Here is a 69,633-nt window from a genome sequence, read left to right on the forward strand (position 1 = left end):
CTTGCATAAGGTGAACAATGGTATAGTTTAACTTAATTAAAATTAAATATCATACCTGGCTTGATGGTACAGAAAGAAACACCCAAAAGCTACAAGATATCCCAGAAGCTATGAGCTATTAAACATGTCTCATATAATATGTTTGGTCCATTCATAGACAACTATGAATGTACGAGTGCCCACTCCCATTTTGTTTGCATATGTTTGTCGCTGTTGTTTAGCTCATGTCATGCCCTGCATGCTTATTAATATAATTTTTGCAACCATATATTGTGGGATATAATGCATACCAATCATGATAAATTAAATAAATGATAACATATACATGGCCCTTGTCACTCATTTTATAGTAATGATACTATATCAGCTGTGAAATAGAAAAAGGATTGTTTTATTTTTTACTTTTTTAATCCAGCCCCAATCGACCCATAAAACCAGCTTTGATTCAGTCTTGGCACTAGTGATAGGAGACATTGAGACTTTTGAAACGTCAAATTAAAGCAACTGCTCTACAAAATGATCCACTGCTTCAAAGCGCACAAAATTCTGCACTCTGAGGACATCAGCTGGTTAAAGCCATGTAAATGCTAAATGCCACAGCAAAAATGTGTTTAATGACATTTGCTACAAAACAGCTGCCGGTGTTTTCAAGTCTGTCTATTATTTGTATTATCTTTAAACTGTACTATTTAGTCTTGTATTAATTTGTAGCACTTACTGTATAAGAATACGTTTTGTGCACAAAGAAAACAAAATTAATGACTTTTTTAAACAATTTGTGCAAAAAAAAAAAAAAGTATTGGCTTCATAAAATTAAGATTGAACCACTGATGTCTCATGGATTATTTTAATGATGTCCTTACTACCTTTCTGGGACTTGAACGTGTCAGCTCTCTCTTGAACATCATTGTACAACAATTCAAAGCTATCCTGTGATCAGTAATTTATTATAATCCACTTTTTGGTGCTTGAACCCTATAAATACAGTGCTGATCATTATCTAGTCATTTTAGTGTTTACTTAATATTGTCAAGTATTGTCAAGTGTGTATAGAGCATATGAGAGCATATGAGTGCTGCCAAAGCAGAGGGGAAAGCCTTAAGGAAAATGATAGGGGGTGGTGTTGGGAGGGCAAGCATGTATGTGAGTCAGGGGGATGAAAACATACTGAGAAGAAAGAATGTGTTACAGTGTGGGTCTGACTGGACTGAGGAGTGACATAAGAGTTACAGAGGGTGACAAAAGACATTTCGCACTGGGAGTGAATAATCTGAATGTACTTCAAATTGGGTTCAAATTTTAGGTTTTGGTGTTAAAGTCTGACGTGAGAAATAATGAAGAATTCACTACAAAGGAAAAGAACCTCCTGCTCAACTTTAACTAAAGCCAACATGTGAGTATGGATTTTGTTAGAAGTGCCTAAATGAATCTTTTAGCATGGGTCGTGTTGGAAACATAAAAACATATTTTTTTCTTTTTTAATGAATAGCAAGCTATGTTATCATATATAATATACTGCTATACATTTAAATATACAGCCTAATTAAGTTTCATTTTTTTCAACATCTCTGTCTTGTTAAAAAGCTTTTAATCAAAGCGTATTTCAATTTTTTTCTTAACAGACAGACATTTATTTTTATTGTTGACCGCTGATTTAAAGACAAGCTGGTTTTTCTGTCATCACTCTACTATGATGTTTCAGGGCCACACTACATTCTCTATATGGAATAAATTAAACTTTATTTCTCCCTTCATTTCTTATTAACGAGACATCGAGCGTGATTTCATATCTCACATTGTGACTACATTAATCTCACAACTGCAACTTTATTTATCATAATTGTGACTTTACATCTCATGATGTAAGTGTTTCTCTTATGAACTGCAAATGTTGTATCTGACTATTTCTCAAAATGTGACTTTATCTCTTATTTAAACGATATCTCACAATGATCATTGTTTATTTTGTCCTTTGAGGTACAAAGTTTTGCTAACAGTGACAGGCAGAAATAAGCATTGGTGTGTTGTAATTGAGCTTGGTTTTTATTACTTTCTATTTTCAGTTGAAAAGCTGTAATTCTTCAGCATCAGAATTGTTTTAAAAAGACAAAACTCAATAGTTGCTGAACACAAGTGTAGAAATAGATGGCTGTGAGCTGTTTTGGTGCCCAGAGAACAGTCTTGTCACCTGCTGCATTCCATTTTTAACATCCATTGTGAACTTTAACAAGACAAATGTGTCAAGGTCTTGAATTTATCCTCAAGTCAAAGTCACATATGCATGTCTCTGTCTCTTGTTGCCCACAGGCTGACTACAGACTGATAGTCTTTACATTTATCTCCAAACAGTTTACCAGGTGCTTTATATTCACTAAATAAATACTAGATTATGTGAGAGTTACTCTTCAATTATTGGGTTCTGTCAATTCAGGTTAAATCTATAGCTTCTATAGTCTAAAGTCTAATCTTTAGTCTTCCACTGTTATCTGTAGAGTGATATTTGTCAAGACATGGTCAAGATATATTACAGGCAAAAACATTTAAGGAAATAATTGCATGATTTTTGAATTGGGTGCATATATACATACATACATACATATATATACATACATATATATATATATATATATATATATATATGGGGGGGTGGGGGGGTTTGTGACATATCAGGACACAACTCTGTGTAATGACATGGGTATGACACAGGTATTACAAGGAGAGGGTGACTTATGAGGTCATAACCCATATTTAACCCATTATTTAAGTAAAAATGCACAAAGTTTGTGAGGGTTAGGGTTAGGTGTAGGGTTGGTGAAGGGTGATAGAATATACAGTTTCTACATTATAAAAACCATTACGCCTATGGGATGTCCCCACCTTTCACAAAAACAAACGTGTGTATGTGTGAGGGTCTGTGGAAATTTAAAGTAGGATTCCCCTTTCCAGTCTTGTCCAATACCTCATGGAATACATAGATCAAATGTACAGAGGTTATATTGATTTGGGTAATGTCTTTGAGGACGTCATGTACCTGAGCGACAGGATTCCCCCTACCTCCATATTTAGCTGTAACAGAGACCTGAATTTTTCAGACGAGGCTTGTGTAATTCAGTATGTTTGGCCTTTTCAAGGTCCTGGGTCAGTAACAATCTCTGAGTTGACAAGATACTTCTGGTCTCGTTCCAGAATGTGCTAAAACCCCATATCCTAGTAATACAGAGCAGAGATATTTGGCTAAGTTGTTTTATCATCATGTTTATGTGTGTATGTAATGGGTTGACCTTAACTGACCAGCATGGGCTGTTACAATATTCCCGCCTTCCAGGAATGAAGACAGCGTGATTAATATCTGCACAGGATTTGCGAGTCAGATTAGTTTATTAATTTAGGTCTATCTGCCAAGTGACATTTCACACCATGTCTTCAGCCCATCATACCATTCCTTCAAAAAAATAAATAATAATAACTGTAAAAGAGCTACAATGATCATTACACTTTTATTGCATCCCTCAGTCGTTACATAAGAGTTTATGAATGTGTGAATCTGAACATACTTCTGGGAGTGATCCGGCATCAGATGATCATGCCTATATATAAGATTTCCTAAATAGATCTGTGACCGATGAGTGAGAGAGATAGAGTGAGAAGGCTCAGATGATTTTTTCAGGAAAGCAAGCTGGCGGTTGTTAATTCTCGTCACACTTGGTATTTCAGTTACAGGCCAGCTGGGATCAGAGATCACACTTAGGAACATACCGCTCCGCTATTAAATGAAACGATAGTGTCAAACAGTGCTGTCTAATATGCCGAGAAAGAGTCAAGGGAATCTCGCTGACTGCTTTTTGAGGGTCATCTGTTTAAGAACTTCCCCAATGTCAACAGAAAGCATGATTCATCTAGCTTATCTTTGTTATCTATCTGGCTCAGAAACACGTGGTTCATTTGACACAACAGAGTCTGCTTAGCTTCAACAGCAGTACCAAGGACAAACTGTTCATCTAATATAGCCAATGTTTCATCAGGAAGCCAAATGTGACAGCTTGACAAAATGTGTTTTGGCGTAATCTAACTGATTGTCTCATCTTACATAATTAGCTATGCTGTGTCAACAGCTCTAGTGGTAGATGTGCTAAACAACATTAACCTTTAACATTTCGTTTTATTCATTGGAATGAAGCACTGGCCACCAGTCAATCAGCTCAATTTGGTAGCTTTCTGGCATTGGCAATATCCTTGTGGAAAAGAAGTACACATTAGCAATCTTTTAAAAAGAGTACTTATTACTCAAGTAATATGGCTACTTTGATATAATTTACTTAAGTGAGAATGCAATCTTTACAGACACTTAATTACATGTTATTTGTAATTCAATTAAAATTGATCATTCAGTTTATATTAAATGCAGTCGAACTTAAGTATAAAATCTCGATATGTAATTATTTTTATAATTACGTCATTGTTTAAATTAATAAATATTTTTCTTTAAATGTATTATAAATGAATTATATACTAAAGTTAAAATTAAAATCAAGTACTTTACATGTGGTTAGGCAGCATTAAAAATAAGCACTTTTTAAGCAAAAGATTAGTTAATTGGTTTAATGGATTTATTTTATTTAACAATTACAAAGTACACTTTTTAAAGTATGTTAAGAAACATAAAGTAGTCACTAAAGTGTACACTTAAGTAGTCTTTTTTATTATTCTTTTATTGTTTATAGTTTTTAAACAGATGCACGTTTCCACAAAAACTTTTTCACAAGGGTAAAAATGAAATCTTTTTGACATCTAACCATGTTCTCCTAGTAAATCACCACATTATGATTGAAAAAAAAACCTAATTATTTTTATTATATTTTTAAATGTAATTTTGCCCAATAGCCTTGCTCGGTCACACTTTATTTTAATGTACTCACTATTAGCACACCATTAACTATGTCTTTTGCCTCAATAAACTCCTAATTTTCTGGTTCTTAATAGTTAGTAAATTAGCTGTTAAATTTAAGGGATTAAGGATGTAGAATGTGGTCATGCAGAATTTGTGCTTTATAATAAACAGACAATATGTTAATAATAGGCATAATAATAGGCAAGCAACTAGTAAGAATTGGTCCGTATACAAAAGTGTTACTCCTTGTTACTCCTAGATTTTTGTATAATGGTTTGTCAGACTTTCCTAAAAAAATATAATTATTTTTTGGATTACACATTATTCAAAGCTCTGTCCAGGAGAGAGCACACGTGCTGGGGACCATGTGGTTGTGGCTTTGAAATGATGGCAGCTGTGTGGAACTTAACACTAGACAAATGTCTTTCACCTCTTGCTCATGTTACAAGGACATGCTGTCACAGTGTTTGAAAAACACCTCGCTGTCGGGTTATTAATTATATGTAATGAAATGAGCGCATGTGTGAATGAAAGACTTCATGAAGTTGTCCTCTCTTGCTCTGTTGAGACTAACTAGCCCTTCATAAAGCTTTAAAGAATTTATGCATATGTTCAACACCAGCGAACTATTTCACAGTTTATATTTTAAGCTTACTTGGGAGCTAAATGTTGAGCCTCGGTCAGGATTTATGGCCTAAGTGAAGGGAAAAGCTTATCAACAGATGCTTTTCTCTATATTTGCATTTGAGTAATGTACAGACAGTGGAGCACAATTTTTATTTCCATTTTCAGGAAAATCTTAAGTGACTCTAAATAAAGTGAAAATGCATTGTAATAAAAAAATATCATAGTTATTTAACTCTGGAATTATAGGTTCCCCCCTCCAAAAAAAATAATAAAAAAAATATTATAATTACCCAAGTGCTGAATGTACTAGTATGAATGTTGAATGATTCAAAAATACATATGCCTCTTTCTGATTCCCCCCCCCCCCCTCCCACAGACTTCCACATGCTGTTCAAATCAACACCAGGCCAGTGTGTTTGTCTCAGATGAGCAGTGTTTTCAATAGTGTGCCACCACTATTCGGAACAACACAAGCTTTCCTATTGAGTCTAGCACAACTTGAAGCTCAGTTGGTTTTGAACCTGATTCGTAATGTTGCAGCTGTAAATAATAGCAGTCATGGGAACCCCCTTGTTCCTTTAAATCTCTTACAGCCCGCTGGCATTCAGAGAGCCTCATTTTTGAGCATGTACCAGCGCCCAGGGGGTTTTAAAGACATGGATTCCATACCTCACATGGTTGGCCAACCCTCAACATCAGTCACAGACATTAATTCACTCAATTCCTATAAGGAGAGTGGTGCCCTTTTAGCAAAAGAGATCATTCAGGAGAAAACACTAGGTCCCTTCATGAATAGCACAACATTACCACTGCCAGCATCTGAGGAAGCTCTTGTTAGATCCAGTCATGAACATCTTCCCAAACATTTCACCTTCAAACCAGATGTGGACTGTTCTCAATATCAGACAAGGATAGCCAAAGTAATGATGCCTCCTGATAGACCACGAACCGAAGAAGCAGAGCCAAAGCAACAAACAATGCTGCATTTTCCAACAGACAACCTGAACAAAGCTTTGTCCAGCCTTGGCCTTTCTCTTGAGGATCTAGAATTACTCAGTCATTGCCCACACAACCAGTTAACAGCAGAGAATCTCCCCTTCATTATACAAGACATTCAACAGCGCAAAGGAACAAAGGACGTTGAATATGACCATGCAACATGGAACTCATCTGATCAAGTGGAATCATCCAGAGAGTCATCATACGATCATGGGGAACAGAGGAATCAAAGGATTATTAATGGTGCATGGCAAGAATCCCATTCCAATAGATCCCTCAGCCCTGAAAGATGCCGCCCTTCTGAACTCCTTCATGCGCCCTTCTCAAACCAGTCTAAAACATTGAAAAGAATAAGATATTCATCAGGTGAGTTGTTATTACATCTACAAATAATGCATCAGCAGCAATGCAGCTTATCTAAAATGTTGTAATGTTGTATCTATCATATAAACATGGTTTTTATTTTCCAGGAAGAGGCTCAAATTTCTTCCTAAAGAGGCTGCAACATGGGCCTGCTGAGGTCACCAGGTGGAGGCCTGGTTCAGTCTATTTCCCTCCTCGCTCAAAATGCAGCATGAGGCAAGAGTTTTTCTCTTTAGACTGTAATAAAGCAATACACTATACTATACAAAGACCCTTGTCTCCTTCACGCAGATCTTCGACTTACAATGGCATGAAAAAAGGTAATCACCAGTCTTCGTTTCCAGTCAAATGTGCAAAATCAGAAGTAACCTCTGAATCCATGAACATTCAGATGCCAGTAACTAAGATGACTGCAAAAACATCAGCACAAACGGTAAGTTCTGGGAGGATGTTAGATACTAATGGTTTTCGATGAGATTATGGTGATAACCGAACTTCATGCATTCAAAGCAAGACTCTTCTAGAGGGTGTTTTATAAAGGTTTTTATTTTCTAGTGTGAACTGTGATCACTACCAGCATACTGACTGAAAAAATACCACCATTAAACCATTAAAGTATCAGCTTAGTCTCAGCATTGCAGCCTTAAAATAAAAAGATAGGCAGCTCGAACAGTTAGCATCAACAGTTCAATGATAACAAATGAACAAATGTGAAACAGTGACCTCTGGTGGCCTGAAAATCGTTATGTTTCAGAGGGGAAACACTACAGACAGTGCTCTAATAAAGCGAACTCCACTCTTTTAACAAAGCAGAACACTTTTTTTCTCATTGCTCCCTTGTTTCCCAACAGAAGGGTGTGATTCGTGTGTCTGGAATCACTCTTGATTACTCGGAGAGGGAACTCATCAAAATGGCATCTCCCTTTGGTCACCCTGTTGAGGTATTAATGGCAACTGAGGTTGACACAACAACCTGTCTTCAATGGAAAAAGGTATAAGGTCTTGTGACCAGCTGTTTATTTTAACAAACGAATCTTATATTTTCTAATCTTATTTCTAGTATAAGTATAGCACTTTTATATCAGTGTGTGTGTGTGTGTGTGTGTGTGTGTGTGTGTGTTTTCAGGCGCTACTGACGTTTCCAACTGAATTCTCAGCCCAGGAGATGGTGAAGGTGTACTCTGCTATCCCAGTTCACATGAGGCAGCAACTTTTAGAGCTGGTGTCTCGAACTGTTGACTTTAGTTCACCTGTGAGTTAACACGCTAATGGACTGAAACAGTTTTATAATGCATAATGATCATTTCTTGCATAAATACTTCATAATTTTGTTCATTTACTCTGAGGGTTTAATGCAGCTACTTATACTTTAGGTGTCAGTGTTTCATGCTTTTGTGGGACCATCACTGTCAAATGCAAGTATCACTTTTCAATCTTTAAAAAAAAAAATATATATATATATATATATATTGATACGAACATTTTCATAAGATTTGTAAAACTTCCATCCATTCTTTATACCTCCTAACAAGAAACCCCACTGTCTTTTAGGGGCTGCTGACACCTTTGGACCATTTGCTGGTTGTATGTAATGTTCCCAATCAGCCCTGTGCTGTTACAGGAGTGTTACGGATACTCAAGCCTTTTGGACAAGTTTTCAAAACTCTGGTACTTCACAGAAACAAGGTAAGCTATGCTGCTGCAGAACAGTAAAAACATTCTGCGAACAGCATATATAAAATAAGAAAAACTCAAATGCATTTGGTTGTTTTGAAAGGTATAGTGAACACATTAGAGTCTGACTTTATTTCAGTGGTCTGTGTTTTCTCAGGTTTTACCAATTTGACTATTTGAGTCTAAAATATCAATGGATTGACGATACACTTTTTGTTTGTTTTTATTCTTAACTAGGTGGATGTAAATCAGTGCCTTGGGAATAGCAGCATCCAGATGGTTTTAGAGATGGAATCCACTTCTGTTGCTTTATCTGTATATGAGTGGTCTCAAAAAGTTCCTTGTCTTTATCACAACCATCATCTCTCTTTCCTCAGAGGATGTAATATACAGAAAAATATATCTTCAGACTAATATACTCACGGTTTTATTCCCTGAAATGTTGTATATTTTATTATTATTATCTTTGCTATGAAATACAATGAAACAAGGTCATAAGAAGTAGAACTGCTTGTCTTTCTCCTTTTATAAAGTTGTACATTTATAAAGCTGTAGAAGTAGCATTAAAAATAATCATCATAACCAAAGTACAGTCACTACAATACCCAACGTCTTGGAAATCCTGGAAATATCAGGAAATTTTAAAATGTCATGAAATATTTAATCCAGTAACCACAATCAACTGGAAAGGTCATGTAAAAGACACCTGGAATGTATTAGTCAGAAATATTAAGAAATAGTAATTGTTGGATACAGTTAAAAAGTCAAGTTCACATATGGTGACAAACCCAATCACACATTTAAAGGGTTAATTCACCCACAAAAATAAATTTCCCCATACAGTGAAAGCATAGTAACCAGTGGCCATCAAGCTTCAAAAAGGATAAAATATGGAGGTTTGATGTTATTGATATGTACATATGCAAGTATGGGAATGGGGGGGGGGGGGGGGATGAAGGGGGATGGCATTTAAAGAAAAAAAAAGAAAAAAAGCATCCCCCCCAAACATCCCCTGTAGAATAATATGTGTATTGTGTCAAACTTACCATGCAAATGAAATGTTTCAATTCTCTAAATTACTTATGATAATTTACAAACTAAATAGCGGCTATTAGCCAATCAGAACTCGGTAGGCCTACTGTAACAAGCTGGTGACAAGTTTCTGTTATTTTTCGCGCAAAATGGTTCAAGTGCAACTTTTGGAGTTCTTTAGGACGAAGACAACAGAAAAGGTATGATTTTTCCCTGATTGTAATTTAAAGACATTCCCTGACATTGTGTTTTTGTGCGTGACAGATTGAGAGACTATTAGAGCTGACATACGAGTCACCGACTTTGCAAAAAAGTTAAAATAAAAAATCCTCCATTCAGCAACCAGAAGGGAAAAAAGCTTATAATTAATGGTTCATTTAATAAGGCTATATTTCTTTTTTAAATAAAACTTTTTTTGGAACAAATATTGAAATCAATATGTAGAATTAGCTAGGACACACACATACACACACACAGAGAGAGAGAGAGAGAGAGAGAACTAACCACACCATTCCCCCTGAAATTCGACCACTGTTCGACCACTGATTCTAAGAAATTAAAGGGTCAATTCCTCTTTGAATTCACTCTAAACTCGTGCCACTGTCTCTTTAAACCTGCCCATGTTGCAGTCACTCTCTTCTGTAATACCGTTGATGTCCTTCAGGGGGAGCCAGAGACATGTTTGTTTGAAAGGCCCACATGAGCACTCTGACGTAGCGTTGAAATCTAGCCAGGTAACGGTGTCGCTGTAAACAGGAAAATTACCTTTTAGTCGACTTATTTGGCGATAGGTTAGAGGGACAGACGTGTTACAATGCCGGGTAAGTCCTCTCAACAGATCCGGTCTTTGAAAGAAGCCATGTTTAATCTTTTTGACTCTGTAAGTGCAGTGTGGTGCTCTCAGTCTTTGTTTCGTGAAATTGTAACGTTAGCCATCGCTGAATGCGTACAGTAGCAACATATAAGTAAACGCACATATTTAGCGGGCAGTATAAAGCAAATTGAACCGTTAAAGGCTCACTTGTCAGAGTTGGTGTACGTCGCAGTGTACACAGAGGCCTAGTGTATGTGATGCAGTCGTGTGGCTAACTCACGCATCCACCATGCTCCTTCATTTACTTAGAGAAACCCTTTCAAACTTAACCGCTTAACGTTACAACAACTAGCGTCAGTTTTTACATCGATGGCATTCAAATAACATTTAAAACGTTACTCTGCAGGGCCAGTGCACATTTCTTCACGTGGAAATACTGCTGTTGTTGTTATGGTTCGAGCTAACACGCATAGCTTCACAATACACGCTCACAAACGTGAAGTTGGAGCAAGTGTTTTATTCGACGGCAGGAGACACCTTCCAGCAAAAACGAGTCCGTTTTAATTGGAAGCGTTAAAAAAAATGGTTTATACTATATAGAGTTTTTTCTCGAGTCATAGCCAAGCCTCATGTTACAATGAATCAAATCCATGTGGAGAAAGATGGTGTCGACTGACCTCCTCTTTGTCTCATTTATACAACACACTAATAGTTAATAGCAGATGGTTTAAAGAACATTATATAACTGTGTGTGTTGTTAACTGTGTAGTGACGCAGGTATTAGAAGAGCTTAATAAACATTGTAAGCAGTATTTTGTAATATCGAGCGTCTTATTTGCTAGCAAGGTTTGTGTTTGTACACGACACAATCTTAAACCGAGAGGGACTAATCATTCTTACTGTGATAGCAATGATTTCAAATGAAATTTGGCTAAATTCTATAGTATTAAACTTGAGTAATTCATTTAACACGTGCAAATTAATGAGTGAAGTTTTACTTTTGCATATTATCTAAACTAATTGTATTCAGTGTTCCAAAAGTCGTATTTATGTTCGTTTTGTGTGTGTGTTTTTGTTTGTGATTGTACCATTTACTGAGAATGTGATTAGTTTAAGTATTTATATGTAATTTTCCACCCCCAGAACCTGCTGATATTAACAGTCCAGAGGTAGCAAAGACACCAGGAGGAGGCAGCGGATCGGGGAAGGATGAGAATGTTGTGAATGGACACAAGGAGGGGGATGCCAACCCCTTCGCAGAGTACATGTGGATGGAGAACGAGGAGGAGTACAATAGACAGGTCAGTGTGAACCTGCTGATCGTGTTTATGCCTGCTGAATGTCTACTTCTAAATCGGATTCACAAGATCAGTTAAAGTTATTAAAGGAAATTAACACAAAAATTGCTATTACTCACCCTCGTGTCATTGCAAACCTTTCTTCCATAAAACCATATTTATTTGAATGTATGGTTGTCACAAACATTCACATGCAGTCAATGCGGCAGTATTTTTACAGAGAGATGTTCTTATCTTTTTTCCAATGCATTGTGAATAAATCTGGTCAATAGGGGTGGCACGGTTCAACTTTTTCACGGTTCGGTTTGTTTCACGGCTTTAGAGTCATGGTTTTCGGTACAGTTCGGTATGTGCTATGTTTATGGAAAAACTATACTTTCTAATTAAAAAAAGAAGAATATTCTATCCATCTACAAGCAGCATCGTTCAGTCGGCTATGTCTGCTGTAGGATACTGAACAAGATGGCATTTTGACATAATTTTTGTCTGAATTTGTCCATTTAAACACAATACTAAAGAGAGATCTTGTATTTGCGCGCGTTCTGAGGCACGGGTTTGCGCGCTTCGGGTGAGCGCATGCACAAATCTTCTCACTGCGCGCGAGCTCGCGTCCTCTGCTTCTTAAATGTTTAAACTGACAGAGCTTAAATGAGTTTAGTTTAAATACATATTAACATGTGCTGTTCAAGTCTCATATGTCTACGTGCGCTTTCAGCACGCGGATGATGGCAGAATAAATGACTGCTCATATTCCAGCATAAGTCGTTCACATTGATCAAGAGTGAATGGTTTGTCCAGGTTTATTTTTTTTTCCTCATCGCTGTTGTTGTAATGTCTGGGAATGCAGAATCCATCAACGGATTTTAACATATATTAACTGCTTTATAGCAAACCATATTACAGATGCTTTGGATTTAAGTTGAACCGCGAACCAGCGTGTACCGAACCGTGTGTGGTGAACCGAATGGTACAGGTTTTTTTCTCAGCGAACCGTGCCACCCCTACTGGTCAAACAATAAGATTTATACTTTAGGTGAAAATAATAACCTGATTGGCTGTTAATAACAACAGAAATTTTTTGAATTTGTAAAAGGGCATTTCGGCTGGATGTTGGAGCCTCTGTTTCCATGGAAGTGAAGTGGATGGTGGTTTTATGGCAAAATGAATTCACTCTTAATCTTCCCTTGTGCTGTAGTTCTCAAATCTCGTTTTGATTTGGCAATGTTGTGGTTTGTCATGTTACTTAAAGTGACCCTGTTATGCCATTTTCAATATCAACTTTCATGCAGTGTGTAATGTAGCTGTGCGTGAATCTAAACAATCAGCAAAGCCGAAAGTGGACGATAAATAGTTATTGTCTCCCAAAGAAGAATTGAGACTGCAGTCTAAACGAGTCGTTAGTAATTTGAATCCCATTTCCCTGATCATTACATGTCACATGGTAACTAGGGCTGGAAGATATATCTAACGATATGATCCTGCACATCTAGTCAGTAAATCTGCTTCCGTGATTACTGCTAAAACGATGTCACCTTCTTTCAAATGGAACGGCATTTAATAGACAGAGCGGTAGATCACTGACAAGCTACGCAATATCGCGTTCATTATCGCCTTCGACAAGCATTCGATAATGAACGCGATATTGTGTAACTTGTCAGTGATCTACCGCTCTGTCTATTAAATGCCGTTCCATTTGAAAGCAGGTGATGGCGATTTAATGGTAATCATGGAACCAGATTTACTGACTAGATGTTACCCTAAGGGTAACACATTTGCATAATTCCCACCTATGCTCTACGTTGGCCGGCAGTAACAATTTGACCCCGCCCACAAACACTTCATTCTACTGATTGCTTATCTAATCTCCGGGAATTAGCGTTAAAAAAAATCTCGAGGAGTTCAATGTGGGATGCATTAAACGCTTGCTCTTGAAATCTGGCTCAGTACTCAGTTTATTTGAACCAGATGGCTCCACTGAATCACAAGTATGATAAATAATGGATGTTTATATTTTCTGTCAAGCGTTCAGCATAGTGAACTATGGCAATGGGCGTATTGTTTCCGACTCGCGCTGTACACAGTAGACCAATCACAACAGACTGGGACATCTGACCAATCAGAGCAGAGCAGGCTCACTGGAAAGGAGGGGTTTAGAGAAACTGAATCTTTGAACTGCTTCAAAAAAAAAATTGTTTGAGAATCACTGGAAAATGAGGTGATATTAAATGCATATTTTGAGAAAACAAAAGTATTTTTTGACCTTGCATGTATGTAATCCTATTGGAGACTCCCAAAACAATATTAGGAACCTTAAAAATGGCATAATGGGCGCACTTTAAGAATCAATAGAATGTTTTGGTCAATATCATCAAACCTGGCTTAATGTGATAAACGGCAGCTTTTTTAGACATGCATGAGTGAGATTTGTGAACTGTAGTGGAAGGGATGGTTTTTAAGTGAATAAAGCTATTGCAATCTAGTGCACAAGTTATATGAAATACTTCATGCTGCCTTTTGTTCATTTATTTTTATTTTAGTGATTTTTTTTTTTTTTAAATGTATAATACTGATTATTTGTATATGTCTGAGAAATCATAGTTTTTTTTATTTGTTGGGGTTTTGATGTAATGCAAACCGCTATTTATTGCTGTATATTAACACAAATTGTTTGTCTGAGATGAGAGACTTAAGAGCAAGCATCTTTGAGCGAGACAGTCCATCACTGCGTGCCGTCTGTCTGTCACGTTTCATCAAATCTTATCAAGTTATATAGTTTGAATTTTCACATTTGCGGTTAAATTATTTTTTTTTTTTCACCATTTGCAGTGTGTTTGTTCTCTCCATCAAGTGGCACCTTATAAAAATACATACACATACGCATACACATTTTATATTTATACTCTTAAAACATACCATCATAATCAGCTGAATTACAACACATCTAATATACATCCATACAGGAGCCAATGACTGTTAGATTTTGATGGGTCGGACATCTTCCTGCAGGTGGAGGAGGAACTCTTGGAGCAGGAGTTTCTTGAACGCTGTTTCCAGGAGATGTTGGAAGAAGAGGATCAGGATTGGTTCATTCCTGCCAGAGACCTTCCCGCTGGAGTAGGGCAGATCCAACAGCAGTTTAGCGGGCTTTCAGTCAGCGACGGAAATGCAGAAGACATCGCAGTAAGTATTACAGTGCAATGATTTGATGCTTGGTTTACAGGTATTTAAGCTAAACCAATTTCACATTGTTCTTGAAAGGAAACCACTTTGTAGACTTAAGATCAACTTTGGTGACATTTTAATTTTCTAATATGTACTTCATCTTTATTTTTTTTATTTTTTTTTCACAGCGCAAGAGCAGCTTGAACCCAGAGGCAAAGGAGTTTGTTCCAGGTGTGAAATACTAGAGACCCTCCAGTTAGGGGCACCTTTATAGAGACTTTGTGACCGGTGGTGGCCAGGGGTCACCCTCACACATACTTCAATCATCCTGGGGTTGTGTGGGGCTTGATGGGGTGGGGCCTGGGGGGAGGGGGTACTGGATGCTCTTCTATAAGCTTTTTATTTCCGTCTGTCTCCATGTATAATGTGGGCGGGTTACTCAGTGTAATGTTCCTATTGGACCGCTGCAGATTGTGACTAGTTCTCCTGAAAGATCTTTGTATTAATCTCAGAGGAACAGTTATGTGATTTCCACTATTGTGATAGTGACTAGCAGTTTGCCTCCCGTGTCATTGCCATTTTCTTTTTTCCTGTCCTTCTTTTATTTTCTTCAAAAGGAAGCTTGGCGGGGAGGTGCGTGTCATAAGAGTGGGAGGGGAAAGGGCTGGGAAAAAGGAAACCTGACATTACATGGACCGTTGATGGGTGGACCATTCTATGATGGACAGAACTGGTGGCAGCTGACAACTTTTGAGGGATTTTCACAGAAACATTTTTTTTCCGGTTGCTTTTCTCCTTCCTCCTTTGAAGTTCTGTCACAGTGTGCAACATGCATTAACAAAAATGGAAAAAAAATCAAATAAAAGAAGCAGGTTCCCTCTTGGACATTTTGTTCTGTCCCATGATGTCTTTTTGTGTTTGTGCATTCAGAGTACTGTGAGCTAAATCTCGGTCCTGCTCATTCTCAATCAGTCTTTTGGCTGATATCAGGGGAGGTTTGACCAGTGAGATTGTAAAGTGCTTCAAACTGGATTGGTCATTGGAGTTTTGGGTAGGCCTGCAGAGTATTAAATGCATCAAATGGTGAGCTAAATAATTGTTTCAATAATGTAAGCTGCTCAGCTGTTACAAAATTGAGTCTTTTCCAAATAATTTAATGTTCGTTTTCTGATATCTGAATGTCACCCCATTGTACTTCAATGAATAGCTTCCCAAAAATGAAAATTTGCTTGAATTTACTCATCTTCAGGTTATCCAAAATGTAAATGAGTTTGTTTCTTAATAGGAACCGATTTGGATAAATTTAGCATTACAACACTTGCTCGCCAAGGAATCTTCTGCAGTGAATGGGTGTCGTCCAAACAGCTGATAAAAGCATCACTGAAATCCACAGAACTCCAAGTGAAAACCTGCGTGTTTATAATGCATTGTAGCTTTAAATCACAACATTCGGCCAAAATACAAGCCCAACACAACTTTCTTTTTTTATATATACAAGTGAAAGCAAAATTATAGATGGAGGACTCAAATTTTAGCCATAAACAACAGTTTGAAGTCTCCCTGATGGATTATTTTTTATTACGAACATGCATCTTTTCACTTCACAATACGTTAGTTAATAATCTGGAGTTTTGTGGAGTATTGTGTTGTTTTTATCAGCTTTATGAACTCATTCTGACGGCACCTATTCACTGCAGGGGATCCATTAGTGACCAAGTAATGTAACACTAAATTTTTCCAAATTTATTCTGATGAAGAAACAAGCTCATCTACATCTTGGATAACCTGAGGCTGTTAATTTTCAGCAAATTTAGATTTTAGAGTTGACTATTCCCTTAATAGACAGATACAGTATATTGTAAATTGTCAGCAGTACCTGTTCTTGTTTAATGCATTGACATGAGGGGTTTTCCAAGGATCTGTGGTCTCATGGTTACTCCATTGACTGGGCAGCCTAAACATCAGTCCAAAACGCATGGATAGCAAATTTTTTAAGTATGATTAGTTCAGTTTATTATGTATTTGCCTAGAGCACTATTTGGATAACCCAGCTGCAGACATATATACCATGTATTGCTTAGTCAGACACTTAAGACAGAAACACATGACATAGTGAAACTGCTCCACCTTTGAGAAAAAGGGACTGTATCATATCTGCTTAAAAGGGCAAATAACTTTTCATTTTAACATTACAGATCTTTTTGCTTCAAAAAAATGTTTAATTCATTTTACTATTATTATTGAATTGTAAAGTGTTCCACCAGTTTCTTTTTGCCCATTTTGTTTTTAATCCTTTATGCTGTTTATATTGTGCTGATGGTTATAAAATTATTTAACATAAAGTAATTGACCATGATTTTTCAGAGATACCCTGTCCCATGTGTAGGTAGTGTTCTGACACTTTCCAGACTCTCTATATATGTATGCAGATCTTTTACCATATTGACTCTGCATATGTATGTATGTATTTATTTATTTTTTCCTTTACAGCTAGCAAGTGTACAGTGTAAGTTTGGCTATAGATCTGTGGAACCGAGGATATGAATAGCAATGCAGATGAAGTGATGATCAAGAGTCTGGACACACCGCTGTGGCTATTTTTTGCTGAACACTTTGACATTCAACAATTATAATAATGTCAGAGTATAATGACAAGTTAAATATACTTAATCCTTCGTTAAGTAATACTGTGAAAGATGTGTTTATGTGAATGACTGTTGTAGATTATTACGCATTATAACACAAACAAGATAATACTGTGTCTGTGAGGCTGTATGAGTTTATGTCTGTGTGTGCCAGTCTGTGCATGTACAGTATTTCTGAAATACAAAAACTTTCAACTAGCTCTGTGTGTTTAAGGAGGGCCTACACTTCTACACAAATGTAGTACTACATTTTTTAATGCTTTGTTAAATACTAAATTGTAATTTATTATGTCACCATCAGGGGCGCTGCATAAGATCCCGGGCCCTATGCGTAGGCGGTCCTAATGGCCCCCCCTTGAAAATATATATTCCAGATTTTTCAAGGGCCCTCTCTTCATTTGGGGCCCTGGTAATCAACGCCCCAAGATAATTGTTCATATCTAAGTTGTAACCTTATGTTCACATAAATTCAGTTTTCGCAAATAATTAGTGTGGTACTATGGGGGATAAAAGCCGTCTAAAGGATTTTGTTTTAAAAAATATATATTAAATGGAAAATCAATTTTCATAAAAAATGGTGCAAATAGATAAAAGATTTAAATGGGATTTTACCTAAAGTGTAAGAAAAAAGGCAGCCCATATGAGAATGTATTGTAAGGTAAGAAAAATGAATCACTGTATGAAAATACTGTCAAGCTTTTGTTAATAGAGTATATACACAAAACAACCAGTGCACTTTTTTTAATAACTCTGCAATTACAAGACTCCTCAAAAACTGCTATTTTGCTTTTGTTTGATTAATAGTGAAGTTCATTTCCTCAAAAATATAGAAAATAATTTATTGCAGTTTTACAGCCCTCAGCTGTTCTGATACATGTAGTTTAAATATGGCAATATGATTAAAATTAGTGATGTAAAACTAAATCATATCTCGATTTTAATTAGGGTGTCCAGAAAGAGGACAGTATTAGATTTCCAAAAAGAGGACAGTGGGTGCATGTGGGGCGGAGACTGGGGTGTGGTTGGCTGGTGGTTGAAGTAGTGCCCAAAGTAGCGCAATAACCACATCCCAAATATCAAAATGTCATTTCCTAAAATAAATATTTTACAGTCTGTTATGCATATTGATCATAAACACAGCTAAAAAGTTTCCTTTCACAAAACTTAACATCTAGCACAGTTCTATCATAAGAAGAATGCAAAATGTTTCAATGCAAGCATTTTAGTCAAATGTAATTTATGCAACATTTCAAACTTTAAACCCATGGGGTAAAATCAAGAGAGAAAAACCCCTGCATCTAACAGGAGCTGCAGGAGTATGATCAGAGGATGAGAGGAGAGATGGGAGCACTTACTCTCTTCTTCTTACGTCCGTTGCTCCTTCCTGGAGCATAGGCCATCGACGACAGCTCTCTAGTGTTGTCTGTTCTGTGCTACCATCACCAACTGCCCTTTGTTGACACCAATTTCTGTGACCCACCAAATTATATGACCATAGTAGGTGCTGTATTGAGATAATCCAACCTACTTCTAAACTCAATCCTTATCCTAAACCTACCATCACTAATGTGCCTAATAAGGTCACAGAATTCAGTTTTTAGGTCCAAAAAGAAGACATGTCGGAAAAAGAGGACGTATGGCCACCCTATATTATGTCTGACTGTAGAGAGCTGGATAACATTTTTTTACATAGTTGGACATGAGATAGTTATTTGAGTGCCACTGGTATCCAGTTTGATTTTTATTTATTTATTGATAAGGTTGAACTGAGCAATAAATGTTGAGGAAATAAGAAAACCAAATTTATAATTCAGATATAAATCAAGTGGATATTCATTGCACTAAATCAAACAATGACTATCTTCTTTTTTTAGGAGGTGGAGTCTAAGTGTACACTTACACTAACTCGTGTTATAGGCTTGGTTATATGTGTTAACCATTAAGGGATGTCCCACATTGTGCTGTAAATGATCAACTTTTAAAGCACTTTTTCGAGCTGTCAGAGGTTGATCAAGCAGACATGGACAATCACGGGAAACATGGTGAAGTTTACCTACAACATCAGAAACATGGCAAGGTAAGACATCAGAACGTTGTCATTTATTTTCTGGTAAAACAGGCAGATGGTTTTGTGTTCATCAACCTCAATTCTAAAACTACAAAATGGTCATAGTATGTCTAAATAAAAAAAAGTTATATTTAAATAGTTTTGAGTTTAAAATGATGTTACACTTATTATTGATATTAAAGTTTGTAGCATTCAGAAACATTAGAAAATCAAAGTAGGGTAGTCTAAGCTAATATAGCTTACCATGCCCCTGTGTTTTGGCATGAACTCGTGCTACCTATGTGTACGTTTATTTTTGGTTTGAGAGTGATGGAACAGGTCTTACTTTACAAGCTGAAACATGGTGTGCACATCTCTGTCTTGCTTTAGAATTACCGTACAGCACATTCCATTGACAAAAACACACCCTTATGAAAGTGTACTACGTAGATTCAGGCCATGCCTTCACACACACAGTACATGTGAGGTAAATGAGGGATTGGCAGAGTGAGTAATTACATCCGTATCTCCAATGTGACATGCTTTTAAAGACCTTTTTAATGCTAATATTTAGCAATCCAGTGGTGTGTTCATTACCTGAAGCACTAATTCCATCTGATGGATCCATTAGTTTGACTAGATCTTATCAAATGTGATCAATCTAACTGTATTGCAGTAACAAGGAAAATAATAAATGTAGGTAATGATCATCTATTTGTTCTTAACAGAAGTGGAAGCGATATTGGTTGGCCCTTCATCCGGATAGTCGGCACGGCGTGGCACGGTTAGAGTTACTAGAAGCCATTAACGAACGGTCAACTGTGGTGGTCAGACGACAACCAGAGAGGAAAGTTGTACGTCTGGCCGACTGTGTGAGTGTCGTCGAGCTGCCTTCTCACGCAGCGGCTTGTCCAGGGGAAAACATGTCTGCTTTCTGTGTGGAGATGGAGGACAAGAGGCTTGTGTTTGCAGCAGAGAAGGAAAGGTGTGGAGAATGGGTGGACATAATATGTAACAATGCCTTTCAGGTGAGGGTTTGGATTTTTTGATATATTTTGATTTTCACACTATCATTCAAAAGTTTGGGGTCAGATTTTATTTTTTTGTTTTTTAAGAAAAAAACTTTTATTTAGCAAGGATGCACTATACAAAAGTGTCAACATAAGTAGAGCTATTTATGTCTCAGTACAGTTTTTATTGTATTTTTACAGTTTTTGCTAATTAAATAAATATGGCCTTGGTGAGCATAAAACAGACTTTCTCAGGGAACCCGAACAGTATATATGGAGGGTAAAAAAAGTTCAGGAATCTAATAAAATGAAAAATGCAGATCATTCCTGCCACATAACTGGTTAGGTAATGTACTGACGCCTTTACTCCACTCCCTGCTTGTATTTCTCAATGGTGTTCGTACTTTCACAGAAACACACTAAAAGTGTGTCACAGCCGATACCTCTTCTGGAGGACAATCAGATCTGCATGTCCAGAGAACAATGTGAGTACAAACAAAGGTCAGATGTATCATTCATGCTGTCATGTTCCTGAAAGGCCAGTCTACCTACTTCTACAGTATGTCATCGCTGCATATAGAATAGATTTTTTTAACAAGCCAGTAGACAACAGTAAACCACCTTTATTTAGCTCTGGTTTAAAACATAGACATATGGTATAACCTTTGACTTCTGAATCACAGCTTAAGTTTAATTTTGATCTCAATGTCTTTCATTTTAGTGTGCAATTTTAAAGTGGTTGTACTGCAGAGCGAGGCTTCACTTCGATGTGGCCTGAGAGGACAGTACTGGCTACAAGCTGGTGAGGACAGGCTTGTTCTTCAAGATCTGGAGACCAGGAGGACCGTCATGGAGTGGCCACATAAGCTTCTGCGCCGCTATGGCCGAGATAAGGTCAGAAGATAAATACTTCATGTACATAACCAGAAACAGAACATATTTATTTAAATAAAATACTATTAGATGTGATGCTGCTACTGCTGCTTTTTTTGGAAGACATTATAAGGTGACTCATATTTTTTATAAACAAAAAAATACAATTTTAAGAATAATAACCATAAATGCTTAATTACTTTTAAGCATTATAATTATACACTACCGGGCAGAAGCTTGGGGCCAGTGAGATGTTTAAGTTAAGACTTTAATTCCATTAAACTGATCAAAAGTAAACAGTAAAGGCATTTGCAATGTTATAAAAAATATATGTATTTTTTTTTTACAAAAAAATTAAGCTAAACTATTGTTTTCAACATTGATGATAATAAGAAGAAGAAATGGTTCTTGAGCACCAAATCAGCACATTAGAAAGATTTCTGAAGGATCATGTGAAGGATCAAGACAGGCATAATGACTGCTGAAAATTCAGCTTTGCCATCACAGGAATAAATTACATATTTAAATATATAAAAAACAGCTGTCATAAATTGTAATATTTCACAAAATGACAGTTTTACTGTATTTTTGATCAAATAAATGCAGCCTTTGTGACAAGAAAATACTTTGTAAATACTAAAAAAAAATGCTAAGTTGTTTCAACCTAATTTTGAAATATAATTAAGATTAACTCAACTTTTCTTAAAAAATGTTTTTTTAAATTTAACCCAATAGTCGGGTTAGTTTGAGATTGAACATTGAAGTTGGGGTTGAGAGTAAAACAACCCAGCATTTTTATGTGTGTGCACCAAGCCAAACTTTTGAATGCTATGTCTCTCAAAAAATAATTCAGAAAAAATGTACATTTAAAAAACTATTTAATAATAATAATATTACACATAATATGGTCAAACCACCCCCCCCCCCAATATAAGGTAATTAGTTAACATGTTAAATGAGTGCTTACAAATATTTTTGACACTGTCTCTGTTCTTCTCTAGATGCTGTTTTCTCTGGAAGCAGGCAGGCGCTGTGAATCAGGTCCCGGCACCTTTAACTTTGAGACCAGACAGAGCGACGAGATCTTTCGCCTCACTCAGTCAGCTATTCACCTACAGATGAGCCTTGCCGTTACCAGAGACAGCCACTCACCACATTATCCACATTTTCGTTCTCCTCGCTCACCCCTTCCAAGACGCCCTGATAGTTTTACTTTGCTTGATACGAAGGGCAGCAACAGCCCTCAGCCTTCAGACACAAAACTGCCCTTGAACCTTAATCCAGCAGATGCTCTTGACCCAAACAGATTTTCTGTACATACAAAACCAGCAAGTCCTATAGGCTTAACTGAAGATGTGTATGCAAACCCTACAGATTCCATTAGCTCCTTAAAAAGCACACAGTCAGATCCTGGTGGCTGTAATAGCTCGATTGAGCCAGTTTATTCAAACCCTGATGTGTATTCTGATCCTGCAGATGCCATCCGCCTGAAACCTAACAGTTGTGTCCATGCCAACCCTACGGACACGATATACAGCCGGCCTGACAAGACAACGCCTAACAATGACCAGCAGCAAGACCCAGTGTATGAGTACTCTGAGGTGTATGACCATGTCAAACCAAACACAAGTAATAGACTTGACCAGACTGAGGGGCCTATTTATGGCGTACCTGAGGTTGTACAGTCAGCTCAAAACAATAACTCTCAGAGCAAAATGTCTTGTGATGAGAACCAACCCATCTACAGCAAAGTTAACAAACCACCCAAAACCCCTCAGTCTCTCCAAGAAAAGAAGCTAAGCTTAACACCCGAGGTTGTCTCTGAGGACCATGGAATGATTTGATTTAAACATGTAATATAATATAATAACAAGTAACTCTTAATATTTAATACGCTACTTGAATGCACCCCAATAATTTCATTATTTAATAATCCATTGTACAAAATGTTGTGGGATTATATGATGACTTGGTATAAACTTTACAAGCCCATAAAAACTTGCATGTACTGTTTGTATATTTTCTTGTTGTACCAAAGCAGAATTAAATGTTTATTTTAAGAGATGAGTGCATCTTTCAAAGAATGGGTTCAGTGGCTGAAATCTGAGCAAAAGGTCAGATCATTTTAAAAACAATTCAGGTATCCAGTAAAAAAAAAAAAAAAAAAAAAAAAAAAAAAGAATTTAAATAATATGGGTTTATAAATGAGAGACTATTTTCATTTTGGGGTGAACCTTTAGAAAAGCCAAAAACAAGCGGTTAAGCCGAAATTAATCAAACTATAGGTTACTGACGAAGTGGCCAAGACATGAATCATAGTTTTATTCATTCAGTAAATTTACAGTGCGCTGTAATCTAGTCTTTATGGTTTTTACGTCACTACTACTGACCGGAAGTGCTGAGCGATGTCAAACCCGAGTGAATGATTGTTATTCCCACGATGTTTTGAAGACGTGTCTTTACATTTCTCAATTCAGTACCATTTTCACCCAGCTCCAAAATCATTGAACGCCCAGTGAAACGTGCTGAAGGACGCTCAAACCTTCACCATGTCCAGTCGCATCGCTTTCCAGACTCAGCTCGCTTCCATCATGGAGGTGCTGGCGAACGCAGCGGTGGCTGAGATATGTAAACTCGTAGACGACGACTACGCGGTCATAAACTTACAGATGACTCAATGTCAGCGTGAAAACAAAGCGCTGAAGAGGAAACTTCACGTACTGGAGCTTAAGATGGCCCGGGGGTTCGCAGAGAGGAGGATTTATTCACTGAATCGCACCAACAGGGTTCAAGTGAGCGCCGCTTTGTCAGACAAATACAGGAACCAAACTAACGGTATGTCTCTTCTACCGCCACTGTCTCTGACACAACAAATAAATGATAAAGCCTGTGGTTAAAGTGCCGTGTTTTCTGTTGTTTCTCCGGTTTTCATCCACCCAGACGTCCTGTATGGAGCTCAGTTTAACTCGGGACTGTGGAGAGGTGAAGGGACAGATTCAGCTGCTCAGCCAGCTGTCAATGAAAGTAACAGTTTGGTAAGCTGTTAACTTATACCTACAGATCTAACGATAGTTTAAAAGACAGATAGATTAACAAAATAAATAAAATATGAAGATATATTGACAGATTATTTTTTTTTTAACATAAATATGTTTAGTTTAAAGAGATTTATGAAATATTTCCTTTCATGAAAGACAGGAGATGCAGTATTATCAGAAGCAGACACAGTGCTGATCAAGGATGAGATGTTTGAGGAGGACCATACGCAGCAGACACTGTTCATCAGAGATGATGGTGAGTGGATAGAAGAATACAAGAGACTTGGTATAAAATCAACAGAGGTTAGGTTTCTAACAATACCCGTTTTAAAACTGGTCTTGACACTGTTTCTCTGCTTTTAGGAGCGAAAGAGACACCATCACAGACTGGAGAGGCAGGTTTTGGTGATGTTCAGATGGTGAGAGATGATGATCAGGTGTCTGGGATGCAGCAGCCGTCTTTGGAGGTCAGTGGATCTGACACTGCGCTTAAATCTGAGCCAGAGTTTGAGAGTATAAAGGGGATATCCCAAGAGCCCATAGAATCACGTGCTGCAGGAAAGTTTGATTTGAATGGAAAATCCAGTCCTATGAGGGATTTTTTAATGCAAGGGAGTGACAAAACAGACTCGTGGCTACAATCTTGCACATACATGAACAATGCAAGGCTGGCTGAGAGCCATTGCACAGACACTTTGTGCCGTTCAGAGGTCATAGAGGTCGACTCTGCAGAGGAGGGGGAAGAGATTTCTGAGTGGGCTAGCAAAGTAGCACAAGGGAAAAGCCAGGCTCCACGTGTTTTTACCCAATTCACAAGGGAGGAATATCAGGATAGCAGGATCCTCTTGCCTTCCTCCAATCCGCCTCTGGTGACGAATGACTTTGCAGCAGTGCCATCAACATCTTCAAAAATACAGGGCACGGACAGCCACCGCAATGTCAGAGATGTCTTGTTTAACCAACAAAGAGTTGCTCAGACTAGAAATGACAAAGTTCCTCGTGAAAAACTTTTTGCCTGCACATATTGTGGCAAAGTCTTCAACCGGCCCAAAAAGGTGGTGATCCACCAGCGGATTCACACGGGTGAGAGGCCGTTCAAGTGTAACACCTGCGGGAAGTTCTTTGCAGAGGCGGGAAACCTGAAAAAACACCAGAAAGTCCACACGGGAGAACGACCGTATAGTTGTTCCCAGTGTGGACAGACGTTCATCCGGATACGAAACCTCAAAAACCACCAACAGAAGTACCATTCTGAGATCTTAACTGCAGAAGAACTGCTTTCTCTGGGAGTCAAATGTAAAAAATGATCACCAGATTGCTGCTTGTGTGTGTGTGTTATAGCACCATCATATCTCTTCTGTATAAGACTTTCATTTCAATCATAAACATGATTTACACAGTTTTTTTTTTTTTGTAAGTCGAAGTGTGTTTTTATATAATTGGCAAATTCATAGTAAAGCTCTGTCCTCTGGTGTACTGTACAAAAAAAAAAAAGAAACAACTTAGTCGAAATACAGTTTTTGGTATAATAAGTGTTCAGCATGTTTTAATAAATATTTCTGCACTCATTTTGTGGTTGTCTTCTGAAGAACATTGGTCTAAATATAAGAAGAATGACTCTGAAGGCAGGAAGTTGGAGGAAGTAAAACCTTATGAAATCATCAGGTGGTCACTGATTTTGTAACCACAAGTGTAAAATGTACTTCCCAATATCAGGACAGTCAGTGCAATAACATAACTTCTGGTTTTCCATATGAAACAACTAGGACATGATTAATAAAATGTGATGTATGATCAGATCCACATGCCTGACTAAAAGAAAATGCAACCATTGTTAAATACTAATAAATCATACTCTGGTTGTTCAGCAGAGGCATAAACACTTACCCCCTTTTTAAAGAATGAAACGTCCACAGCGAGCTGTTTGTAGTCAGACTTCAGTTATTAGGATCCTTATAACACCCTTTCAATCCACTGAACGCAGTTCATCATAAACAAGAAATTACTAGTTAATTTGCACACGGAAAGCTTCATACATTTCAGTGAATTACCTTGATGTTTCTGTGCCAGCCAGGGCCATGTTGTAACACAAAACCTTGTTTCATGTGTTCAGCAGCAAAGACAGGTGGAAGTCGGAGAAGCAGAAACAATAGTGATAAAGGAGGATCTGAACGACCAGTGGGAAAGAAGTCAGGCACAAACTGTAATTGTGCAAGATGGTGAGTAGAGGGTGGATGAGTCCTCTATTTGATGCTTAAGTCAGTGGGAGACTTAAATGTTTTTTTATAATAAGAATAGATGGATAAATTTCATTAAAGGGAGAGTTCACCCCAAAATAAAATCATTAAAGGGAGAGTTCACCCCAAAATAAAAATTGTGTCATAAGCAGCTATCATATTTACATACTTCTGCCTGGAATATAGTATCTGATAAAATGAACATTCGTTCTCTTTCCTCAGCGGAGTCAAACACAGACTTTTGTAGCAGAAGACTTTCTACCTCACCAGCCACAAGCACAGATGCACCTGGTACAGAGGAGGTTTGTTGATTTACTGCTCTCTTAAGATGCAAAAAACTAGGACAGAGCTAAATAGTGGCAACAGGAAAGTGTTACGCTACAGCTGCAAAGTTAAAAGTAAGCCACTTTAGGATCCAAGAAAAAAATAATAATTTAATTTCCAGCCCATAGAGGTGGAATTGTCCCATTCGAGTGAAAATGGACAGGAAAGGAGCCAGAGAACCAACATTTCTCCATCCACCGGCCTGCATGTACAGGGTGAGTAGATGAAAAGAATAAACGGATGATGGTTTAACCTTTCAATGCATATATACACTGCAGATGTATGTATATGCACACTATAAAAACATTTTTTTACTAAACAGATTTGAATGTCATCTTAAATTTAGAACTAAGAGTATTTGCAGTTTAAAATGGGTCTGACAGTATCTGAACATGTTTACGTCCAGGTACTGTTGAGTCCAGTCCAAGTAGGCCTCAACAGCACCAGTACCACAGGTTTGCTGTTCGACCTAGCAGGGGTCTAACAACAGGAGAAACCGCAGCTCTCACAGGCTCAGGACACTTACACAAGGGAACGGTGAAAAGCAGAACTCCACCCACGAACCAGACTCTGCTGAGCAGAGAAAAGACAGCCACTGAAATCTCAGGAACGGACTGCTTGCTGTATGACAGACCCACAGAACCTAAAACCAGCATCATGCACTGGCCCACACATCCATCCTGCTCATATACAGATTCAGACCAGGATCAAGACTGTATGCTGGTTCAGTCAGAGACTGTGTCATCTATTAGAAGCACCAAAGGTGGACAGGATGGAGCATCATCTACTCGAACACATGCTGTAAGAAATGCAGGAGCAGCAGAGAGGCCTTTAAGAGAAGAGGAAAGGTGGTCTCAAGCTGCCATTTTGAGGCAAAGCCAAACTGAAGCCTCAGGTCAAATCAGTAGACCCGAAGTGATTCAGACGGAGACTGCAAGAAGAACAAACCCTTCATATTTCACTGTGATTCCCCAAATGATGTCTAACTTACCTCAGCCTGGGGCTTCTCATACCAGGCTGCAACTCCCGAATCACATGGAGAAAGGTAGACGGAAAAGCTACGTTTGTAAGTATTGTGGAAAGGCGTTCCCTGGGTTGTCCAACGTTGTGGCCCACCAGCGAGTGCATACAGGAGAGAGGCCCTTCAGGTGTGATACGTGTGGGAAGCTTTTCACAGAGGCAGGCAACCTCAAGAAACACCAAAGAGTTCACACAGGAGAGAAACCCTTCATGTGTCCCCGCTGTGGGAAACGATTCGCCTGGATCTGTAACCTCAAGACCCACCAGCAGTCGGCCTCCTGCGGAGGAGTCTGATATAACACGTCTGGTGACAATGCAGGGCTTCCAACTCATGCCTCTTATGAACCCAGCAGTCCTCTGAATGTCAAAGCAATAATTATAGTATTCATGGAATAATTTACACATGGATTGAAAGGGGCATACGAAATAAAAATGGATACATTTATAGGAATATTAAGGTCGGTAGATTAGCATCGGTTAAAGCAATTTGTCTTCGGTGTTTTAAAGGGGGGGGGGGGGTGAAATGCTCGTTTTCACTCAATATCCTGTTAATCTTGAGTACCTATAGAGTAGTACTGCATCCTTCATAACTCCAAAAAGTCTTTAGTTTTATTATATTCATAAGGGAAATATAGTCTGTACCGATTTTTCCCGGAAAAACAGGACTGGCTGGAGGCGTGACGTGTGGGCGGTGTTAACTCACTAGCGCGAGTAAGCTTTTGCGTTGAGAGCGTTTGGAAGCTGTGACAGCTGTGAAGGCTGAAACTGAACGAGAGCAGCAGCAGCAACGACTCGCTCCGAGCGGGGCTCGAACCCGGGTCTCCGATGGGAGGCGGATGCACTAACAAGGAGGCAGAGATATTTTAAGCAGTTTTACTCACCGCATGCGGTTCCAACACACGATCGTGACCCTTTTTCGTTGGGACTGCATTATCCTTAGGAAATAAACGATGTGCAAATCCGGCGTCAAACTGGGCCTTGTTTGTAAAACAAGCATTTTCGAAATGCAGGGAACAAACAAAAACACTTGCACAACTCCATTGGTGCTCTGTAAAAATAAACTCCATCCACTGGTCCCTTAATGTTTTTTTTTTTTTGGTAATCTGTGCAGGGTTGTCTTGCCCTGGCAACCAAAAACACACTCCTTTTGTGACATTTCGCGAAGCTCTTGCTCTAATCAGTGAATGCCTGTGCTCTCTCAGTGCTCTGCTATACGGGAGCGCGCTCTTCCGGCAGAAGTGCCCTTATAAGGAAATTCCGCTCCATCTAACGTCACACAGAGCCATACTTGAAAAAAACTTTCGAAACTTGTGACAAACCGGAAGGAGTATTTTTGGAACAAAAATACTCCTTCAAACGTACAACTTAATTTTTGAAACTTTGTCAATGTTTAGCATGGGAATCCAACTCTTTAACAGTGTAAAAAACTCAGTATGCATGAAATAGCATTTCACCCCCCCCCCCTTTAATGTTGACTGTCCATGAATTTTAATATTAAAAGTGAGCAGCAGGTGGTGCCAGAGCACAAAAAAATGGAGCTTCCTTTTGTATTACCCTACGGTATAAACGGGTTTTGCCATACAAAAAGTCTGCCGGTTTTAAGTACTTATTGTAATTAAAGGTATTTAAACTTGAAGAAATATGTTTGTACGTTAATAATACGTTGTTTATCATGTCACAAAACATTGTTTCTTTGGAATGTTGTGGCTACTCAACTCTTCACAGCAGCCCGGCTAGCTCAGTCGGTAGAGCATGAGACTCTTAATCTCAGGGTCGTGGGTTCGAGCCCCACGTTGGGCGCAAATATTTTGTAGTGTCTTAGTTTGTTGTTTTCCAGAGAATAGTTATGCCATCATAATCTGAACTCCAAACAGTGATCTTATATTTTTTCAACACCTTGCATATCCAGTATTTCCATATATATATATATGTGGACAGTTGAAATTCGTTTTTAAATATTGTAGATGTCTGCAAGATTAGAGTGCTGTAAAGATCTTTTGAAACCGATATGATTCATTTTTTAATCTAAAAGTTTAGTTTAAATCGTAAATTGTAGAATCTGAGAATTAAAAATGGAGTTATTTCTTCCAAAAACTAAATGTAATACTTGAAATAATAATAATAAAACACAAGCGAGAAATTAAATACATAGCAGAGGATGGTTTCGATCCATCGACCTCTGGGTTATGGGCCCAGCACGCTTCCGCTGCGCCACTCTGCTGTTGCCCGTTAGATATTTGTTTTATTTTAAAAATGGTTTCTTTATATATACCACACAAGACTTGTCCATACGATTCTCCAGACGATATTCAATGATATTCTGAATTATACCTGTGTATCTATGGTGAAAAAATTATACTAAAACACTATTTAGAACTTTCAATACGACTGAATGTGTCGAATGAGTTTGTTGGACTGGTAAAAAAAAATATTTCGTTCCCTGACCGGGAATCGAACCCGGGCCGCGGCGGTGAGAGCGCCGAATCCTAACCACTAGACCACCAGGGACTACTCCGTTTGAAAACATGACAAAACAGTTTAAACATTCTTATTTAGATGCAAGTATAAAAATGTCGTAAAGGTAAAAATAAATAAATACAAAAAAATAGTATTCAGCTGTTAGATATTTGAGCTAATAAGATATCAGCACAATAACACACTCCGAAAAATATTGTCTAATCGTCTTGTTTTCGATAAAATCCCATAAATCCCAGAGATATACATTTTTGTCAATATTGCAAACCCTTTTTTTATTTTTTTTATTTTGATGTGCCACCCCAAGATTTACTGTGGCATCATCTGGCCACCTGGGGGTGCCACTGATTTTAATGCAAATGAAATGACCTGTTGATAATGATATTTTGACACGTATAAAATATGCAGATGACATGGCCTTGGTAGAATGTGTAAAGAATATTCAATCATTATACTTACCTCAGTTTGGTTCATTTTCTCACAATTTGGATGGAGGAGAGATCTTTGTATCCTAATATTAGTAAAACTAAAGAAATGTGTTGTGGGGCTAATAATGTATGAGCACATTGTAAGCCTTTGTTATGTAATGGAGATGAAGTTGAGCAGGGGGGATCTTTTAAATATTTAGGTACAGAGATTGACTCCCAATTTTCTTTTGATAAGAATTCAGACAGTGTTTTTAAAAAGGCTTTTAAGGTTATTGATGAAAATGAGGAGTTTTAATACTGAAAAGGACAACAGTTGAATATAAATCACTTATTGAATCTTTTCTTACTTTTAATATTGTACTTTCTTTCTGTTAAATGCAAAAAACTGTTAAGGATAATAAATGTGGGAAGTAACTAATTGGTGAGAGACAAGTACCTCTCACTGATCTTTATACTATGATATTAAAAAGGAAAGCCTCTGTTATTGTGGGAGGCTCTTCCCACCCCCTGCGTAGTTTATTTCAGTTCATTTCAAGTAAAAGCATAAGAAGACCTTTATTCCAATTGCCACTGGTATTTTAAATGGGATCGTAAGATGATTTTTTAAAATAAAAGTTGTGGGTTTAAGTTGCATGTAATGTTGATTGTTATTGTAATCGTTATTTGTATTGATTGTTGAACCTTTGTCTAAAGGGAGTAGACAATAAAGCTTTTTGAATTTGATTTTGATCTGTGGATATTTCTTAATTAAGATGACTTTTTCACTGGAGAAGGCAATATGCAGGATTGAGGATTCATAGCTGTAACAGTTTGAAGTTAAAAACGTCTTGATGGATTTGTTTTTTACAAAAATGCAGCTTTTTGCTTCACAAGGTGTTAACTTACGGACTGGGGTTCTATGAATTACTTGATTATTGTGTTGTTGTCTTTTTCTCTATAAAATCTTTTAGTAATAATCATAAATCATATATCATTTGAAACCATTTTGAAATTGGACATTGCTTTACCATGGAAATGGTACTTTAAAATCTAATGGCGGTCTCCTCCCCCTTAGTGGGCAGGGCCAAGTGTCATAAAACATTATGCATTACGGTCTTCTAGAACCAAAACTTGTTATAATTTTGGCAACAAACATATCATCGGGAATGTCTGAGTCTCAGGATTTCATATTTGGTGGTTATTTTGATATGGAAGTAAAATCCACAGAGAAATCCAGAGAAAAAATCATTATGCAAAATTCAAAATAGTTTTGATGACTCCCAGTGGCTGTGTGTGGTATGACGCCCTAAATAAAATCTCACAGGAACCTCAGTTTTTTTCATATCAACTTTAAATTTATAACATAACGTATTTAGACACAAGGCTTTAATTTTATACCAATTTTAGAGTAAAACCTGTTATGTAAAATATTTATAATAAATAAAATAAAATTAATATAGCGCATATTATTTATAGTACATTTAAACTTCTATAACTTTTTGATACTTAATTTTTTTGAAAAAATTCCACTTTTGCCAAAATCTGCTTCTTTAAAAAGAGACCAACCTTATGTTTATATTCCAAAGTGTTCATAAATTACAGCAATTTTAGTTTGGATAGTGCACTTTAATGCATATTTTAAAAATGGAGGGAGACAGTTAGGTAGTTGCAAAGCCAAACGTTTCAAAAGTATCCAAATGATTTTAAAATCCTTGTTTCCTTATTTTCATGTGTTGTTTTTCTCTCAGGCCATTTGTAGCCCTGCACTGTTTCAGTCTGTCACTCTCTCTGTCCCTCTTTGGTTGGTTTTCCGGATTCACACAATATGGATTTATTCATTTAAAATGGCAACCCCCCCCCCCCCTCGTTTTTTTTCTATCTCTCTCTCTTTATTTCTTGGATATTCAGTCTCGCCATAGTCGACGTCCTTCCAAGAAACTCCTGGTAAATCTGTCAATTAATAAAAACCCACTTCTATCTCATCGCAATCTCGCTGTTGGGCGCATTTCTGAACATACATTAAAGTAATTGGATCTCAATGCTTTTAATGTTTAATTTAAGTGGCTTAATGATTAGTAGTAGATGAGGAAGAAATTCTGCAGACTGCATTAAAGGCAAAATCCTATTAGCAGGAATGAGGGCATTATGCATCTGAAAAAATTAAAGTATTTAATCATACCACTGTCTCTTTTTCCATCAAATCTTTCTCTGTTTCCTTGACCACTGAGAATATCTTAATATATAAAAATCTAAATAGATTATATGAACTCGTTCACATGCCTTTATCCCCATTTATTATTATTAGCATGACATCTCTCCTAGTCATATCTTGAAAAATGAACAAATGCTGAATTTTCACACTTTTAACTTTTATAACCGTCAAGCTCAATTCATTTGCTCAATATTTGCTCGAATAGATATGGACAAACTTGGTGTGTGTGTGTATGTGTGTGTGTATGTGTGTGTGTGGGGGGGAGGTGTGTGTGTGTGTGTGTGTGCGTTTAGACTGAATGCAGGTAATAAGTAGGTTTGATGTCAGTGTCACAAGTGTTTTATGAGAAATGATGGATAGATGCACTTGATATTTTATCCAGTGTTGTCTTTCTGTTAATCTCTACATGTAATCGGTTGTCATCTGTCATTGTTATCTGCTGGAACCTCATTTAAACTACAGATTGAACCCTTCACTCTGACCTGAGGATGAGGAGGAGATGACATTTACCCACCCACCACACACACATCACCCATTCTCCCACGAAACCCGCTGTTGCATGTGTTCTCTCGGCTGTGTATTTGTTCTCAAACATGAAGAGAGAATAAAGCAGCTGCACAGACAAAGACACGTAGCAATAAATAAAAAAATTACAGAACTGAAACAACCATCTTGAACATGCAAACACACACAGATATATAGAAAGGTTTAGGCAGAAACCCAGCAAGCTTTTTAACTTTCTCTCTCACTGGTGCACTAAGAAAGAGAGTTTTACTTAGCTGCCATCAGTCAGGCAAGGCATATGATTTTAAGCTGTTGGGATATTAAACCCTCTGTGAGTGCAGTATTAAAAAAATCTTCCTGAGTCAGCGAGAGAAAAAGAGAATAGATAATATTCAAAAGATAAAAAAACAAGGAAAGAAAGAAAGACAATGAAACCAAGTGAGGAGAATGAGCACATTGAGTCTACAGTATGTATAGAGCATGAGCAACAGAAATAACACAAACAGGAAGTCAATAGAATTACGACAGGAAACCAACATTGCTGCACAATTGTGCATTAACACCACATTCCCTCTCCCAACCTTAACTTCACTTCCATGCCCCCTCAGAAGACATTTCTCATTAAATTTCTCAGCTCAAACATAACCAAGCTTATATAATCATAGGTATTGTTCTACCAACTTACTTACTCCTAATTTTATTCTGATTCCGCACCCAAGTCAAACGTCACAAAAGATTTAAATGATTGTCTTTGTAGTTTATTTAAAATTATGCATACTTCAACTCAAAAATCAATCACTTTCATAAATAAATAAGAAAAAAAAAGTCAACATCTTTCAGGACATAAGCAAAATCCTGTTTTGTTTCTATTTAAAAACAATATCAAAATACAATCATAGCAAAATCAAGTAATCACAATATATATATATATATATATATATATATATGTTAAGTGGTTGTTATGTTGAGACAATCATTATTAGATATTTTTTTATACATTTTATACTAAATGGATTTCTCAGCTGGACTTTTCAGAGATATATACACCTTTCTTGACTTGCCAGACAACCGAAGCAGTGCAATGTAAATGTTGATGACGGGAGACTTGTGCTTAGGGTCAGTAAGTCTTTTGTGAGCACAGATCTTCAGCCGCAGGAGTCATAGTCACTGTTTCTGTTGGATGAGGGCTCTCGGCTCTGGTTTACCGTCAGTCTCTCCAAACCTGGCAACACAGAAAGATGGGTACCAGTGTGAGCATGGCTCTTCACAGACAGAGGCTGACACTCTTAAGACAAGACACCCCAGGTGAGGATTTAACTGAGAGAAAGACTTCACTTACAGAAATAACCAAACTTAATTCTTAATTGATTAATCACATTAAGAATTTCACACTTTTTTTGTTTGTACATATATATATTTTTAGAAATGTTACATTCATGGTATTATCAAATTATATAGACCTACTCATTTACATTAATTTGCAGAACAAAAATTCTGAATGTTGGATAAAGCTAGGTTTAAAGTTATTGTTTCATTTTGTAGATATATTAGAGTCAAAGCAGGGGCGAGTTTGGAGTTCTCTTTCTATCGCTATACATTAATCAGAAAAAAAAACATCATTTCTAGCTGGAATTAAATGTATAAAATCAGGTGAATGATATATCATCAAACCTGTCAGTAAAACAGAATATAGACAGGAATAAAACTGGAAAGTTTAATAAATGTAATTACTGCTGAAGTGGAGACTTCTGGCGCAGTGCATCAGAATAAATGTATTTTGAGAAAATAGCCTTTAAAATATGTATTATTATTGAAATCTATTCTGACCCCACATTTGAACATTTGGGATAATATTCCTTTTTTTCCTGTTTTCTTCATACATGTTAGATTAAATTTTCCCCTCATTCAGCTAAAGAATTATAGATTGTCAAAATGATGATGTCACATGATCTTAATTGTTGTTTACAGTTGAGAAGTTTAACATTTATAACTGTTGATGATGATTTAGATACTTTCATATCCAAGTGAATTTGATGTTACATAATAGTATATTATAACATATCCAAATAGATCTCACAAGCAAAAAGAAAAAGCACACTTAAATGATTTGTATGGCTGAGCAGTTTGAATGAAAAGTCTAATACATCATAATACTCAATGTATCATTATGCAATTGAGTACAAAGTAAATGAGCATGAAAGCGACTGGGAGATTAATAGAAAGGGTGCAGATTGGTCAGGATAGAGAGAAAGAGGGAAAATACTCACCAGGAAAGGACTGTCTCTTCTCTGGGTTTTTGTTTGCGGGACCTTGACCTCTGTGATAGCACACTTAAAGAAGAAAGATAAAATGCTGAATCCTCTCTGAGCAGCCAGTCGTGAATATGTTAATGTGTGAGATGACTGACTCACCACTCTCAGTCGGGCCGATCCAGCGATTCTGGCGTTTTTGTGAAACTGCATAAACCAGGTAAAAATAGTCAAATGTTAAAAACATTTAACTTTGGGTATTTATAAAAAAAAAAGAAAAAAAAAAAAGAAAATTGGCAAAAAACAGGAAATTGTGAGAGTCAAATTGTATTTTTTATAAAGCCATATGTTGACATACTGATTTTAAATGTCATTACATATAATGCCTGAGAGAACTAGTGAAAATGCTTTTACAAATTATATTCTCAGCAAAGGAATTTTAGCGAAAGACTGAATTGAAAGTTAAGATGAAATTGACAATTTCCTAATCACTTGAGCTGTAAATGAACTCTTGTGCTTTAATGGAAGAAGAACAACTGACCATCTGTACACTGTAAAAAATAAGTGTAATTTTAACTGTAAAATTTTGTAAAAACGCTACGGAAAAAAACTGATAATAGGTTAACAGTAAGTTCCCGTACTATATACAGGGAAAAACTGTAAAAGATCTAACAAAGCATTTAATGTAAATTTACAGTAAAATTCTGTTAATTATACAGCTTTTAGAAGTAAAAAAAGAACAAATCAATGTATAATTTACAGTCTAAAACTGTAAACTGATATTCCCAGAATTCCCTGCGTGACACTCCACGTTTGAAAGTATTTTGTTTAAATAATCATGTTTTTAAATAGTTCTTGTTATCAGTTATGTACATTTGAGCTTTATGTTACATCTTCTGTTTCTTAATGAAAGTTTTTTGCATTATTTAAGTATCACGTGTGTTACCATGATGGTGTTTTGTGTTTCCATAAATGTGCACCTTCTATATGTTAATATATACTTCTGCTTGTGGTGAAGCTACTTGTGATGAGCTTTGATACTTCATGTGGCTTTCTCTTATACAGTACCATCTTTATTATTATGGTGGTTGTCAGTATTTTCAAGGTACAAAACAGATTTAATTTTGTGTGTTGTTGAATTTACTGGTTTATATTCACATTTTCTTGTTTGTAAATTACAGCTTTATATTGTAAAATTAACAGTTTTTGACGTAAATGTGTTTACAGTTTTCTGTATTTTTACAAAATTATTCTGGCAACCACAGCTGCCAAAAAGTTTTTGTAAAAACAACAAGAAATTTTTTACAGTGTATAAAAAAGTTCAGAAAAGTGCAGAATCTCATATTCCTTCTTAGTTTTTTCTTTTTAAATCATTTTCCATCTCTTTAACATTTTTAATATAACCTTAGACTGTCGGACTGAACAAAACAATGCTAAGAAACCACATAGAATTTTAGATGGTGCCATGTGCTTGAATTCAAAAGCATTTATATCTTTTAGAAGTAATATGGAATGAAAGACACGCTCGTTGACTTCACAGACTCACATCTTTTGCGGATGGCTTTGTACATGGGCCGACTGAACTGAAGCAGAATGACACTCAAGATAAAGAAAATTAATAGGCCGGTTACTGCTTTATAAGCAGCCAACTCTTTTCCTGGAGAATCTGAGAAAGTGTAGGAAGAAAAGAATATAATGTGTTATTCAAAATGCACAGCATATTAAATAGTGTCAAAGTAACAATTACTTTGCCTATGAAACCGGATAGGAAACAAAAACACCAAAGAAGCAGTCCAGCACAGAGTCATTTATAATCTATCTCTCATAAAGTTCTCTGAAAATAGACATGTACACACACACACACCTTGGCACATGATGTGCAGGCCGTCGCACTCAGTAGTATCAATGATCGTCATATTGCTTCTGAGCACAAAACATTCAGCTTTGTTTGAAATGGGCTTAACATCCTTGAAGTCTCCACATCTTCCGTTGTTACACACTTCATTCTTCCAGCTGGGTGATATTGCACTGTTATAACACAAAGGCCTTTCCTCCTCACTAGTATTCAGAAACAGCTGACCTTCACATGGACTCTCTTTTATCCATTTTACTTTCAGCCAGTACAGAACAGACATAGTAATAATTTGGGGGATTTTCGGACATGTGATCTGTGGGGCATTGGATGTCGTAACATTAATAGACTCTGGGGCTGAGGTGTTTGTGGTGTTGTGGGTCTGGGTCTGAGCTGAGATTCCTTCTGTAAAGGGAAAAGGCACGTGGAAATGATTTACTTTCATGACAACAATCATTCTTCTCCACATGGAATGTACAGTTTCGAAATAAATTCCAGGTATTTAAAACGTTTTAAGTTTCAAATGTAAAAGAAAAGAGAGTTGTACCCGTAGTTTGCAGACTGCTGTTCTGTGCTCTTATTTTATTTCATTGCAACTAATGTGAAGATATCGCATCCGTTGAGAGATTATATTTTTGATAGTTCTGCAAATCTCACTACATATTCAGGTTTAAGAACTTCACATCTTCTTGTAATATCTTCTATGTAAAATATGGCATGATATACACTGCATAATTCAACGCCCTGTTACTGAGGTCAGAGAGCAGAGAGCTGGATGCTTTGCACTCACTACAGTCTTGCACTTTTTGCACAGTGCTCGGAGGCATTCACACACATTTTGCACATTTGATTTTGCTGATTGCACTTTACAAACATAAATGGATATTCATAATATTCCTAATCACTGCCCTAACAGATGTATCTGAATTTGTATTACCAAAATTAACCATAATGATGGTAACACTCTAGAATAAAGTTCCATTAGTTAATGTTAACTACTTTAGTTAACATGAACTCAGCAAGAACAATCCTTCTACAGCATTTATTAACATTAGTTTATGTTAATTTCAACATTTACTAATGCATTATTCAAATCAAAAGTTGTGGTTGTTAACATTCATTAATGCACTGTAAATTAGCATGAACTAACAATAAATAATGGCATTTTCATTAAAATCAACAAAGATTAATAAATACAGTAATGTATTGTTCATTGTTTGTTCATGTTATTTTAATACATTAACTAACATTAACTAATTGAATCTTATTCTAAAGTGTTACCGCTTAAAACCTATTTACATGTTTAAACTGCCTATATATAATAAATTATATGAATACATAATTACTATTTTACATACATTTGAAAATATTATGATTCTAAGAAATCTTATGTACTATGCCTGTGTTTATTTACAACAACATTCTTCGATAACATTAATTTTGTGTGATACAGGAAGCATTTATATGATTTTCATTGCTTAATTAATAATATTTAAGAAAGTGTCCTTGTTGCTTAACCATTTACATTTCATTAGTTCTGGGGTTAAACATGTTAAACGGTTTAAAAGCTTATGTAGTTAATCCCTTGAAAATTGCTTCCTGTAGTATTGTTTACATTTTCTTATCCTCTATTCAAAAGGTAAAATTATTGATCTAGCTGACTACTGGCTGAATTTTATTTTATTTTATTTTTGGCAGCATGCAATGTAATCACTCATAGATTCTTGGCATAGTCTTTTCCATAGCAAAGACAACTTAACTTGACAAAAAAAGCAAAACAAAAATGCATCGATACATGGCATGACTTGTGATAAAATAGTATGATTTAATATGTAAACAATAATCATTATCAGGGGCTTCTCTCTTATGACTGTATCGTGCAGTTTATGTTAAACACAAAATCTAAAATACATTTTTTATGCATAATACAGAAATGTGTAGAGTTATTGCAAGGTTGACCCATATTGGATGGATAGCATGCAGCAATGCTATTTGCGTTGGCGTCGGTTTCCATTAAATATGCAATTAAGAGTAAGAATTTGAAGATTAATAAATAAAAAAATCAATACAAGCATAAGGTTTTTTACTGACAGTTACACTAATTTTGTAATGCTTTTTTGCAGGCCCTTAATAAGTTGTGATTTATATATAATATTTATATAGCTCTTCAAAATGTTTTGCATCATAAAAGTTTTTAAAAGTAATGTACAATACTGTTACTGAACGCATGGGAATATTTTCTAGCTGTGCACTATTGTTTCTTGGACCGTTTTGTCTCGCTCGAGAAATATTAAATCAAACCGATAAAAATCGAACTGTACTTGAGCAACACACTACAAATATTTTCTGCAAGTGGTAGGGTTTCAGGAGCAGAGCAGATCATAAATGTAACATATAATTATCATATAATAAAAGAGTGCAACAATGAAATATATTTAAAGAACAAACAGTTTACTTACGAACTCCAAGGAGCAGGAGCGCCGTAAGAGTCATCAGCAGAGAGTTTTCCATCTGGCAAAAGGTTTGCCGAACATTTAAAGCAAAACTGAACTTCATTTGACTAAAAAAAGTGAATCTATATGCACTTAAAAAGATAACAGGCCCAGAGGTCAAAAGAATGACCTCCGGTACACGACAAGCAACAATGTTTTTTCTTTATCTAGTTGGGCCTCGGCTGAATTATAATGTTACATTTTGTTTTTCACATATTTTTTGGTGGTTCAGATAAAGCAAATAAATACAAAACCATGACTGTAATAAAATCTTTGGCCTTTACTTTTTTTTTATTATTATTATTGTTTTTATCAGAATAGCAAAGACCAGTTGTACCGGGGCTTGAACCGCAATAAGAACACATCATTTAATACAATGACATACTATAAAACATTTCTCAATATAAACTAGACTCCCTTTAGTTAAGTTATTTAGATTCTTATTTTAGAAATGTTACATTATGTCTGATTTGTAATTGACAGCTGTCTTCACTCCCGTTTCAGCAGCTTTTGAAGATTTTTTCTCTCAAAGAGAGTCAAACATCAAACAGCTATGAACCACCACCACTTCTAAACAGCTTTTTAACAATGTATTATCAGATCTTACCTTTCGGATGGCTGACAAGAACAAATGTGTGGAGCAAGTGACAAGGAAAAAAAATCAAGTGAAAGGAAATAAGCAGAGGTGTGGAGCTTCAATCTTTATTTCCCCGCCCACAGCCTCTGTTTCTCCATAATAGAGCGTCTGTTAAACTCAAGCGTTGTTTGATTGCACATTGCAGTGCTTCCTCACTTCAAAGAGAGCTGCAAAGAAAAAACTGAAGAAAAGCTTGAAAAAAACGCGCGTAGGTAAGTGGAAGGGGAGAATTTTTGAAGTAGTGTAATATTGTCTGACTTGATATGAAATGTTTAAAAATGTATATTTTAATTTGTAAAAATGTAAAAAAAAAAAAAAAAAAAAAAAAAAAAAAAAAAAGGAAAAAAATGTAGGCCTATATATATATATATAAAACATTGAAAAAAAATGTCGATTTTTTTTTTTATATATAAAAATGAAAGATCGTTGGTGGAGTAAATAATGAGACCGCAATCAAATCTGCATATTTAAAATCTTTCTCTTTGCATACAGGAATCGAGGCTCTTGTGGTGTACGGCACACTGAAAACACTCACATTAGATTGCAGAAAGATGATTAATCGTGCTCACAGGAATCAACTGCGGCAATCGGTAAGGCTGTAAAACCACCGATATCCGCATCTATACTTTCATTTCACGGTTACTCAAATCTTCTTTTCATTCACAATCTTTCCCAGCCACCTCTTTCCCTCCTTCACTCTCTCGTTTTTTCTCAGGTGTCGTCGAGGTTGGTTTACCATATCGTACAGTCGGAGAGACCCGTAAATAATCGGGTTTTGTATGTGTACAACAAAATTCCCCCAACACCCTCTTGAAACTCTCGTCTATGATTCAATATGAACGGAATTTATCCAGCCTTCAAAAGCTGAACTACCATTTCTTTTCTTGTAAATTTGTGAAAATGTGTGTAAAATGTCTTTACGGTCACCTTTGATCAATGTGTGGGATAAAATAATTTATTTATTTCATTAGCAAAAATAAAGTCAGTTATTCCAGTCAACACAGAAATTGTAGATCAACTTCAGTCTTTAATATTCACACCCGAAAAAAAGGACAATAAAAATTAAAATACACTTTTAACAGACTACAGTCATCACAACCAATGCAACAGAATTTCTCTCCACTAATGCTGCAAATCAATGTGCTAATAACATTTTCATCCCATTTGTTTCCTCTCATCCTCGTGTCGTATCACCCCTCTCCCTTGCTCCAGGTGCTGGGGAGGGAACCTAAACGTGGGGGTTTTGCTACAAACCTGAGTTCATGAATTAGATAAAGCCACTCTGAGGCTTGATTGAGGATGCCTCTGGTTTTGAATTGCTTTAAAGTACAAAAATAAAGCCCGCACGTCTATTCTAGAGCTGATGGTTCGAAGGCCCCGCTCCCAGCTCCTGTTGCCAAAGAGTTTGGGACTGTTAGTGTGGAGTGCTAGTGTGATTCACATGGTCCTCTAGTTGGCCGACAAGGAGGTCTCAAATAGATGGGGCTTTTACGGATCTACATAACACCACGCAATGACACGCACAGGCCGTTTTGATGGATAGGCTTACAACTGTGGTCTAGTAGGCTGTTCATGTGGTTGAATCTGAAGGTGGACTCAAATCAAACCACAAAATAAAGCATTCTGTTGGTTAACTAGATCCAGTCCCACCCGGCGTATGATTCTGGGGGCGAAACAGACTGGGCATCTAGCTGTACAAGACCATCAAATGCCTCGCTCGGTCTAAATGTCAGTGTAAAATATGCAGCCAGGCATTCGTCTGCATAGTTTTACCACAAAAGGACTATCTACATTAACGGTAGGTGTAGAATGCTATATTTACTAAAGTAAGCGTGTTATGAAACTCCTATTTCCTTTGCATATGCTCTGTGCTATGTTATGCCTCAACTTCCCCACCAAATCCTGTGCTATAGCAGATAGATATGTCTATATTAATATCCCTTGTTCTCCAGTTTCCCTTTAATATTAGTTTAATTTGTTAAATACACCATCCCCACTAGAGAACTTAGAGTAAAAGTTTACTTCTTCCGAGCATTGTCAAGTGGTATATTAAATAAATAGAGTGGAAGGGTGTGAAAGGAAAAAAGAGGAAGCAAAAGAGGTATGGAGAGTTTGGAGTGATTGGTTGGCGCATTGGTACACTAAGCATACATAACTCACCCAGATCTGCACACGTGGAAGTTGTCTAAATTTATTCATGATAGTGAATAAGCTCTGCTTTTTTATAAGGAGTTTTCATCTGTGATGGAATGTAAAATGGTGCTGTGCTTTCTGGATTGACGTTGTCAACAAGGGTTGATATAGACAAGAGATTAGCCTATTATGCTAACATAACACTTTTATGTAGTGTGGCATGTCTGTCTCAGTAGAGTTTGGACAAAATGATTGGAAAAAAAAGAAGAACAACAGCAAAATAAGTCTGAGCTGTAACACAATGTTGTCAACAAAAAAAAGACTCTCGTCATTAAAGATAATAATAAATCAGAATTTTTGCAAACTGATAACATGCTTTAAAATGGACAGGAACTGAGCCATTTAAGACTGTGTGGCCCATACTGAGTCTCTGACTGAGGTCTCATGGGGGAAACAAGCACACGCTCGATCTCAATTGTCTTTATAAGCCTCAGACAGGAAACAGGATATGACATGGGTACACAAACCACAAATCTGAGGGTGAGGAAAAGGTAGAACAGGGGGAGAAAGGAGGGAGAGAGACGAGAGGGGGGATAGTGAGACCAAGAGAAAGACAGACACACACAGAGTGGCTCAAGAGTATGGTTGTGGTACCCCAAAAGCTGGTCTATTAGCTCTGGGTGATTGGTTTGATGGGCCATGGGGGCCTGTGGGGTAGTTGTACCCTCCATAAGCATATGGAACGGGATACGGGGCAGGCGTGGGACCAAACTGCCCAAAAGGTGGGGCAGGAAATGGTGGTTGGGTGGGGTATGGGCAAGTGGGAGGACCAAATGCAGGCCTGGGAGCTGTGTAGCCTGTTGATGGAGGGAAGGTGGGACCCTGGCTGGGGTAGGGCTGAAACGCTGTGCTAGGATTAGTGCTGGCCGCTGTGGAGGCTGAGGGGGGAGCAACAGGGTAGGGGGTGTAGGGCAGAGCGGAAGTGGAGGCATTGGAGGGTGCACTGATTTTGGAGCTCTGCTGCTGTTGAGGCTGCGGTTGTTGCCACAGCGATGAGGATCCAGCGTCCTGATTAGCACAGGTTTGTGATGTCACTGCAGCATCGCCAATCCCTTTGCTCTTTTGACTGATAATTTCTTGCAGCTTTTCAATGCGCACTCGTCTTGTGTGAGCCAGAGAGCGGAGGGAAAGGAAGCGCTCGAGGAAGGAGTCCAGCGATATCGAACCTTCAAGAAACTCATCTGCTAAAACCTGAGAGAAAGAGATTGAGTGATTTTCTAATCCTCAATCTGTGGGGTTGGTAACACCATACAGGTTTTATAATATTATATAATTCTTAGGAAATCAGTAGTTCATAAGCCTTCAAATATGAAAATATGCCACTATTCGAAAGTCTGGAAACAATAAGACTAACTTAGATACATTAAATTAATCAAATATTTTTGCAAAGCATTCATTATGACCATTTCATAAATGACTATTTGCATGTAAAAAATAAAATAAATAAATAAATAAAGTACTGCATTATTCAAGAACTCTGTTCAAAGAATCCTTTTAAGGATTTTTGGATTTTAATCCATATAAGTATAATGTATAATAGATTTTATTTCTTCATTTCTTCTCTCTCTGTCTTTCTCTATATATATATATATATATATATATATATATATATATATATATATATATATATATATGATGAAAACCAGTGATTATAAAGGGGACGGTGGCCCACCTCTGATTCTTCCTCTGTGTTGGTGCCCTCTGTCTGCAGACGAGACAACAGCCCCTCCGGAGAAACCTGCCCCATGATACTATCTGCAGAGGGGGAAGGGAAAAAGAAAACAGAAGTGGGAGAGAGCTGATACATACCGTAAATTGAAAAAGAGTAAGAAACTGAAAAGTGAGAACTGTTATGCAAACAAATGAGTGACTAAAATGTGTAATCATTTTAAACAAAGGAAAAAGCAGTAATGAATAGACTGAGAGAAAGAAAGGAAAATGAGACAAACATAGAGAAAAAGGCCAGATACGTAGCTATTGTGTGATGTAATATTACAGATGCAAAAAAGGGGAGGAGAAATGAGTATCAGAAGAAAACAAGCTGATAGTACAGCACTATTTGACAGACATGAGCACATATAGAAGATATTCTGGCTGAACAACATTGCTCCGTTTAGAAACAAAATAATTCCTGTCTGTTTAAAGGTTAAGGGTTCCAGGGTGCCTTCAAGGGACTGCAGTTTAACAGTAGTGTGAACAAGAGTTAAAAGAACACTGTAATTTCAACTACACTTCTTTGAGCTAAAAGCAGTGCTAATACTTGAATATAAAAAAAAAAAAAAACTGATTGATTCAGACTGATTCTATTTTTCACACTGCCTAAACCTTCTCTTTTACAATATTAAAATTCATGTATTTTCTTACACTGAAACAAGATATTTACATTTGATTTTTCTTAGGATTTTGTTTATTTCAATAACTTGCAAATACACAACAACAGGACATTCAAGATATAAACCATCCAGTTACAGCTGAACAGAAACAGAATAGGAAAAATGTATTGACTGAAATATAAAAAATATGACCCAAAGAAAAAGCCTTTCCAATAAACAGAAATCTGGAAATGTTAATCTGGTTTGATCATGAATTTCATCAAAAAGGGATATGCAAATATTTAACATTTCTTTATTCTTCGTGATGATCCCAAATTGTTTCCGTTTTAAATAGTTTAATAAAAAAGCCCATCATTACCAACATATTGAATTTCTTCTCAGAGCAAAACTATTCGCCAGATTTTTAGAAAACTCCCCCTTCATTATTCATCAATTTACCCAGCATTCATGTCTACATTCTCTTTGAAACCTTTACGTTCATAACCCATTCGATTCCTTCTTTCCCTTACCTCTCATGGCAGAGTGCTGCTGGTATTTCTCTCTCACTTCCTCTAGTTCAGAGTATTTTCCCACCAGTCGTGCCCTCTCTGTTTCGAGACGGGGCTTCATGTCCAGGTTTTGCTCGGCCAGACTGCGGTTTGCAGCCAGAGCCATTTCCCTCTCCAACTGAATGTTCTGAATCTGCAGAATAACAGTGACACATGACAAGAGCTACAACGCTATAGACATCATAAGGTACACTATAGGACATCCATCCTCGGCAGGACTCTAAAGACTGGAGTTTACTTCATGATGGATGTTAATGCTAAGTAGATGGTGTGTAGAAGTGGTCATTTCTGAATGAACTGATGAAGAGATGACCAGAAACATACAAAAATGATGTACAGAGAGGAATGGATATATATGATGTTTCATTTTAATTTTTTAGCAGTACATACAGATGTGACTGTTCATTTATAGCCTCATTAATATAAGAAGGCTAAAGGGGTAGCCTATACAAAAATGAAAATTTTGTCATTATTTACACACCCTCGAGTTGTTATAAACACGTATGAGTTTCTTTTCTTCTCGTTCGCAAACCGGATATCCAGACTGCTTTGATTTGAACTCTCCCTCACAACAGACACGGAAGAGAAGACAATTCTGAATAAAGTCGTAGTTTTTGCTATGTTTGGACCAAAATGTATTTTCGATGCTTCGAAAAATTCTAACGGACCCTCTGATGTCACATGGACTACTTTGATGATGTTTTTCTTACCTTTCTGGACATGGACAGTGTACCATTCACACAGCTTCAATGGAGGGACTGAGAGCTCCCGGACTAAATCTAAAATATCTTAAACTGTGTTCCGAAGATAAAAGGAGATCTTACATGTTTGGAACAGCATAAGGGTGAGTTAATAATGACATAATTTTCATTTTTGGGTGAACTAACCCTTTAAGCACTTCTACTACACTCTTGAACATAAAGATTGCAAACGGAGGGTTTCACAGAGAACTTTCTAAAGAACCTTTCAGTGAACAGTTCTCAATAAAACCCTAAAGAACAGATTAATAATCTGAATAACCAATTCTGTCCAATGGAAAATTTCCATGGATGTTAAAGGTTCTTCACAGAACCATAGATGACAATAAAGAACCTTAAGTATGTAAGGTACATTTAAAGGTCTTTTTTGGACTATGGACTTTTGTGTTCCACATAAAAAGTAAATAAAATAAGTTTGGAATAATGTGAGGGTAAATAATTTTTCATTAATGGGTGAACTATCCCTTCATAATCATCTTACCTCATCAGACTCTAGTGCCATAGACTCCACCCGCTCCGAGTTGTCCAGCAAATCCTGCAACTCGGACTGGTTGAGGTCTTGAAGCTTCTCCATTGATTTGCTAGGACAGCTAAAGATAAACAGTGAGCTTACTTATGTGCTAATCATTTACATATAACATTACAGCTCATCTTAATCATAAGACCAGAATGCTACTGACATCTTATAGTGTGTTCCACGGAAGAAAGAAAGCCATACAGGTTAGGAAAAAACATTCAGAATTAAAATTTTTGGGTAAAAGATCCTTTTATGTTGAACCAGGTTAGCAGTTTAGGTGTGTCGCAATAGTCAATATATCGACTTATCACACAATATATGGATATGATCACGCTAATTTTTGTTGCCACGATATATTGCAACTGTTAAATTTTTTATAATAAAAAATTATGATTTATACACATATATATATATATATATATATATATATATATATATATATATATATATATATATATATATATATATATATTGTTTTGTTATATATATTGTTATACATGCGCGGGATTCTTTACTTCCTGAACAAGTGCGCACCCAAGTCCATGTTGCTTGCACATTCACACGAACCGTGCTACAGTTCGGGAGCAACCGAACTTTGACCACCTTCTCCAGGTAGTCTCGGGTTTGGTACCCCAGTGTGCACCAGGGTCTGATGACAGCATTCACATTAGCGATTTTTCATGCGAACCATGCCCCATTCCGCACTAAACTGCCAGTATGAAAGCCCCATAAGGGCGTTTTCACACTAGTATTTTTGGTGCGCACCCGGGTTCGATTGATGTCAGAGTTCGGTTCATTTGGATGATGTGAATGCTGCCTTCTGAACTCGGGTGCGCACCCACGAACCGTACCCGAGTCCGTATAAAAAGATTGGTCTCGAGTACGGTTCATGTGAACTCCGGTAAGGTTCACTGCTGATGTGAATGCAATCGTACCAAATCGCGGAAGTGAACCGCTATTAATGACGTATTCTTACATGTTTGTGTGCGTTTCGCTCATTTTCCAGCAAACGTGACTGACACTCTGCAAGCAAAGAGCTGTATGTCTCATTTCTGTTCGCCTTCAGCATTCTTTAGAGCATTTGCAGTACTTTCCTAAGACAGACGTAAGTGCTGTTATATACCAAAGCTTTGTGAACAAAACGAACAGTTCAAAACCGTAAATATATAAAAGTGCTAAGATCAATGTTATGCGTTTGCCGGAAGCAATCCCGGGACATGGTTGTTCACACAGAAGGCGACCCAGCAATGATACAGCAATATGCCGGATCCGACGTGCAGTGTGAAAGGGGCTAAAGCAACGGGGAAACAGCTGCTGGCATGATGACGCAAACGAACTGTGGTTCAGACTCAAATAAAATAATATGAACACATAGGGGGGAGCAATCGAACTCGGGTGCAGACCAGGCAAGCTAACCAAGTGTGAAAGCACCCTAAGGTACCGACTCCCTTTTGGAGCCAACCTCCAGCGGCCAGTCGATGAATTGCAGTTTTAGTCACTTCCTTTTTGGTTTCTAGACAGAAACTGTATGCGAAAGCATACTTGGCAATAAAGCTCTTTCTGATTCTGATTATTTGTTACCTAATAATGTTATTTCACTAAATGTTTACATTTTATAAAATTATTGTGCACATATGATTTTTCTAGAATAGCCTAACCTAGTTTATAAAAGTAGTATTTTCATAGGTTATGATTATATATTTTTCATTTTGTTATTTTTCATTAAAATTAAGTGGCTTATATTTGGTAGATTAGACACAGAAGTACATTAATTCTACATTGATTTAAAAATTTTACTGGTATTGACCGATACTCGTGAATTTATCGGAAAGTATCGAATTGGATTGGTTCTAAAAAAAATGTTTTAAATTGGATCGCTGCATCCCTAATTTATTTATTATTTAGGATATAATTTTCACATTCCGATTGCAATGTTCTTTTTGTTCTTTGAAAGAGTGCACTTGCGTTATTATGCTATTGTCAGACTGTCATTAACCAGTGGCATAAAATGGTCTTAAAATGTCAATAATATAATTTATCGCTAATATTTTATATTTGGTAGGTGTAATTTCGAATATCAAACCACTACTTGAAAACTGACAGGAAAATTAATCTGGATCACCTATGGCAGTCATCTGTCAAACAGACAGGGCATGTGACAGTGGATCACTGATATTAAGGCAAATAATTATGGAAATGAACCTAATCTTAACTCTACAGGTTTGGTATATTTTAAAGAATCCCTCAATACTTACAAGGTACAAGCAAATCAAAGTCCTCTCCACACAGTGCTCATGGAAAAACATCAAACTTAACTGGCAGCGAGTGACGTAAACATGTAGACGGAAGTGCTGATCCTGACAACTCGCGAGCGTCCTCGGCGTTAAAACCTGCTTCCTGCGAGAAACACTTAGGTGACAGTATCGGTACCAGCTGTCGCGCTTTATTTAGAGTGGCAAAGTGTAAATATGCTCCCGAAATTATTCCCGGAGACAAGAATCTCCCCGCGGTTAGCAGGACGGCTAGCTCTCTTTAAAGAGAGCAGTTGAGCAAGGCGGGTTGGTATTCAATACAAAACGGCGTCGGACGAACAAACAACTCAGAAAAACATAATAATGTGTGTCCAGTAAAACCGCATCGATGTCAATTCGAGCAAAATAGTCCTAATGAAGGATAAATGACGGGGTATATTCCTATTCTTGAGGGAAAGTTTCACTTCTGGTTGACAGATATCGTGGCCATCTTTGGATGAAACCATTTTGTCGAGGGAAGTGAGATATGTTTAAAACAGACTAAAAACACAATTTACACTTATTGTCAAGAATATCACATTTAGTTTGGAATAAAGATTTAATATATATATATAGGTTTTATAATGCAGAAAATTAAAAGACATTTTCCTCCTTTTGTGAAAATATCATAGTTTTCCCCTTACATTTATTTGATATGGTATCGTCGTATTTTCAGGTGAAAGCAAAGAACTTCTGTAACGTTACTCTGCTGAAAGGGAAACCCCGATGTGACGGGACTGTTCCATGCATGTGACATGGCAGTAGGGTTAGTCCTAACATTTCACCAGAAAGGAAACAGATTGAGAGAGATGCCTAATATTGCAAAAAGAACTTACAGATCTTACAGATTTTTAAATATAAGCACTAAAGAGACACCCATAGTAGAACATTAATTTGAGCGTTTGGAATTACAGGCACTTTAAAACTATACATTTTCATAATTTATTTTACATATTAGATTATATCCTTTTCATTTGTCAAAGTAATTTGTGATTTTATGAGCTTTCAGAATTTCATAGATCGTTTCATATGATTTCATGGCTAATAAAACAAAGTGGTCGAAAATACCATCTTGATTGTTTTACTTAAATATTAATAATAAAGTAGCAAATAATCAAAAAATTACATTTTCAGTAATAGCAGGTAAAATGTTTTCAGTATAAATTAACGTCACCAGTTTCACAAAGACTTCCAAATATGTGTTTTGTACATGACAATATTGTAAATTCACATTTTTAAGAAATAAACCCCCAGAAAAACGATAGCATTGGTTATGATTCAGAGACAAAAAAATAATTTAAATATAAAAATTAAATGCTCGTAAATAAAAATATAAAAAAATCTGTGTCTAAGAGAGAAGGTGTATGGATAATGTAATATCAGTGTATTCTCAGTCCTTTAAATGCAGAAAATGATAGGAAACAATGGAGAACCAGAGCTGCAATATCATAAAACAACAGCTGTCCGCATATTGTTTTGTAAAAATTCTGTCAAAACAAAAAGAGAAGATTTATTGAGTCAATATTAAATATAAATCAGAAAAAGACATAGAACTGTTTAATAATATGCCATCTGTGTCGTATACATTCTCCATTAACCATCACAAAAATAGTGTGTCACAGCACAGAATGTGTATTACACTCTTTTGCAATGTAGTGGTATCTTTTAACATAGGCAGGAAGATATTAATGTGTAAAACAGGCCAGTTTTTGTTTTCATTTGTATAACTGGCTAATGGCAGGATAAATCAATCATTTTCACTTACTTGAAAGATAGTTTGTGGTCAAGCTTCATCTTTGTATAATTCAAGTGAGCAAGGAGGCATTTCCAGAGAGGTATTTGCAGCATAAGCATACAGAATAAGACCAATTAGTGTCCCCACCAGACCAGCAACACCAGAGACCAGTTTTTTTTACTTGGAGGGAGAAACAGAGATAAGTGTTTATACTTAAGAATAAAGTTTAACATTCCAAATCCAATAAGAAGCTCTAGTTATTTGAATTTACCAGTTCTCTCTTAGGAGTTCTTTCAGATGCCATACCAAATGATCCAGCAATAACGGACTATAAAAAAAAAAACATCAGAATAAGAAGAAAATGTTGATTAAGAAACTGTCAGAAAAAAGAAAATGCAATTGTACAAAAGCTAATGGGCAGTAGGTCACTAGGACTATGTGTTAATATGCTTTGTTTGCTTTGTGTGTGATCATTTTATGTATTTTGTGTTTTAGCAAACTTGCCATAATACTAGGACAAACATTTTAAACCATAACAACTACACTTAGTAGTGAAATAAACATACCACAGAACCAACACAGAAGGGGCACACAAACAAATATTGTATATCAATGCTGATGTTGTAGGTTGGTATAGTCAGGAGGAGCTGGAACAATATTGCCATAAGCTAGAGAAGTAAAACACATGGTGAGAGAAAAAATTTAAACATAATATTCAACAACAACATTAGGTAAAACATCTCAAAGGAAACAATTACAGCATGATTACAGTAAGATCCCAAACTATACCATTATCTGTCTTCTTTAATGACAAAATATTTGGCCCACATCCATTTACTGCCGCCACTTCAGGGTCATAAAACTTAAACAGGCGATGGAAATATGGGAGGATCTGAGTCAGCAGGCGCCATTTGGTTGCTTGACATCTTGAAAACCCTGCTCGAACTCAATTGAGGTACTGGAAAATATGGACATTTCAAAGTCCAGATCAATGACTATAATGGCTCTTTACAGACTGAGATAATAGTGAGAGAGTCGGTATGAAACATGATCTGGTCCCCCTATAAATAGAACGTATTGCAGGAATACAGATGCTGGTGGAAAAAAAAAAAAATCTTTGTGAGGAGAGGAAGTGGGTGGATATAATACAGAAAATGTGTCTGGAGAGAAAGTCAGCACACACATCTTGATACAATCTTGATAGGTCAACAGCACAGCACAGGAAAAGGGTTAGGGGCAGATTACACATGCATTGCCTTAAGTGGGCTGGACCGACCAGATGTTCAATACAGCTCCTTCCAGTTTCCTTTTTCATTTATTCTTATATCTTACAGTCACAAATACACATGGTACCCATTGCAAGCCACTACACAAATTAAATGCAACAATTTTCAGGCATCATCAAAACAAAAAAATTAAATACACCCATATAAAATATGTTATATGTTACTAATAAACATAATCCGGTCACATTTAATTTTTATGAAATATAATGCACCACCGACTCACCTAGAATGTGAGAATCCTAAAAACCATGTGGCTGAAGGGAACAGAGAGCTGTTTATGAAGTGATCGAAAACACGTGATAAAAGCTCTTATGGGGAGAAGGGGGCAACGTGGACAGACCCCCATTTTGTGATGCTTGCATAAAAACACAAGGGTGGGTCTAACTGTTTTTGGATTGCAGACAGAATTGAAGCCTTGATATTTTTTCTTTGGGATTGTTCCACTCTGCGTGAACATCAAGTTTGTTGAACTTAGAATCTGACATTACTTTAAAGACATGTTCATCACTTTCGCGTTTGTTATTACAAACTTCACTTGAAAACGAAGGATTTTTCTTTGACCGTGTCGACGGACCTGGCAGTAAACACTAGAAATAATTAATTATTTCCAGTAGGACCATTGCTAGGGGTTATATTGGTCCCTGTCCATTTTTGCCATTTTAAATAACAATTTTGCCTGGTAGTTTATTTTATACATTACAACAATTAACAGTTCAGTTTTATAATATTTCTTAAGAAAATCTACATTTAAAACTACAAATATAATGCAGTATATTAATTATAAAACAAATAGTTCTGATTCATCAGTGCTATGTTCTAGTCTTATAAATAAAAAGCTTGTGTCATTAATATTTTTGGTATAGGCTTGACTATTTACAATTTAGGACTACTACACATATTGTGTAAATGTGAAAGAAGTATTAAACACTTCATGAAAGTCAAACAGTGAAGGTGACGTGTAGCGTAGCAAAGTGGTGTCCCATTCTAAGACTTTTTGCTCTGCATCAAACCCATCCAAGTTCACACATACCGTGAACACACATCCGGAGCACTGGATAGCCATTTTTGCTTTGGCGAGTTTGGTACCTTTGCAGCAGTTGGGGGTTTGGTGCCTTGCTCAGGGGTCTCACCTCAGTCGTGGTACTGAAGGTGAAGAAAGATCATTATATAAGAAAGATCATTTTTGTTAAAGATACGTTCTGAAACATTTTAATATCACACCTCAGCTAAAACTGATTGAAATTTAATGCCACCTATTACAAAAAAATAGATTTTACTTGTACGAGATTTTTGCTGAGCTATCTCTCTTGTCTTTTTTTTCTGTCTCTCATAGGTCGCTCAGATAGTCATAGGATTTCTGATCATCTCCTATTCTATATCACTGCATTCCACTGAGACCACCATTATAATTAACTTTGGTGTGTCATGGTGGAGTGGCCTTATATAACACTAAAACGTTAGGAAATGGTGGTTATACAGTTTAAGATGATAGCAAAGTATTTAAAGGAATGTACAGTAAATTAATAAAGTATACCTGCCAACTATAGACATATCACTGAACTTCATTTTTTCCCCCTTTTTCCAAACAGTTCGTCATTTCTGGTGCAGCTGGAATAGAAAAAATATGCTACCTGCAAAGCAGTGAGTCTGAACTTAAAACAAGACAGACAAACTGTTGAAGCACATTTTAGAGCCGTTCCTGTATTTCACCCATAATCAAATGCAAAGGCTTCACTTAAGCACATTCTGTATAACAGAAAATAAATAATTAAAAAGACAAAAAATCATGAAATTTACACTTGTCTTTAGGTCTCTGTATGTTTGGTGGTCTCTGCTGTGGCTATTATCTTCTCAGTTATTGCACTTATCATGTACTGTGCTGACATTGCTTTCAGTCTGCCAACCAAATGCCACATGGGACTACGCCAGAAGTTTGACCACCAGTATTATGCCACTGTAACTATCTCATACCCTCTTGTGAGAGTTATATCATATTAAACAGTTGCGTATTTCAGTAAGGACTCTTTCTTTAAATCAGCATTTCAGCACATGATTGAAGACAACCATCTCCATGGTCAGTATAGTCCAGACAGCTATTTCCTCTGCTTTTACAGTTATACTGTATAATCAGAGGAGGAACTTTACAGGATATGCTGTAAATATTTAATTAGAAAAATATTTTATTATATAGATATATATTTTATCATATATGTTTGCAGGGTTGCCAACTCTCACGCATCTTGAGATTTATGCTGAAAGCGTGAGTGTCACACCAGATGCATGAGAGTTGGCAACCCTGATGTTTGTGTGTATGTTTGTGTGGCCTAATTATTGATTTATTAATTCGTTAAAATAAGCTTTTAATGCACCATGTGGATTTCTCTTTTTCTCTCCCAGACCGTGACTGAATGACATCCTGCTTATTTCTGGATCTAAATTAGAGGTCCTTATCCACTTCATATAGCCTATGTGTTTTTTTCTTATATGCATTTAAGTGTTGTTGGTTTTTTTCCTAAAATCTAAAGTAAATTGTATTCTTATAAATAAAGATTAAAATCAATTACATTTTTATTTAAGTTACAATTAAAGATGACTTTTTTTTAACAACTTGATGAAACACCACCATTATGATGTTCCCATCATTTTAGCTCAACTTCGTTTGTTTATAACAGAAAAAAAGACAAATAGTTTGTAATGACTCGAGCTATGGTTTACTTTATTTAAAAATGATACCTTTTATGATGAAAATGCTGATCTCATAAATATAAGCCTTATGTGATATTCGCCATTTATGGACGGATTTTTGTGATGGCGAAATACCAAAGTCTATTGTAAAAGAGCTTAGCCCACGAAATAGTAGTCAAAGACAACTTATAAATAAATAATATTAAATAAATAGGAAGCTCAGAACACCATTCAGCAAACTAGCATCATGTATTAAATATTCATGGTACCCCGTCAAAAGAATCGTGTGTTGTTTGTTTTCTATCAAAACAGGCAACGGTCCTCAGAATCCTGATCCTGTCATATATCAGTTTCTACTAGATTTAAGGTTTGTTTCTAGTCACAGGGCAAGTAATAATGCTTTGTCATAAAGCTGAGGGAAAAATAAAAACAACTTTTGTGCTGTTGGGTGAGAATCAAATCAAATCTAATAATAGTATAACGTATCTACTTGTGGAGCCCATGACTTGTGCTTGGTTTGGGAATAGACTTTCATTAGTGCAGACAAATCAGAGATGTGATGAAGAGGGAAAACACTGATAAAAAGTGAAAAAGGATTACTAAAGATATTAGGTTTTCTTAGGTAGGAATACTCCATTTGATCAAATCTTTTTTTTTCATAGGTACAAATATGCTATTTATTTGACCTTGACACAGCATATCTAGCCTCTTGTTTGTTTTTCTAAAAAGTTTGTACTTAAGTCTTTGTATAGCGTATGTATTGAATTTGTTTCCTGTTTCCATCACAAGATTTTTAGAACTTTTCATTTTAAAATTAACAAATCACCTTTCTTTATGTCCCTCTCATAGTTTCTGTGATGCAGAGACCAGCTGTGGTGATTGACAGCTTCAAGCCCGTCATCATATTAATACAGTGGTGGTCCAAAACTAAGAGATCCTTCCTAGACTGGGCAAAGTGCTGAAAATAAAGTGGCTTGGCAAAGAAGTCCAGGCATGAATAGACTCACTTGCATATAGTGCCAGTAAAACATTAATGGACACATTAATTACTTTGTAGGTTTGTAACATTTATATTGAAGCTTCTATCATTCATTTAAATCCTCTGAAGATGGCTGCCAATTGCGGAACCTTTGACGATGTCACACACATTCATACAGTCTTTTGATATAGACATGATTAATTTCCTGTCTCCTCATAAGCTGAATTGTTTTGGACACTGCCCATAGCATTTATAGTGCTGCAGTGATGACATATTTTTGTAGGCCATAACCAAGAAATGAGAGAGCATTTTAGCAATTGGAGTTCCATTGTCCTCTAGTCAACAGGATTTTTACCAGATTATTTTCTTTTCTATTTATTTATTTTTTGTTACATGCCTGAAAATCTTAGCAAAAATGTAATCACTGAAGCGCTATATTGACAGCTGCCTATTTAGCCTGCCTGCTGTATATTATCTCTATCTGAATTCTAGCTCAATTGAATTCAAACCAACAATAGGGGGCAGTAATAAACATGTGAACATGCTCAGTTTGAACATGTCAATGTAACTGTTCCCAGCATATACTGTGCATAGACCCCATAGACTGTTTCTTTTAGGTGTTTTCATGCTGTCACACTTACCAGGACATGGACACTGAAGACTATGATGGACAGACAGTAATGCATGAGGCAGTTAATCTCAGAGACAAATCCATGATCACCAAACTAATGGAATATGGAGCCACGCCCCTTGTATGAACTACACTCAGGTTGGACAATACTTTGGGCTTTTAATGTTTGAAATAAAATAAACAAATTATCTCTCACTTCTCTTTCTCTTTTTTTTCTTATTCTGTATTTGTGACATTCTTTCTCACTCTGCTTGTTCTGTATTTTTATGAGGACTCTACTTTCAGTTTCATATCAGTTGATACCGTTGTGTCGCTCTTTTGGATGGGACGGGCAGTCTAGTCCACTCCAAAATGTGAGGTCCATTTTCACAAGTTTGTCCGAGGAAGCACAGAGTTGATTTGTCTCCACAATTGGTGAAAAGAGAGTAGACCTGTCTCTCAAAAAATCTAGTCTATCGAGTTTATACTAAACGCTTTGTGCCATCGTTCAATATAATTAATGCTGGCTCTATGAGAAACCAATAGCATCCAAGCAAGACATTTGACAAAAACATTTATCCAGTGTAATGTTTGTAAAATTTCTGATTGTCAAATATGCAATATTCAACAGTTAATGTGTGAACTTGAGGACCTCTGAAATGCCAGGTTTTCGACCTTGATGCCAGATGATGAAGAAAAGTGAAAATTGAAAGTAGTTCTCAGAAAAGCAGAAGCGTGATGATTTGCCACGTGGTTTGCTATTTTGCTATTGCAACATAACTTACCACATGATCCTTGCTGTACTGGGAAAGTATTTTATTTTTTGAAAAACAATGATATTGTATTTTTTTATTTATGGGCATCAGTTTTTACAAAGTGGTGTAAAAGGGCTGTCAGATGACCTAGCATCAGCACTTAACATGGACATCCAGTACGTTATGGAAATCTTGGAATCAGCAGGAATTGAAGGTAAATGTACAAAAGTCATACCTGAGAGCTTCAATTTATTTTAAACAAAAAACATTTACACATGTACGTTTTAATTTTTTTATCTAGCCAAGCTAACTTACCAAAAAGTTACTCTGGAGGGAGTGATTTTTGTCACTCAGTGGGCACTTCTGGTTGTTGTGGCCTACTGGATAATAGCCTTCATCCAGCGTTTGGTTGATGGAGCAGTAAGGATGGCTCTGTGGCTGCTGAAGGTCACATTTGCCATGGGCATGTTTGGATTGATTCTCAGCGACGCTGGAGCCTCTGCAGAAACCACAGCAATAAGACTAGTGGGCCTGGCATGTGTGTGTGTCCTGTTAGGAATAGGTACATCTGCAAAGCCAGATACACACCTTCAGGACAAAATCAAGATGTTGGAGACACGACTAAGAGAGATGGAAAAAAGCAAAATGGAATGATGGGGAAATCCTCATCAGACCAGAAATATTTACAGTTGTAAATCCCTGTAATCCGGCATGATATTGTAACTTGAAACTCTGCAAAGGAACCACATTGTTTGTCTAAACTGGGAGGGTGCTTCAGTATTCCAAGTGTTGGTTAAAAGATGATTCATTCTCAAGTCAAACTTTGTGTCCTATAGCACAACAGGATCTGGCATCTGAGGGGTTTAATTGTTAACAAAAGGACTTAATCTAATGTCCAAACACCGTTTGTGGGGTAAACAGCAAACAGCAAAATGTATTTACACTGCATTTAAATAATCATGGTTTTGTTGCTTACTACGTTATTCACTGATGTGATGCACAGGGCAACAGTACAAAATGTATTTAATCAGTTAATTATAGTATTATAGACAATTATAGACATTTTTTCAACAAAAGCACTTTTGATAAATGGCAAGAATCTACTGCATTTTTTCTTTGACTGTATTTTGGAGTGAAAAAACATGACACAAATCCCCGAAGTCAGAAAAAACATATATACTTTTGTTGTTACATCCAATTCTACATATCCCCTTCAATTGGGTGAATCCAGTGGAATATTTTTTGTTATGCGGAAATTACTGAAACCTCACTGGTTGCAGTGTCTGTTATGATAAAAAAAAATAGAGAAAATAGAGATGCTTAATGTGCAGACCTTAAAAACAACATAAATACGTATTATAATCATGTTTATTGTCATTCTTATTATAGTTCAAAGTGTGACAACATATTGCATTTCGTTTTCCAATAATGCAACATAAAACAGGGGAAATTACTTTGCCGGTTGGCACTAGATGTTAGACAAAATAAAATAAAAATATATGTATATATACTTAGAACATGTAATGATAATATAAAATATGAACAGTAAACAGTCCCGGTAAGGAAATTGATAGCAGTTGAAGGGCAAATAAAATTACCCATCAGTATGCAGGTACAACACAAATCGTATTAAAATGTCACTGTAATATTTTACACACATTATCAACGTTCAAGTATAAATGTTTTGTTTGCACCATTTTATTTTTTTTATTTCAGCTAAAAGCACTATAAAACTGCAAATGCAACTACTTGCTTAGCAGTTAAGAAAATTCCCTGAAACACTGGTAATACATCTAAATTCACTAACATGCATTACTAATAACATGCATTATATCTGTTTAACTTTAGACATCCTATCATTTTTTCATATATTTTCCTGATTCCTGAGCCTTACATGATACTGTTTAAGCAGGTAAAAATATCAATATATATTTTAGTTTTCTTAGGTTACAGGTTTTTGTTGTTGTTGTTTCCCAACACTACAGTAAGGTAAGCATGTACTTTAAAGTTTGCAAAAAAGTAAATAGAGTGAATACATACACTACAGTCAATAGTTTATGGACATTTGCACAACTACAATGATAAAATAATGGCTTATTATTCAATGTAGTTCTACACAAAAGTGTAGAACATAGCCTTTTCAGCCTGACTGAAAGGAGAGATTAGATCAAGTGAAAATGGTAGTTCACTTTCACCTTCAAACTGAATTTCAGGACAGGTCCCAACTAGTGTGCGTCTATAGTAATTGCTCTGCTTTTTCCTTAAACAAACATGTCTTTTAAAAGCCCATTCAGAGGGTGAGTCATTCTTTTGTCCATATTGCAATGTGACTTTAATATGAAAACTTATTGGTGAAATATGGAGGTAGGTTTTTAAAAATCGTTGGTATCATTCAACATTTTTTTTCTTCTGTTATTAAAGGGCAGCAAGAGAGTGACATTAAGCTGTAAGAAAAAGACACGCATCTTTGGAAGCTGTTTTTCATGGGAAAACAGTAAACGGATTTGAGGTACAGTAAGTAATATATAAATGCATTTCATTTTTTTTTCTTATGCAAATTGTAATAACCTCCTATATCACTTTAGCTAGACTAAGTGCTGAGAGAAAAGGTCTAATCATAAACAAATTAAGTAGTAGTTTTAATTAAGGTCCTATTAGTTCTAAGGCCAAAATTGTTATTATTCTTTTTAAGGCTTGCATTTTGTATGAATCTAACAAACAAGTGTTTGTTTCTACATCCATTGCAGGGATAATTCAGGATATTGGAGTAACTACAGGAAGTTGTTGCCAGGAGACCTTCCTTTGTTAACATCAAACTGGAAGCCAGATTCACTGGAGTTATGGATATCCATTGGTTGAGACTAGAAAAAAAGACAGGTAAGAGAGTGAAACACAGAGAGACATTGGGAATATGAAATGTGTCCAGTGTAAAGCTTTACTTTTTCTAACAATCATTTTCAGCAATGCGAGGCACATTTAGTGCAATTTGTTTAAAAACATTTGTTAGAAATTTAATGCAAAGTAACTGTTACTGAAAGACTGGACAGTTAAAAATACTAAAATAACACTAAAATATGGCCCAAGAAAGGTTAACTCAGGCAGATGTTTATAGAAAAGAAGTTAAGGGTGGAAAAGGTTAGATGTTACCTGAGGCTGAGGTGTGAGCAGTGGTACAGTTGGCGGCATTTCAGGCCCAGAAGGAGCACTGCTCATTACTGGTGCATAGTTCTGAGGACACACAGTGTCTTGTTTAAAAATCTTGTTAAAATAAGCAAGTTAATGTGTAGTTCACCCAAAAAAATTCAATACTGTCATTTACTCACCCTCAAGATGATTCAAACCTGTATGAGTTTCTTTCTTCGCTTCAGCACAAAACAAATATTTTGATCATTGACAGAAGCCACTGACTCCCTTAGTATTATTTTCCATACTATTGAAGTCAGCGACCACTGTAAGTTGTTTGCTAACCAATATTGTTCAAAATATATTCTTTTGTGTTCAGCAAAAGAAAGAAATTCATACATGTTTGGAACAACTTGATAGTGAACAAATGTCAGAATTGTCAATCTCTTTAACCCTGTGTTGACCCTTTCAGCGCAATTCATGCATTTGAATTTCATTTTATCCTTTACATATCTGCTTGCTTTCTTTGATTACAAATAAGCACATAGAAATAAAAACCCACAGGATGAAAAGCAAAGAGATTTGCATTGCAAGATTTTTGATGTACCACAGGTGCAGGTGGTTGGTAGTTGGTTGGAGGGGCATTCCACTGGGGCGGCTGAGCAGGTGCAGGGCCAGAGGCAGGAGGGTAGACAGGGTTTTGATAAAAACCCTAAAAAAACAGAAAATGCACAAAATTGATTTTTTTTTTATGGGCAAACTTAAATAAAAAGATAAACTCTGTACTAGTTAATTAAGTTTTTGCATGTGTCCACAAGCTAAAAATCAAACCAGAATTCATGTTGGTCTTGGGAACCGTGCACAGATAACATGTTTAGACCTTTCCACTGCTTGCTTTAACATAGTTTTTCTGTGTAAACATGCCTTTCGTGATGGACGCCTTTGTGAGTGCTCTCGCATCTAGCACTTTTTACAGCAACTCACATATGACAGTGTTTCAAAATCATGGTGCTTGACAACTTCTTGTGTTGTAACATTCCTGATTTGTCACTTTGGATAGAAGGATCTGTGGTAAATCTCTGTGCATGTAAGCTTACAGGGTTGGGAGGAGCAGCAGGTTGTCCGCCTGACTCTGGTGGATAAGGATGAGACGGATAACCAGCGACGTAGCCCTTCGGTCAAAAACAACAAACCATTAATACTACTTACAATGCACACCAGCTACAATTTTTTTTTTTTAAAGCATTGATTTAGTTTGCCTTTTTTTGTTTTGTTTACAGGATAGTGGAGAACGGGCAGGAAAGTGTAGGAAGACAGACAGATTTTCACATTTATTTAACCTGGCCAGTGTCTGCAGGACCTACAGGATCTGCTTTTTAAGCAATTTGGAACATGTATTCAAAAGATTTTAAAGTTGCTGCCACCTTAGGATGAACTGAACTAAAATTCCTTAATTGTCACTTTGGATAGAAGGATCTGTGGTAAATCTCTGTGTGTGTAAGCTTACAGGGTTGGGAGGAACAGCAGGTTGTCCGCCTGACTCTGGTTGATAAGGATAGTGATTCTGACCTGGATCTGGTTGAGACGGATAACCAGCAATGTAGCCCTTCAGTCAAAAACAGCAAACCATTAATATTACTTACAATGCACACCAGCTACAATTATTTTTAATTTTTTTTATGATCTTGATCTTGTTTTTTTTTGTTTGTTTTTTTGTTTACAGGAAAGTGTAGGGAGACAGAAAGGTTCTCCACATTTATTTTACCTGGCCATTGTCTCCAGGACCTACAGGACCAGACATAGTGTTGCTGCAAGGTGAAGACATTGGTACACTGTTGGGCTGACTTGTGTCTGATTTAGTGGTCTGACAACATTTGCAGATTCTCTTTCTGCAGCAGAAGCAGATTCCACCAGGAATTCCAAGCAACAGCAGAGCTAGAAGACCTTTATTGGCAGAATAATCACGATGATCTACATAGATATTTGAAGAGACAAGAGAAGAACAGACATCAAAAGATGTAATAATGCATGTGGTGACCCAAATTTCAAATGAAAAGACACAAAACACAGTCCGATTTTTTTTCTTGTTTTTAAGTGATCTCTTACATTCACCAATGCTGCACTTTTTTTAAAATACAAAATACAGCTTTCTGTGTCATATGATTCTTCATAAATCATTTGAATATGCTAATTTGATAGTGATTTGAAAGATTTCTTATCACTGCAAAAACAAATATTTCAGAATTCTGTTAGAGACAAAAAGTCAGAACGACATTATTTGAAATTGAAATCTTTTGAAACATTTTAAATGTGTTTTGATCAACTGAAACGGTCACTTTTGATTTATTTAACTCATCCTTGGTGAATATCCTTGTGTTGACTTATTCTTATTTTTTGAATGTGTCATTTTAAAAGATTTTGAAAAAAATAAGTATTTTCTTACCCACTAGTATCATTGTATTGTTTGAGACGAGTCTTCGTTTCAGATCGGTGAGCTCGTATCTGCCTACATCTGAAACATTTACATTGAGAATCTGAATAATTTCACTGCTCACTCTAAGCCGGTTGACATAGTCTGGGTAGCTTCGTCCCACAGCAACTCCATTCTCCACCAGGACGAGAGATGAATAATTATTGTAAAAGCGAAGCGTAGCATCAGTCTGCTTGAGTCCTGCCAGAGATATTCTCAGAGTGTCACCTGCGACACAATCAATGATGCCTTTGTTGGCTGTAAAGAAAGAGAATGACAGATAGTGAGGATATGTAGGACAATCACATAGATATTATTCTGAGTGGGAGGTTTAAATTACTACTCACAGTTGACCTTCACTATATAACTGCTGATGGTTGCACCAAAGTGATTTAACAAGTTGTAGGTTCCCTCATCATCAAACGTAACACGTTGGATTCTGAATGTCCAGTCCTTACCCATGCTGGTCACATAGCCTTTACTTGCCCGCACAGAATTGCTAGCTTGGTTCCAGATAGTAAATCTTTCAGTCTCATTAGCATTTAAAAACTCCAAGCTCCGTGTCCTCTCAGGAAGATCCAGAGTCAGCTGCTGGCCATGGAATAAAATCCTCTGAGATAATGCAGAGACTGACACTGGGGGAGAATTTTTTTTTTTTTTTTAGTTCTTTTGAACTGTTGGCAGTTAATATCATGTGTAGGCTGTTTAATTGTATTACATGATTCAGCTTGTCCTGTTATTATTCTGAATGTTCAGGGAGGTTAATAAGCAAATGTTATAATACCTGCACAAATAGCAGTTGAAAGGAGGGTCCAAACACTCAGCATCTGTCTGAGAAAAGATCTATCAGTATTACAGATGTAACATGTTTGTTCACAGTATCCCAAAACTCTGAAAACACTAGGATGATTTTATATATATAAAAATTTTCTTTTTTTTTTTCTCTCTCAACCCAGCAAGAAATAGGACAGAATATGCTAGCATATGCCTGCATATTTTTCTGTGTGCATCCAAACATAAGTAATACTGGCTGATATTAAAGGGTTAGTTCACCCAAATAGCAAAATTATGTCATTAATAACTTACCTTCATGTTGTTCCAAACCTGTAAGAACCTGTTCATCATCAAACTGAATCGTTTAAAACGGTTCGCGTCTGCAATACGCATTAATCCGCACATGACTTAAGCTGTTAACTTTTTTAATGTGGCTGACACTCCCTCTGAGTTTAAACAAACCAATATCCCGGAGTAATTCATGCACTCCGTAACAGTACACTGACTGAACTGCTGTGAAGAGAGAACTGAAGATGAACATAGAGCCGAGCCAGATAACGAACAACAGACTGACTCGTTCTCGAGTCAAGAACCGTTTCTGTCCGATTCGAGAACCGAGGAGCTGATGATACTGCGCATGTGTGATTCAGCGTGAAACAGACCCAACACACAGAGCGTCTGAACTGAACTGATTCTTTTGGTGATTGATTCTGAACTGATTCTGTCTAATGTTATGAGCGTGGGTACACCAAAGGCTTGAATCAAGGGCAATCATTGCCAATGACGTCATTACGTTGAGCGCTAAAGAACCGGTGAACTGTTTTTTTCAACCGGTTTATTGAATTGAATCGAAACTACTGGCGATCCGAGAACCGATGCAACCGGTTCTTGACTCTTGAACGAGTCAATGGTTCGTTCATTATCTGGCTCAGCTCGGTGTTCATCTTCAGTTCTCTCTTTACAGCAGTTCAGTCAATGTACTGTTTGAGTAAATGAATTACTCCAGGATATTGGTTTGTTTTAACTCAGAGGCAGTGTCAGCCACATTAAAAAAGTTAACAGCTTAAGTCATTTGTGGATTAATGCATATTGGAGACGCGAACGGTTTAAAATGATTCAGTTCGATTTGGTGAACTGGTTCAAAAAGATCCGGTTACATCGAATGATTCGTTTGCAAACCGGATATCACAAACTGCTTTGTTTTGAACTCTCTCTCACAACAGACACGGAAGAGAAGACAATGCTAAAAAAAATCGTAGTTTTTGCTATTTTTGGACCAAAATGTATTTTTGATGCTTCAAAATACTCTAACTGACCCTCTGATGTCACATGGACTACTTTGATGATGTTTTTCTTACCATTCTGGACATGGACAGTATACTGTGCACACAGTTTCAATGGAGGGACAGGAAGCTCTCAAACTAAATCTAAAATATCTTAAACTGTGTTCCAAAGATAAACGGAGGTCTTACTGGTTTGGAACAACATGAGGGTAAGTTATTAATGACATAATTTTGCTATTTCGGTGAACTATCCCTTTAAAGGGGTCCTATTATGCTTTTTCACATTTACAACTTTATTAGTCTGTTGCTGTTTGAGCATAAAAACGATCTGCAAAGTTACCAACGCTCAAAGTGCATCTCAAAAAGAGATATTTTATTTAACAGAAATGACTTATCAAAAACTACAGCAAATGACTCGTATTGACTGTACAACACCTATTTTCCGGGATTTAGAATATCACAAATATCAAGGAATGGGACGAGACCTAGTTATGCTGCACTAGAGAAGGCATTGAGGGTTATCACTATGATGTATTGTAATAATGTATAATATGTGAAAAATAATATGTTTTTAGAACAACCTAGTATGAGAGCCTGTTCTAGTATGCAACCCCCCCCCCCCCCCCCAAATAAAGACTTTGTAAAAGAGCATAATAGGACGCATTTAAACATAATGCCTACCACATCATATTTGATACATGAGTTTCTAAGGTCTCTAAATGATCAGCATTATCAAAATTTCTGTCATCTGATAGATAGTTCATACTTTCTTGCAAGTGGAAGGCCTTTTAGTGTAATTCTATATATGTCCACTTTAAGGGTGTGGTAGCCTACTTGTATAAATCTTTACAGATTTTTGTAGTCCTCTACCAGTTCAGTTGCAATCATAGGTTGCAATTCTTGCTTCTCCGATCTTTAAGAATCGTTTAAGCCTAGTACAGTTTACACGGTGTTTATTAATTAAATATCCTATAGTCAAGATGTTTTAGTACACTGGAACGCCCTAACAAATGGCGGCTAATGGACAGCTTTCCTGAAGGGCGTTAGATCAACTTGATTGAGCCAGATCATCAAATGACAACACATTACGCGCGAATATACGAAACAATTAGATTTAGTAAAGCCGAGAAGCCCCATAAATGAACGAAGAAAAAAAACGGCTATAATTTAAATTAAACAATGTCACTAATCAATTAGGATGTAGATGCAAACTATACTATATACAACTATAGCGCAATGTTTGACGAAATATGCATCTTAAACGCCTGCAAAAAAAAATATTAGGATGGCTTTCAACAACAAACGCTCACGCGCCTCTTGCATGTGGATTATAACGTAGCCTATTGCTACTTTTATTGTAAAGCGAAAGGAGAAAACGGATGTATTGGGATTTAAAACAACATACTTTACAGAAAAACAACGACTTTGAATGAGGAAAACAAAATCGCAAAAAAAAATTGCATTAGGTTATTTTCGCAGTTTTAACAAAGATTATTCACACATAAAGTCCATTGCATACTCACGGTTTCATTAAGATGATGGATGTTACCGTTGAAAACTGAGGATTTAGCCGTGTAACCGAGCTGTAAATTACCGTCAGTAGGAGTGTCCTGTGTGGAACTGGTAGAGTTCTCAGCACTTCTGCTCTCGTGCGAATAAACCACTAACAAAACCCCTCGAGCGCATTCCTCTCCCTTTGTCTCTCCCCACCCGCTTGAATGCGAGGAAAGGTTAATATGGTCGTGAGGATTGATGTGTGTGTGGAGGTTTGGACTTGAGTATTTGAAAAAAAATGAATGGCAAACGTAATCTATGATTGTGAGAAATATGTTCCACACCTTAAAAGTCGAAGAGGAGAACCAACCTTGCCTAAATGTGTGGTAGGCACAGGGTTGGGGATTAACGGAATACATTTTTAAAGTAACTCTTCCAAGCCTGGGTAGGCGCCATGTGATATCTAAAAACAAGCAATTTCCCTTCATTGCATTACCATGTTCAAATAATTGACTTGACCTTTAGAAGATTTAGAAGATTTTTTGGAACTATTTGTGTAAATAATTAGCCAATTAGCTTTGACAGCTTGGCTTTAACACAACTATTTGTTGTTGATTTAATAATTTTAAAATAAATACAGGGGTAGAGTCATCATACCAATTAATGAATTTTATTCTACAAACCTAATTCATAATCCCAAATATAGAGGAGGCTGGGACTGGCCCGTCTATTTATGCTAGTGCTCCAGCCTTCAGCTGTTCCTTCTATATTTTCTGCAACAGCTTATGGTCTCCATTCACAGACACTAACAAAGACCTTGCAAGTCTGCATAAAGAAGCGCAACATGATACATACTTTAGAGGTGTGGCTAGAGGACCCCTCCCATCCCAGCATGCATCTGTCTCAGTGCAATGCTCATGAGTAGCCATTTTGTACTAGGGATCTATGGTCTTGTTGTGGGAATACAACAACAACAACAAGAAAAAGTAAAAAATGAAAACATAAAATTAATGTTTAAGAAAATAGCATCAGTTGAATGATTGTGTTAAACAAAGTTAGGAGATTTCTGCTATAGCTCCTATTGTCTACATAAAGATTTCTGCCAAACAGGTGTTGTACAGAAGCTTGTTTCTGACACGGAATAATAAATAAATAAAAAATTGCGACTTTTTATCTCAATGATGAGTTCTGACGTTTTTCTTGTGACTTTTCAGAATCGCAAGAAATGCTGAATTGCAAGATGTTGACTTGCAAAATAAGAAAAATCAGATTTTGAGATAAGTTGCTAGCTTTAAAATTGTTTTGCTAAATGTAAACCATAAAAAAGATTTTATCAGATTTTGAAACAAAGGGAGAATTTGGAGAGATATAAATTGGTAATTGTGAGAAAGGCAGAATTGTGAGGAAAAAAGTCAGAAATCGCAAAATATATACCCAGAATTGTGAGATCCAGAAATAAAAAGTCACATTTACATATTTATTTACTGTTTTTCACCTGTTTGTTATTCCATGAAGGGAACTTCCTCATCTAAACACAGTTTGAAAAGGAAAACTACTGCTTCTGTGATTTTTCTGAACAACTATGATGATTGTCTTTGGAGAATGTGGACTCTGATCCTGTTAGAGAAAAGGATTATTATTTTGCTCACATACAGTGGTAATTTAGATCACTCCTGAATTGATGTTGCCAGACTGACCCACCAGATTTCACAACAGCCCTTTATATTTCACATAACTTTTAGTCTTAAATCAAACAGAGAAATCGATAGTTCTGCCTTCATAAATATTATCTGTCTCACTGAATGTTAAAGATTTGTACACAAGTCCCTAATTTTCACTGTGATCCTCCAGTCCAGGGCCGTGGACAGACATTTTGAGGGGCAGTGGCCCTAACCAAAAAAAAAGGGGCAAAAGGATTGAAAAATGTTGGATGCTTGTAAAGATGAGACAATTAAAAGAGAAGACAGCACACTCTTTAATAATTGACTTTATTGATGTTTTGATAAGACTGGGCTCTCCCTCACTCCCTGAGCCTGCTTCTGCCTCATCTTCAATGGAAGTAGGGGAGAGTGGGGTAAGTTGAGCCAGTGGGTCATCTGACCCACCCCCTGCATCTTGGCAACTATACACTTTTACTGTCGTGTCACAATGTATTTTGGAACCACCCATCATTTCTGCCAGACTGTGAAAAGGAAAAACACATTGGGTCAGTGGAAGGCACCATGGCAGGGTTTGAAAATAAGTGAGGTCTGGGTGGGAAATGTGCTATAATAAGCTCACTCATTATATATACTAAACACTTTAAAAGAGAAAGATATGTAGATGTTTGTGAAAGATTTTTTCTCTGTTTTGGAGGAATGAGCATTGTTAAATTATGTCATATTGCACCATTACTTTTGGTTACGGGTAGGCCTAATTTTATCAGTCGTTTATTATTCATCTAACGTAGGCCTATTACTATAGTTTTCATTAATAATCATTTCTATATAGGTGATAACTTTTGTCTAGTGCCATTATAAATGTTGTTGCCACAACTTTGTGGAAATTTAACTAGCATAGACGTAACACTTGTTATACAGAACTATAACGTTTCTAACGGATTATATCGTGATGTTTTTTTTTTTTTTTTTTGAGTTTGCAACTTTGCCTTACCCTATGTGGTATCCTGTCAGCGATTACATGACTGTGGGCTTTTTTGATTACTATCAGTTTAAGTTCTGGCAGTGTTGCCAGATATTTGTGGCTTGTCAGCATTTTAGAAGTAATTGTTGTTACATCAAAGAAAATGTATCCAGCTATAAAAATATGTTGTGCTGTCTTCAGGTGTGGTGACTTGCCTGTGATAATATAATGCAAATAGTGAGAGCTCATGAGGCTGCTGTGATCTTTATTCAGGCCACCAGAGATTACCAGTCAGCTC

The 69,633-nt window shown here is 36.6% G+C and overlaps 7 protein-coding genes, 1 long non-coding RNA gene and 1 other non-coding gene across 13 annotated transcripts; 6 read left to right on the top strand and 3 right to left on the bottom strand.

The window, feature by feature from the left end:
• The first annotated feature begins 1,164 nt into the window (after positions 1 to 1,164).
• On the top strand, positions 1,165 to 9,058 carry si:ch211-89o9.4 (uncharacterized protein LOC566247 homolog). Of its 2 annotated transcripts, XM_052601965.1 has the most exons (9): positions 1,166 to 1,393; positions 5,892 to 6,880; positions 6,985 to 7,093; positions 7,169 to 7,310; positions 7,729 to 7,869; positions 8,004 to 8,129; positions 8,251 to 8,292; positions 8,429 to 8,563; positions 8,789 to 9,058. In XM_052601965.1, the coding sequence occupies exons 1-9, from the start codon at positions 1,335 to 1,337 to the stop codon at positions 8,963 to 8,965; spliced, it is 1,920 nt and encodes a 639-aa protein (XP_052457925.1). In that variant the 5' UTR covers positions 1,166 to 1,334; the 3' UTR covers positions 8,966 to 9,058. The 2 variants fall into 2 exon arrangements, with proteins under 2 accessions (XP_052457916.1, XP_052457925.1); XM_052601956.1 differs by having other exon boundaries at positions 1,165 to 1,393; positions 6,985 to 7,310.
• A 1,177-nt stretch (positions 9,059 to 10,235) lies between these two features.
• Positions 10,236 to 15,742, top strand: LOC128016965 (polyadenylate-binding protein-interacting protein 2B). The gene is made up of 4 exons (XM_052601979.1): positions 10,236 to 10,404; positions 11,541 to 11,698; positions 14,702 to 14,875; positions 15,046 to 15,742. Exons 1-4 carry the CDS (start codon positions 10,398 to 10,400, stop codon positions 15,100 to 15,102), a joined length of 396 nt encoding a protein of 131 aa, XP_052457939.1. The 5' UTR covers positions 10,236 to 10,397; the 3' UTR covers positions 15,103 to 15,742.
• A 3,680-nt stretch (positions 15,743 to 19,422) lies between these two features.
• LOC128016986 (docking protein 2) lies at positions 19,423 to 23,492 on the top strand. 2 transcript variants are annotated; one of them, XM_052602019.1, is made up of 6 exons: positions 19,441 to 19,579; positions 19,940 to 20,056; positions 20,278 to 20,577; positions 20,972 to 21,044; positions 21,281 to 21,453; positions 22,434 to 23,492. In XM_052602019.1, the coding sequence occupies exons 3-6, from the start codon at positions 20,473 to 20,475 to the stop codon at positions 23,274 to 23,276; spliced, it is 1,194 nt and encodes a 397-aa protein (XP_052457979.1). In that variant the 5' UTR covers positions 19,441 to 19,579; positions 19,940 to 20,056; positions 20,278 to 20,472; the 3' UTR covers positions 23,277 to 23,492. The 2 variants fall into 2 exon arrangements, with proteins under 2 accessions (XP_052457969.1, XP_052457979.1); XM_052602009.1 differs by lacking the exon at positions 19,940 to 20,056 and having other exon boundaries at positions 19,423 to 19,579.
• Positions 23,493 to 23,670: 178 nt separating this feature from the next.
• LOC128016972 (zinc finger and BTB domain-containing protein 49-like) lies at positions 23,671 to 30,198 on the top strand. 2 transcript variants are annotated; one of them, XM_052601992.1, is made up of 8 exons: positions 23,671 to 24,267; positions 24,373 to 24,467; positions 24,627 to 24,726; positions 24,834 to 24,937; positions 26,584 to 26,689; positions 26,930 to 27,009; positions 27,153 to 27,246; positions 27,438 to 30,198. In XM_052601992.1, exons 1-8 carry the CDS (start codon positions 23,982 to 23,984, stop codon positions 28,343 to 28,345), a joined length of 1,773 nt encoding a protein of 590 aa, XP_052457952.1. In that variant the 5' UTR covers positions 23,671 to 23,981; the 3' UTR covers positions 28,346 to 30,198. The 2 variants fall into 2 exon arrangements, with proteins under 2 accessions (XP_052457952.1, XP_052457959.1); XM_052601999.1 differs by having other exon boundaries at positions 23,672 to 24,267; positions 26,587 to 26,689.
• Positions 29,779 to 29,851, top strand: trnak-cuu (transfer RNA lysine (anticodon CUU)). The gene has a single exon. It is a non-coding gene; the product is annotated as a tRNA-Lys (tRNA).
• Positions 30,199 to 34,414: 4,216 nt separating the features above from the next.
• On the bottom strand, positions 34,415 to 40,943 carry LOC128017000 (T-cell surface glycoprotein CD5-like). The gene is made up of 7 exons (XM_052602045.1): positions 40,850 to 40,943; positions 40,210 to 40,261; positions 37,763 to 38,155; positions 37,445 to 37,564; positions 36,061 to 36,105; positions 35,917 to 35,979; positions 34,415 to 34,871 (listed from the first exon to the last, which is right to left on the bottom strand). The coding sequence occupies exons 2-7, from the start codon at positions 40,259 to 40,261 to the stop codon at positions 34,795 to 34,797; spliced, it is 750 nt and encodes a 249-aa protein (XP_052458005.1). The 5' UTR covers positions 40,850 to 40,943; the 3' UTR covers positions 34,415 to 34,794.
• Positions 40,944 to 40,996: 53 nt separating this feature from the next.
• On the top strand, positions 40,997 to 41,829 carry LOC128017010 (uncharacterized). The gene is made up of 3 exons (XR_008184342.1): positions 40,997 to 41,091; positions 41,372 to 41,469; positions 41,595 to 41,829. It is a non-coding gene; the product is annotated as an uncharacterized LOC128017010 (long non-coding RNA).
• Positions 41,830 to 41,886: 57 nt separating this feature from the next.
• Positions 41,887 to 49,978, bottom strand: LOC128016995 (vacuolar protein sorting-associated protein 37C-like). Its single transcript, XM_052602032.1, has 5 exons — positions 49,484 to 49,978; positions 47,193 to 47,301; positions 45,915 to 46,086; positions 44,745 to 44,827; positions 41,887 to 44,263 (listed from the first exon to the last, which is right to left on the bottom strand). The coding sequence occupies exons 2-5, from the start codon at positions 47,283 to 47,285 to the stop codon at positions 43,646 to 43,648; spliced, it is 966 nt and encodes a 321-aa protein (XP_052457992.1). The 5' UTR covers positions 47,286 to 47,301; positions 49,484 to 49,978; the 3' UTR covers positions 41,887 to 43,645.
• Positions 49,979 to 58,919: 8,941 nt separating this feature from the next.
• LOC128017016 (uncharacterized) lies at positions 58,920 to 66,976 on the bottom strand. Of its 2 annotated transcripts, none has more exons than XM_052602064.1 (10): positions 66,743 to 66,976; positions 63,947 to 64,005; positions 63,510 to 63,797; positions 63,136 to 63,420; positions 62,458 to 62,663; positions 62,200 to 62,298; positions 61,790 to 61,864; positions 61,300 to 61,404; positions 60,717 to 60,797; positions 58,920 to 60,430 (listed from the first exon to the last, which is right to left on the bottom strand). In XM_052602064.1, exons 1-10 carry the CDS (start codon positions 66,748 to 66,750, stop codon positions 60,341 to 60,343), a joined length of 1,296 nt encoding a protein of 431 aa, XP_052458024.1. In that variant the 5' UTR covers positions 66,751 to 66,976; the 3' UTR covers positions 58,920 to 60,340. The 2 variants fall into 2 exon arrangements, with proteins under 2 accessions (XP_052458024.1, XP_052458033.1); XM_052602073.1 differs by having other exon boundaries at positions 63,947 to 63,993; positions 66,743 to 66,975.
• Between the last annotated feature and the right edge of the window lie 2,657 nt (positions 66,977 to 69,633).

Source organism: Carassius gibelio, chromosome A1 (genome assembly GCF_023724105.1).
Source record: "Carassius gibelio isolate Cgi1373 ecotype wild population from Czech Republic chromosome A1, carGib1.2-hapl.c, whole genome shotgun sequence".
In the NCBI taxonomy this organism is placed as follows: domain Eukaryota; kingdom Metazoa; phylum Chordata; class Actinopteri; order Cypriniformes; family Cyprinidae; genus Carassius; species Carassius gibelio.

Bases quoted from the DNA above. Each gene is read 5' to 3' on its own strand.
- LOC128017000 (XM_052602045.1), bottom strand. From the start codon at position 40,261: ATGGAAAACTCTCTGCTGATGACTCTTACGGCGCTCCTGCTCCTTGGA. The intron at 37,565-37,762 runs GTGTGTGTGTGT...ACACTTTCTCAG, and splicing joins CCTGCACATCATGTGCCAAG to ATTCTCCAGGAAAAGAGTTG. The intron at 35,980-36,060 runs GTGAGTCAGTCA...TTCTTCTTTAAG, and splicing joins GATCGGCCCGACTGAGAGTG to TGTGCTATCACAGAGGTCAA.
- LOC128016995 (XM_052602032.1), bottom strand. From the start codon at position 47,285: ATGGAGAAGCTTCAAGACCTCAACCAGTCCGAGTTGCAGGATTTGCTG. The intron at 46,087-47,192 runs GTAAGATGATTA...GTTATTCTGCAG, and splicing joins TGGCACTAGAGTCTGATGAG to ATTCAGAACATTCAGTTGGA. The intron at 44,264-44,744 runs GTGGGCCACCGT...TCTTTCTCTCAG, and splicing joins ACACAGAGGAAGAATCAGAG to GTTTTAGCAGATGAGTTTCT.
- LOC128017016 (XM_052602064.1), bottom strand. The intron at 62,664-63,135 runs GTAAGAAAATAC...ATATCTATGTAG, and splicing joins CAATACAATGATACTAGTGG to ATCATCGTGATTATTCTGCC. The intron at 61,865-62,199 runs GTAAGCTTACAC...TTTTGACCGAAG, and splicing joins CTGCTGTTCCTCCCAACCCT to GGCTACGTCGCTGGTTATCC.
- LOC128016986 (XM_052602009.1), top strand. From the start codon at position 19,523: ATGGACAATCACGGGAAACATGGTGAAGTTTACCTACAACATCAGAAA. The intron at 21,045-21,280 runs GTGAGTACAAAC...CTTTCATTTTAG, and splicing joins CTGCATGTCCAGAGAACAAT to TGTGCAATTTTAAAGTGGTT. The intron at 21,454-22,433 runs GTCAGAAGATAA...GTTCTTCTCTAG, and splicing joins GCCGCTATGGCCGAGATAAG to ATGCTGTTTTCTCTGGAAGC.
- LOC128016965 (XM_052601979.1), top strand. The intron at 11,699-14,701 runs GTCAGTGTGAAC...ATCTTCCTGCAG, and splicing joins AGGAGGAGTACAATAGACAG to GTGGAGGAGGAACTCTTGGA. The intron at 14,876-15,045 runs GTAAGTATTACA...TTTTTTTCACAG, and splicing joins GAAATGCAGAAGACATCGCA to CGCAAGAGCAGCTTGAACCC.
- LOC128016972 (XM_052601992.1), top strand. From the start codon at position 23,982: ATGTCCAGTCGCATCGCTTTCCAGACTCAGCTCGCTTCCATCATGGAG. The intron at 24,938-26,583 runs GTCAGTGGATCT...TCATGTGTTCAG, and splicing joins TGCAGCAGCCGTCTTTGGAG to CAGCAAAGACAGGTGGAAGT. The intron at 26,690-26,929 runs GTGAGTAGAGGG...CTCTTTCCTCAG, and splicing joins AACTGTAATTGTGCAAGATG to CGGAGTCAAACACAGACTTT.
- si:ch211-89o9.4 (XM_052601956.1), top strand. From the start codon at position 1,335: ATGAAGAATTCACTACAAAGGAAAAGAACCTCCTGCTCAACTTTAACT. The intron at 7,870-8,003 runs GTATAAGGTCTT...GTGTGTTTTCAG, and splicing joins CCTGTCTTCAATGGAAAAAG to GCGCTACTGACGTTTCCAAC. The intron at 8,130-8,250 runs GTGAGTTAACAC...CTTATACTTTAG, and splicing joins CTGTTGACTTTAGTTCACCT to GTGTCAGTGTTTCATGCTTT.